At 42.2% G+C, this 72,089-nt stretch overlaps 1 long non-coding RNA gene across 1 annotated transcript; it reads left to right on the top strand.

Annotated features, from left to right (window-relative positions):
* Positions 1-24,701: 24,701 nt before the first annotated feature.
* On the top strand, positions 24,702-64,528 carry LOC131902082 (uncharacterized). The gene is made up of 3 exons (XR_009376993.1): positions 24,702-24,822; positions 40,716-40,843; positions 64,344-64,528. It is a non-coding gene; the product is annotated as an uncharacterized LOC131902082 (long non-coding RNA).
* Positions 64,529-72,089: the final 7,561 nt, after the last annotated feature.

The raw sequence follows: 72,089 nt of genomic DNA, 5'->3' as shown, positions 1-72,089 counted from the left end.
AAGATGCTGGGCAGGTGTGGACGCTGCTCATAATTCCAGTACTTGGTAGGACGATGGAAGAAGACACACAGTGTCAACTCTGTGCCTCCACGTGCACATGCACTCTTGCACATGTAGACATGCAAACAGAAACTACAAAAATGAAGACAACAAGGGAGTGAATAAAGTCTCTTGAAGAGGCTACAATACAAAGAAACATTAAACTGGAAAACCAGGATGGAGATGTAGTAGGACTTACAGAACCATATAAATTTATTGATTTCATAGCCTCACCAAAGACCTGGGACTCAGATCTCAGCAATCTGTATCAGTAATGGGAGAAACATTCTATGATTTTCATCCTGGCACTGGCATTCGTGACCTTCTACTGAACATGGATTTCAGACACTGAGGTTGGGTAGGGTACCATTTTTCCACAACATATTGCGAAACTAACACAAGGAGCCATCATGCTGCTGGAGCAGATCTACCCCACGTTCCCAACAGTTTCACATCGCCTTCGATGGAGCAGAGCTCCAGACATGTTCTGAACTACACTGGTACAATGAAACCTCCTTGAACGCTGAGGAAGAAACAGGGAAGCACATACGTGGACTTCCTGTCTGCTTCCATCTTGGCTTCTATCTTGGTTGCATCCAAAGAAAGCCACAAGACTCAAGAGCCTGTCTTGTACCTCATCCAACTTCAGTCTGGGGAGATTAGGGCAGGATTAGGGCAGGGAGGCCCTCAAGGGATACAAGGAGATTTGGGGGGCACTGAAAGAGTAGGAACTAGCCAGGTATCTTAGGATTTTTATTGCTGTGAAGAGACACCATGACTATGGCAACTCTTTTGTAAAGAAAACATTTAAATGAGGGAGCTCACATAGTTTCAGAGTTTCAGTCCGTTATCATCATGGCAGGGAGCATGGTGGCATGCAGGCAGACATGGTGCGCGAGTAATAGCTGAGAGTCTACATCTTGAAGGCAACAGGAAGTTGACTGAGACGCTGGGTGGTATCCTGAGCATAAGAAACCTCACATCACATTCCCACAGTGATACACCTCCTCCAACAAAGTCATACCCACTCCCACAAAGCCACACCTCCTAATAGTGCCACTCCCTCTGAGATTATGGGGGCCAATTCCATTCAAACCACCACACCAGGCCAGCATGAATCCCACTGTGTGCTCATTTTTCATATCAAACCTGTGACATTCATACCCACAAACCTTATTTCAGAAGCTTGTCTGACATTCACAATGATAGAGATGTTCTGACTAAAACAAAGAACAAGCTAAATACAGTGGAAAGGCTGAGGAAGGAGACAAGTGCCTCTCTGTGTGTCTGTCTGGTCTCGGTCTCTGTCCTCTCTCATTCTCTGTCTCTGTCTCTGTCTTTGTCTCTGTCTCTGTCTCTCTGTCTCTGTCTCTCTCTCTCTCTCTCTCTCTGTGTGTGTGTGTGTGTGAGCAATCATTGTGACTTTACTGATCTTAAACTGAATGTTCCCAGTTTTGTCCTCTCTTTCTTTCCTTCCTTCCTTTCTTTCTTTCTTTCTTTCTTTCTTTCTTTCTTTCTTTCTTTCTTTCTTTCTTTCTTTCTTTCCTTCTCTCTCTCTCTCTCTCTCTCTCTCTCTCTCTCTCTCTCTCTCTCTCTCTCTCTCTTTCTTCTTTTGAGATGGTCTCATGGAATTACCCAGACTGACCTAATTCCCCTGCCCCAACTGCTCAAGGAACTAGGATTACGGGCATAGTGTTTGGCTCTAAATATCCCCATGTTTTAGACAGTATAGAACTTAGATGACCTGAGCCAATAATCAGAGGTCACCTAAGACACATCTTTGACATCACCCCACAGAACATTAGCAAGCACTATCCTTAAATTTACTATTTCTCAGGCTGGGCAGTGGTGGCACATGCCTTTAATCCCAGCACTCAGGAAGCAGAGCCAGGCGGATCTCTCTGAGGCCAGCCTGGTCTACAGAGAGAGATCCAGGATAGGCACCAAAGCCACACAGAGAAACCCTGTCTCAAAAACAAAACAAAAACAAAAACAAAAACCCAAATTTTACTATTTCTCCCTTTATTTGGACCTTTAACAGTTCTGAATACATAGTAAGAAATCAATAAATTCATTTTTTGGTTTGTTTGCTTGATTAAAATTTGCCAATGTGTCAACACAATTCTATGTCAATATTTATTCAACAAAGGCATCCTGGTTCTCAGCGTGTGACCAGCACTGTGCCCGGTGAAGGCACAAGGGCAGATATAATGAGAAAGGCAAACATGAGGGTCCTTCCTCTCCGGGGCTTAGATTCTAAAGGAAGAAGCTGCTGTTGATTAAACAGTCAAGCAAATAAATTCGTGATGATAAATTATGGCACAAGCTACAAAAAAAAAAATAACTTGGAGTGACTTGAATCAGAGGATGCAATGTGATCTAGTGGTCAGGGATATCTTCTCTAGAGAGGGATATTTGAACCGTCAGGTGAAGGTGAGCAAGAATCAACTCACTGAATGGAGAGCTTTAGGACTGAAAAATATCGGAGAAGGGAAATTGCTAGGGCATGAGGGATACACTGTATTTCAAGAGGGCAGTAGGAAGAGCCCAGGCACTGAGGAAAAGCAGGAGAGGGGAAAGCCAGAGAAGGGGCAGCGCTCAGGTCATGTAGAGTCTCATGGATCTCACTTATAGAGTCGTTCAAGAGTCAATGGAAGTCATGGCCCTAAAGAGGAATTTTAAAATATCACTCTAGGAGCCGGAGAATAGCTTAGTGAGTGAAACATTGGTTATCCAAGCAGGAAACCTGAGTTTGGATCCCCAGGACCCACAGAAAAGCCCAGGCACAGTGGACAGGTCTGCAATCCCAGCAGTGGGAGGTAGAAACAGGGAGATCCAGAGAGTTTACTGGCCAGCTAGCCCAGCTAAATTGGCAAACTCCAGGTTCAAAGAAAGACCTTGTCTCAAAATGTGTGTGTGTGTGTGTGTGTGTGTGTGTGTGTGTGTGTGTGTGTGTGTGTGTGTGTTGGAACAAAATTGAAGACACACAATATTGACCCCTGGCCTCTGAATTCACTCCTCAACACTTGCTCAGCCATGCATTATGCTCACAATAGCTAGCAGATGGAAACAGCCTAAATGTCTTACAGCTGGAGAATGGAGAATGGAAGTGTGGTACATCTAAACTATGGAATACTATTCAGCTATAAAGAAAAACAGAGTCATGAAATTTGTAGGTAAATGGATGGAGCTAGAAAAGGTCATATGGAGTGAGGTAACTCAGACCTAGAAAGACAAACATTGCACATTCCTCTTCACTGGATGTTTCTACCTCTAAACCTTCAGCTGAGTACATAACTTTAGTAACTATAGAAACCAGGTAAATAAAACAGAATAGGGGATTTGGGGAGCAACAGAGAGGGGAATAGTAGAGTATAAGAGATATGATTATGGAAATGGAAAAGGGAGGATCTTTAGGGAGAGAGGGAAATACAGAGGACAGAGGAGGATAAGACAATGATAAGGATGCCTGAAAAGCCACAAAGAATTGTATTATTAACTGTTTACCTTTAAAAATGTTAATATGTATAATTATGTGTATATATATATATATATATATATATATATATATATATATATACACATAGTTTTAATTAACTTTTCTCATATGGGATCATGGTGCTTTCTCTAAGAGTAAAGACTGTCTGACAAAACCCCCAGTGCCAGACATGAGAAGCCCTCTTTTGAGTTGTTGGCAAGGGATGTCCAAGAGACTCCCCAAACATGCAGTCTACTGCTGTTGTCATTGGTTGTCCACAAGAGTTAGAAAGTAAATCCTTATTTCTGAGACATCATTAATTTCAGAAACAAAGCCCAGAGACCCTGAGCTGGAACTGACCTGAATAGCCCATCTCTGAGTACTAGCCTTGATGGTACCAGGAGATGCCATGTGAGCCTCCAAACAAGGGAGGCAATCAACATCCCTACCTAGCTATGAACTATATCAATGACCAGTATGGTATGATAACTCTAAGGGTATAGTAGTGGCACACATACTTGGTGGTAACCAATAGTTCTCAAATTGGACTTAAGATCCACTGAGCAAGAAGGAAACCGTGCCTGGTACAGAAAACCTAGCTAACTACTCAGGGCTAGGAAAGTCATGGTTATTAGAGGAGAATCTACAACCACTAATTTACTAAGTCAGCATAATCCCTAGCAATAATAATAATCTATAAACATTTGCCCTTGTGCCCACAGATAAGTGGAGTCTTCACTCCTTATCAAGGGAACTTCTCTTTGAAAGAGGAGACCACTACAGAAAACCACAACCAATCAAAATGCAGGGTTGTGGAGCCCAGTGGATACATCTACAAAACACTCTAACACCTAAGGCTCAGGGACCACTGGGGGAAAGGGAAGCAGAAATATTTTAAGAGCCAGAGGATCAGGAAGTTTGCTGTGAAACCATGTCTCCTAATAATGTCAAAAGCCACAAAGTCTCACCAACATGACTGTCCAAATGTAAGTTGAACAAGGACAATAACAATGGACGTGTTGGAGAAAGCTCACAAGACCTCAACCCTACACAAAGATTATAGCCAAATGAAGGAAGCTGAAGTGGGACAGAGCAGGGAAGAGCACATCAATTGGTTGTCCAGTGCCAAATGGTTAATCCTGAAAACATGTGTACAAGTAACTCATATAGACTGGACAGGTTATATTTAGGAATTCATCTCTAGATACATAAAAAAAATATGCATGTAACAGAAATTAATGAAAAAGAGACTTCAAAAACTGACTTTGAATGAGAGTAGGAAGGGCAATGTAGGAGACTTTGGAGGAAGGAAAGGGAAGGGAGGAATTATATAATTATAATCTTAAAACTAAAAGTGAGGCAAGGAGAGAGTCATACAAGGTAAGGACAACAGTCCAGCTCTGCAGCTGCCCCGCAGGGGGACTTTTAGTCACAGAGTATCCATGGCACACTGTGGGGTCTAGCACTTAAGCTTACTTTGACAGCATATCCTCCTGTACAGCACAGCGAAATACATGTGGTGCCTAAGGACCGAGCCTTTAGTCTTCACTTAGTAAGACTGATACTTAGTTTTATGAATCACCTTGACTGGAGAATAGTCCAGCACCAATCTTGAAGTTTCTGTGAAAATACTTCATGTGGGGTGTGTGTTCACGTGTGTGCATGCCCCCTTCACCCATTCATTCAGACACACTCATACATGTGTATGTAGATGTGGGTTTGGCATATGGATGTGTTCAAGTGGGTGTGTGTACATGCCTGCACATGGGAATGGTCTGACTCAATCAGGTAAAAAGTCTTAAAAGTTGGAGCATCCTTGGATGAAGACTTTTGTCTGTGGCTTATAGCTCTATCTATCTGAGGATTCCAGGCAACCTGCCTGTGGATTTTAGATTTGCCTAGCCGGCCCCTTGTGATGGGTGTGTTCTTCCTCCTCCTCCTCCTCTTCTCCTTTCTCTCTTCTTTTTGTTTGTTGGTTTTGAGGATTTATTTTTAGCTCATGTTTCAAAGCATTCCCTTGGCCCCACGCGGTTGTCAAGAACATCCTTGTGTGGTGGAGGCTGGTCTTCACTTACTGGTGCACAAGACAGGGAATGGCAAACCATTCATCCTAACCTTCTACTTGTCCTCTGGTTTAATTCTGGCTGGCATGACAGGCATATTGCAGTGTAAGACGAAGCCCTCACTGTCGGAGAAAGCTGGTGTTAAGGCTGTGCATGGCTTTGAAGGGTAAAAAGCTAAGCTAGCTACCTAAAACACCACACATGCCCGTGTACAGTAAGAAAGATCATAGTATAAATACCAGAAATGCTTAAATCACATACTATTGGCTCACTCTCCCTCATGAGCCATGCTCACATCTACAGAAGATCTATGGAACCAGACACGGAGACAGAGGCAGCTGAATACGGAATCTCCATCAGGCTTCTGGCCATAGAGCCTCCTTCCCAGGATAACCGGAAGTGCTTGTAGCTCTTCCATTAAAACTCCACCCAGGGCATGTCATGAATGCCTTTAGTGGTAGTTGCCTCTTGGACTTGCCTTTTCTGAACTTGCCCAGTGAAATAATTCCTTTTTGCAGATGTCCTTTTCTCGTTACTAATATAATCCTTCCCGCTGCCCAGAGCCTCAGGAGCTGAGACACGTCAACGTCCTTCTGTGCTCCCTGAGCAGCAGCTCTGTCCGGATCTTTCTCTGCAATAATATCACAAACCAACACAAGAGGGAAAGCATTTTCCTCCATTCCTTGACAGTCCAGCCAACACTTTTGGGAAATCAGTGCAATGGTCTAGACAGGGAGGTGGTGGGAAGTAGGAAGGCTTCAAGTTCACAGTCTAGAGAGCGGTGATTCGAATTAGTCCTCTGCTCACTAGTTAGACTCTACTGTACAGTCTCTATGTTCTGTGCTCTGGTTTTCCCTTCGTAATCCGTATGTGTAATGCTGTGTCAGACACTGCATGCCTGCATTTCCACAGTCCTCATAAAAACATAAGCACTTTGAGGAGATATCCTTATCTCCATATGGTTGATGGGAAACGCAGGCTCAGAACTCAGGTGAGTCACAAAGGTCACATGCTTGTAAGATGTGAAGCCAGAGCTGGGCATACCATGACCCGACATACACTGTGTGTCTCATACCACAACACCAGTCTCTCCAATGACTAGGTATGTCTGTGAGAGAAAATGGAATAATAAACTGTCTTTTAATCCCAAAACAGATTTCCTCCCAGATTATCTTCTAATCTGCTATGTTCATGGCATCCAACATGTTAAACCATCTTTTTTCATTTCTGCCTTTGTTCGGCCACAGCATGGAATCTATTGTTTTTCTTTGTTTGGCCCAAATCACTTCTATTGACTCACCCTCCTCTTCTTACCCTTCTTTGTTTACTAGGTCATACATTTAAAAGATAGTAGATTCTTTGAGTTTCAAACACCCATCAGAATGATAAATGTTTTAATTTAAGGGGTAAAAATCACATTTTTGTCATTATTTTTCAGAGTTGATATTTTACATTAAAATCACATTACCATAGCAAAACACATTGATTCCAGAACTTTTGCATTCACTATATACATTGTTCTGTATGATCCTGCAATATCCTGTGAGCTTGGGAATGTAGCATTTTTTTTTTTATTCCCATTTTGCAGACCAAGAAATTGAAACTGAAAATTTGAATGACTTACCATTTTCTGGAAAAACAGATTTGATGTGCACAGATTCATATGGTAATGCTCACTGGGGCTTATTCGCTGAACAGATAGAAGTAAACATACTGGAGTTTGGTGGGGAAATCGGGTCGCTCAGTACAACCACACCAGAAGATCATAAACAATTGAAAGTGGTATGGATAATCTCTGAAAGGAACTTACTCTCTCTCCAGTGAGACCAGTCTGAGCTTGGTTTAACCAAATCACACTTCCTCAAATTCCCATCCTTATGTATGTCATTTAGACTCAGCTTTTCTGATGATTTTGTACTCTTTTGTGGGAATAATGTAGGAAGACACCTAGATTTAATAGTTTTCTTTTTCCAAAAGTAACTAAAAATGATGGCAGCTATACACTTATTTGAAATTCCCCATGAGTTTTCAGTTTATTCTTTTTTGTTTCCCTTTATTGTCTGACTAACCCCTATCACTCCATACACATCCTCTATGTGTGTGTCTTTGTTTCTCTCTGTCTCTTTGTGTGTCTCTGTCTGTCTGTGTGTCTGTCTGTCTCTCATACACACACATAGCCACACACACACACACACACACACACACACACACACACACACACAGCCACATTCCATAAATAACACAACTACAGTGCAAATACTAAATGATGTAAGAACAGCTCATGGACCTCTCTAGTATTCCACCCTTTTCCTGCCATCCAGTTTCCTTTGCTGACAAAGAGGAAGGACATTTATTTTTAGCTCAGCCCACCTTACCGAGGGCATTCATCTAAAAACATCAGTAAGGACTCCAAGTGTCTGGGAGAATTACTTACAACCTCCAGTAGCAAAGTACCGGTGGTTTAAGATCAACCCTCTGTCACAGTCTGCGGCTGAGAGGTAGGGCACACATGGAGTTGAGCGAGCCTGAGGTGTGCTTCTCTGCTTCCTGGGGCGCAGAGGTTAGCACATCTCTGCACTGGAAAGTCTTTGTGTGCCAGCGTGTACCCCATTTTCTTGTGCTGTGCACCAACTACATTATTGAGATTACAGAACTATTTAGATTATTGCAACCTACTTTCTTGAAGCTAGTTGTATAACATGTGTTTCCTATTTCTTGATCTAGGAAATTTAAAAAGGGAAAGGAAGGAGAATAAAGAGAGGAGAAAAGAGGGAAGGAAAGAGTAAAGAAAGGATGGTCTGCACCACTTCAATTTGATCCGGATATCCATCCTTTAAAAAATAGTTCAAACCTCAAATCCAACAACCAAGAAAACCTCCAACAAAACAATAGACATTTTAAGCGGAAAGCGTTCCAGGTCCCCCGACAAAGGGTCTCCCGAGGATTACAATGCAGTCAATGTTGCTTTAATTAAATTTAATGCTGTGTGAAATGCACTCCAAGAAACTTTGATGAATGACTGGGGCAATTCACGGAGCTCACTAAAGGGCATCCAGCCCTTGCCGGGTGTCAAGCCACGATGAATTGGTTAGTACGGGTATGTTTATAGACTGACTCGGGAACCTTGTATCTGTGTGGTAATGTCAGAGATAATGTTATGATTCGCTGGACCTGAGGGGGCTTTGATGACACGGTTAATGAGATGTCCCAGAGAGCATCCCAGCAGGTTGTGGGCAGACCTCCCACATCAAACGAGGCAGCTCGGCCCCTCCAGAGCTGCTGCCCTCCAAATCCCTCAAGCCGGGCTTTTCTTTCTTTGCAGTCTTCCCCACCCGTGCCCCCCCCCCCCCCGCCCAACCCCCGCTTTTCTTTTTTTCTTTTCTTTTTCTTTTTGCCTCTTAGTCTACACTCACTTTGTCTGTCTGTTGAAATCCAAAAGTTGTTAGTTTTTAATTTGGCTTCTTGTTGACCTGGTAGTGAACAAAAGGTTCCCTGGGATTCTGTGTTGTGTTGTGTGGAAGAAAAAGAAGAAAGAGAAAAGAAAAAAAAAAAGATGCTGGGGAAAGAGAGAGGGAAAAGGATTCACGGCTGAGGGAGGGGACATCAAAAACCATTAAATTTCCTTCCTGTGGACGTTGGTGGCAACGGCTGTCATATTTTGGGAGGACTCTGAGTGTAGAACTTAAATTCCATGACTTTCTCATATACAAAAGAAGAAATTTTCAGAAAAGTAAATGACAAACTTAAAAAAAAATCACAAACAAGCATATAATAATTCTCTTCTAACTATAAAAAACACAGTTTTTTTTTTCAACAACTTTTTTTTTCCCCCGTTATATAGTCTGTGGGTAAAAAGAAGCCCTGCTGGAAATTGAAGAAAGGAATGGTGGCTGGTAAATAAATATGCTTGCAGTATATGCGTCTCTGCAAAAAGTCCCCGGCAGGATGTGACCAGACAGCGTTGCCTCATTAAAGAGGATGTGCCGGGAAAAAGTGCCAGGGCCGGATCAAGTTGCTCCTCCTGAGAAAGAAAAATGGTTTTGTTTATTTTAGACTTTAAAGACAGTCTAAAATGCTTGCCTAAGTGTGCCCAAACACCTCCTCCTTAGGGAGAAGGCAGTCTCTATTGTTAATACTTTTATTTATTTTTTCGTGGAGAAAAAGTAGAAAGCTATGATTACCGCCTCTAAATTCCATTTTTCTTATTTTCAAAAATCGCTTGAAATTCACAGGAAAGACATGTAGCCAACTGTTTCTATTTTTCTATTGTACTTCCCTTTTTAATAAAAATGAAATATTCTTCATTCCTCGTGGGGGACTTTTGAAGGGATAGGGCAGACCAGTGGGGGAGGGGTGAATAAAAACTCAGTATAATGTCATCTATATGTGAAAATGCCATAGTGAGGTATGGTAACTAAAAAACTAAAGCTTAAAAAAGAAGTATCCTTCCTTCCTTATTGCTGAGGGGAGAAATGAACTGTCAATGTAGAGAATCTTTTTACTAAACCACATTCATTTAAAAATACACCTTTTTTTGGCTGATTGCTCTCTAATGAAGTTGGAATTAGGTCACAGGTACCAAACTAGGACACATGGCTTGGCTGGATGTTTCCTAAAGAGAACAGAGGTGAAGCAAGGGCTAATTTGTTTTAAAACAGTCCTAGTTCCATGGTGGTGGGGCTCATAATCCTTACATCCATTAAGGATCAATTAGCGCTCCTGGTAACTGCAGTCTTTCCCACACCACAAGCAAAGAGTAGCTCACCCCACCGAGGGTGCCACTCACAGCCTGGTTAGACGTTGAAAGGACAATTTTAGGTTAAGTGGTGTTATGAACTGCACTGAAGCTGGAGCATGAGTTGATTGAAAAAAACACAAGCACAAATAGCTAATTAGATTTTTGCAATTGTCTGGAAATATTAGACTGTTCCTTTCAAGGGAAGGAATAAGTGCAGGTAAGTGGTGGAAAGGGAGGAATAGTAGGTCTGCAGGTGAGCCAGATGACCAGACTCCTTTAGTGGTGACCTGTTAGACCTTTGTGGAGTGTGTTGACTTTGCATAGCCTCAGTCCTACTAGAAGCCCTGACACCAGGCAAGCTGCCTATGCGCTGGACTCCACACACAGGATCACACAGATCTCTTTCTGTACAAAGGTCAGAAGCCTTGACTTGGTCGAAGTAAACTTTTTTTTTTTTTACAGAGTCTATAATTTTTTTTTTATTTTGGCTGAATGAAGTCTAATACAGCTGTCTAGCATTGATAATGTAAGATTAATTGATAATTCATAAAAGGTTTTTAATGTGGTCTGTGTGTATGTTCAAATTTTCATTTCTTCGTAAAACATCTGGTCTCTCTGCTCTAGAATTTATATTTAGATATTCAAAAGAAAAGAAAACAGAAGTACAACAACATAAACTCCCCAGACTTATTCACACTTTAGTGCATGAACTTTCAAGGACAGAAGCATTGGCTTTTGTCAGTGGGATATGTAGTAAGCAATCATGCCTTGAGTTAGAGCTTCATTCAGAACCTCTGCTCTCTGTGCATTATGATCCCACTTCACCTCATGATGACAGCAAGCTGCAGCTGTTCCAGCCTCATCTACTTTTGAGTCTAAGTTCGATAGATGAGGCAGAGTTGAAATTCACTCCAGTTTCATAGGCTTGGATCATGTACCTATCACTGAAGCTCCAGCCCTCACCAAAACAATGGGTGTCTTAGTTTACTTGGGGCTGGATTACCTTAGAGCTGAAGATAACATTCCACCTAGACTATAAAGGCCTAGAGTTAGGAGATAAAACATTGCTGTCTGCTTCTGGAATATGAGGAGTGATATCATGAAAAAGCAAACAAAAGTTTCCCCCACGTGCCATATCTCAACATTCCTGCAGTGGATGCTCCACTTTTTCCTGAAATTGACATGCACACTAGCATAGGTTTGGGGTGATGGTAAAGCAAAATAAAAAGACTGTTTTCCCTTACAATGTACCTGTTCCTCAGCATGAACCAAGGGGAAAGTGCAAGTCGTCTAACATGTTTAACTTAAGTATCTGTACTCAAGGTCCAAAGTGTGGCATCATCCTAAGTGGTAAAGGACTTAAGCTTCCTGTGGGTTTTTTGTTTTTGTTTTTGTCCTTGGGGTTTTAGGTACTGAGTGGCATGAGGAATACAAGAAGACCATAGTGGGAGCTGGGTCCCAGGAGGGAAGGCATCTGAAATGAGAGAGCAAAGAGGAAGACAGCAGCCAGCAAGGCAGCAGAGCACCAGGGCAGACACAGAACGGCACAGGACTTAGAAGGACGACATAGATGGTGCACAGAGCTGCTGAGGGCCAAGGAAAAGCACGGTGTGGACGGAGTGGGGAGACACCGTGGGGGAGGGGCACTGAGGAAAAGCACGGTGTGGACGGAGTGGGGAGACACTGCGGGGGAGAGGGCGCTGTGAGAGGCGTCAAGGATGCACAGCCAGTTCAGAGACTACAAGAACTTTCTGGACCCAGACAACTACCGGGAAGGTCCTTGACCTGGAAAGTGAGACCTAGCAAAGAGAGGTCCAGTTGAGAAACAATGATGATTGTGTGTGTGTGTTTATATACATATATACATGTGTGTATATAGGCAGAGTATACATGTACCTACGTATATACACATTCATTATACACATTCACACACACACACACACACACACACACACACACACACACACTGTGCCTAAATATTATCTTCATTTATATCTTGCTTCAGCTTGACAGATGATAATGATGAATGAATAAGAGTTACTTATTTAATAGTACTTTTTAATTGTAGCCTTTTTTGAAAAATGAGAATTGGCTTAATTTGCTTACTCCCACATTTCTCTTTTAAAATATTTCTTATTCTTTAAAATTACATGATGTATCTTGGTCATATCTACCCCCGACTCATTCTCTCCAAATCCAGCCCCCTGAAGTCTCCAACACATCTCCCTCCCAAATTCATGTCCTTTTGCTTTTTAGTTCACTCAGTCCAATTAGTGCTGCCTGTGTGTGCATGGACCTGAACAGAAGGAAGAGGACAAGCCGTCACGCACTGGTGAGCCAGCCTTTGCCATGACCCAGACACATGTAGGGGGGCCTGCGCAACTTCTCTGTGGTGATGCAAAGTCAGCAGGGTGGTTAAAGAGTGAGGGGCACAGAAGGGAAACGCCAAAGCTTTCAAAAGGCTCTAATACCCTGGTACCCCCATTGCACAACATCTCTCGGTCCTACGTAGACTCAGAGCAGAGCCGCTTGGTTGAAGGGCCATCCCCTGCCTCACTGCCTGTTACTCCAGCAGGGCACAACACAGAGCCACTGTGGACTAGCTACATTCTGGAAGCTCTGTGAGCACGGACCTGAAAGAGCGAGGTGTCTGGAGAGACGGTTTCCTAACAGGCAGCTGGGTGTGTGAAGTTCTGCTGAGAGAGGGCACACAGATAGATGTCAGGCATGCCGGGCTCTTCCTCCTCTACTTCCTGTTCCCTGGACCAAATGACTCTTCATGCAATCTCCACACCAAGATGTTACCATGGAAATGGCATTGGCTTGGCTGTGAAGATGAGGTAACATTAATGACTTCAAAGAGAAAAAACTTACACTAACAGTAAAAGCCAGCTATTCCGGAAGTACATAATTCTAAATGTCCTTTGGCTATTTGTCACTTTCACATTATTAGTTGATTATTTTGAAAATTTGTAAGTTAGGTTCTAGTGATAGCAATTACAATAGGGTATGTGTAAAATATAATATATAATATAACAAATAGTGTGTATACAGTATTTGTATTATATTGATACATATTTGCTTAGTATATATTAAATATAACTTATGCATATAATGTATTTAAATTTTATCAACTGAATAAGTCATCCAACAAGTGTTTACTGAGTGTTTCCCTCATGATGGAGAAAGGGCAGTGTTCCTGGCAAACCCACCCTCTCCTCCATAGGACTTACATTCCCAAGAATTGAACTCAAGCATTGACAGTAGCTTAAAGACCAGGTCTGGAGGGGAGGGACCGCATTATCCACTCAAGCATTCCAGCATGGCAGTGTCTGGTCCTGTCTTGCAAGCTGCAGTGCCCTGACAAAGGACACAAAGGCCATGTGAAGCCGGGAGCAACACCAGGGGATGAAGTCATTTGACTGTGTTCTCAATAACAGTGCTCTGCACTTGACTCAAATCTTGGTGTGGACAGCCACACTTCAACATCAAAAAATCGATGCTTGCTCTGGTTCTAGTGAAACCTATGATGTTGGGCAAGGTAAAGAATCACCAACTTTGGCAAAAGGAAGATTGAATGACAGTGACAGCAGCAAGGAAGCCCCCCTCCCCCCAACTGAGTATCTTCCTGTGTTTTTCACCAAAGCTCCTGGAGTTACATCTTATCTCTTTGCCCTTTTCATTTATTTTTGGTGAAAACATTCAAAATCGTCTCTTCGGCAATATATATATAAAACTCTAGTCACTAGGTCATACAATAGAACACTAGTACATTTTCCTACTAGAGCTTTCTATCCATCTCAGGCCATTCTTATCCCTCTCTTCCACACCTTCCTTGCTTCCACAAAGAGTGAGATAGTTTGTTGTTTGTCTTCTGCACCTGGCTTATTTCACTTAATGTTATGTCCTTCTGGCTTATCCAAGTTGCCCCAGATGACACGATTTTGCCCTTTTGATGCTTGAATAATAAATATATTGCATATATGTACCATATTTTCTTTGCTCACTTGTGTGGTTTGATTCTTGTTTCTTGGCTGTTGTGAATAGTTTTGCAATCAACATGGAAGTGGAGACGTCTTCAAAAACACTGAGGTCACTGGAAAACTATTTGATGGGCAGTTTTTCTTAGCTCCTCCCCTTTATCCTTTGGTTTAATTGTTCATTTTTGCTGCACACACTAGGAGGCTGGCTGTGTGGATATCACCTTGTCTTCTTGCTTCCTCTGGGGAATTAGCCAGAAAACCAAAAGAAGAAAAGACCTCAAGGGAGTTGTTGCTCTATTCCCACTGCTTAGCTGTTGGGGATGGACATGTACTCAAACTCCACAGTCTCTGGAGTCCAGTTTGTGCTCTCTTGCTCTCTCCCTCCCCAACCCCCCTTAACTTTCTTTTTTACTAAGTGCTTCCCCCCGCCCCAGCCCTGTCTTTCAGGCCTTGGCATGTAAGTGCCTCTCACATCTCTGAAAATTTGCGTGGTGATATATTGTGTACCCTAATAAAGCTTGCCTGAGAATCAGAGGACAGAGCCAGCCATTAGATTAGACATAGAGGCCAGGCAGTGGTGGCACATACCCTTAATCCTATCACTCAGGAGGCAGAGATCAGATCTCTGTGAATTCAAGGTCACACTGGAAACAGAGCCAGGCCATGGTGGAACACACCTTTAATCCCAGTACTGGGAAGCACACAAGCCTTTAATCCCGGGAAGTGATGGCAGGGTGGAGAAAGGTATACAAGGAAACAGGAACTAAAGCAGTTCAGCTGAGATCTGTTTTGGATGAAGACTCAGAGGCTTTCATTCTGAGGAAACAGGATCAGCTGAGGAGTTGGTGAAGTGAGGTTGGCTGTGGCTTGCTCTGCTTCTCTAATCTTTCAGCTTTCACCCCAACATCTGGCTCTGGGTTTTTATTTTAAGACCATTTAAGACTCGAACAACAAGTTTGTCTTTTGCTAAACTCATTGAATGACCCAAATCAAGTGTGCCACCTTCTTCCTGCTAGGATGTTGACTATTGCAAGCTCTCATCTTATAGGAAGACTCATCCAATGCCATGTGTGTAGCTGAAATGGTAAATATCTGATTTGGGAGTCCTCATAAGGATATTTTACTATGTGTGCCTGGGATTTTTGTGGTTAGCAGGTAAATACTTTCTGATGACTTATTTATAAGTGAAATCCTTTGTAAAATTCCAGAGTACCATTAGTCATACTCATGTATTGCCACAACCTGGACGGCTTGATCCTGGACAGCTGACTGGGATGATGAGGGAATGTAGAAAGGACAGACACACAGACATACTTACAGAAAAGCTGAGATCCTGTGGGCTGTGTGCTCTGATGGAGATGCACCAGCAGCAGTCCAGAAACTCAGACATTAATTTTCTACTTCATAATGGAGGAGGCAGGCTTATTGTATACAGCTGAATGAGGAAGCAGGTTTAGCTAATCTCCAGAAGAGATCTTCATAGGGGAGCAGTCTCTGGCTATCAGTATTGGGAAGAGGAAGCTTAGGTAGATTCCTTCAGACACACTGTCAACATCTGTACATGGCCAGGGGAAGGCTTTGCTATCCTCACAAGTCTGAGGCATTGGGGTCCTTGACATGACTGTACTTGTGTAAATAATACATGGTCACTCAGGCCCTCATCTACTCTCTACAACATATCTATCCTAGAAAATGGTGACTTTTCCCCTAATTTCCTAAAAAAAATATTTAAATATTTCTCTCCAAGTTAGTATAATTCACTTCTTCATACGTACTAGAGACCCTCTGTAAGACCAGAGACCCCCCCCCACTAGGCCCCATCCCATGGGATGGGAACTGATTCTTTCACACAGGGGCCTGTGAGGGATACTCTAAACCACAGCAGCAGACACCACTTTGTGTGATCCCATTGATCTTCACTATGGACAGTGGCATACACTTCCTCAGCATCTCCCAATACCAGACCAGGGCAGACGAAATTACGTGAGAAGACAACAGAAAGAGCTGATGATTCCTTTTCTACTGTTTTTTTGCCCAAAGCAATTACATTAAATCCAGTTTGACTTCAGTTTGGGGCGTCGAAGCACCAGCTAAGTTTATGTATGCTGATATGCAAATTAGACATTACCAAATCCCTATACTTTTCCTGCAAGAAAAGGAGGAAATATAAATGATATGTGAAATCTCTGAAATATATGAAAGTTGATAACTAATTCAAATATTTTTTTTAAATACCGTTTGAGTCAACATTTTGGGATAAAAACAAACCACATTTTGTAAGTTGTTTAATAGCTGCTTTTTAAGATCACCAGTATCTGAACCTCCAACGTGTTGACTAATGTTTGCCAAGTCTCTGTTATTCATTTATTCTTCTCTCATTCCCTTTACCCTTGTGAGAAGTGTTGGGTGTCCTTTGGGTAAAGGACAATAGTAGATGTTGTTGGAAGCACTGGCTGGGCCTGGAAATACAAGAAGAGAAGGATTTGGTGTAGTCCTCTAGGGGAATTGCTGAAGACTCACTCTTACATGGCTCTGGATCAGAGTCAGTAGGCCTTTGTTGATCCTGACTCAGTTGTCTGTAGTACTGTCAGCAGTACCCAAGAGATGAGCAGAGCATTGCTGAGTCAGAATACATGAATCCCTGTGAAGCCAGTATGGAAGACACAATCATTCTCAGTCACAGGATCTAAAAACAAGTGTCACCAGGAAGGAAGGGAGCCTGGCTATGAGCCTGGCAGAGTGGCCACTGGTAGATTGATTAGCCATTAGGTCCAAGTGAGGTAGGCCGACTTCTTATTTAATATACATTTCAAAATATATGAGTCTGTAAACATTGAGCTCATTGTGTTTCAGGAGAGATATGTGTGTGGGGCGGGGGGAGGGGGGCTGTGTTTGTACCTCCTTTCCCAAGCCTGGCTTAAACGACCTCAACAAGCTTGAGCAAAGTTGCTGTGCCTCCAGTCTGCCCATGTCATGAGTCACTGCTGCAGAGTCTGAAAGTTACAGATGCCGATCAAAGAGCGAACGAACTGATGCAGAAGGGAAGTGCTATAGCTTTCACATTTGTTATTTGGGGGTTTTGAGTGCTTAAAGGGGTTTCTTGGAGAGGTCCTTCTCTTCCAAACATCCAATCAGAAATGTCTAGTTTCTGTGCACACCAACGGGCAGCTACAATGGGGGAAATGATTCTGTGATTTCACATGTTTCCTTGACAAGTCACAAATGGGTTTTAGTGACCAGCAACAGCTTGTGTGTTAAAATCAAATAATTCATTCTTGGTAGTTATTTTTCACATTCCTGTGCATTAGGAAAAAAAAAGAAAGAAATATACTGCCTACCATTATACATGGTAGAAGGAATAGATTCTATCATACCAATTTGGAGAGGATATTGCTTGCTAAATGCACAGAATGAAAATGTCAATGAATTCAGCAATATGTTTCTTCTCTGATTGGTAGGGTGAGCTTAGAATCTTTAGTCAGCAGGTCTGCTCAGACCTACTGGGAATTTTCTTATCTCATAAACTAGGGGAAATGTGAAATGAAGATGACTGAGGACTATTCTCCAGGTACGCCAATGGAAATGAGCTTTGGGGGTGGGTGTTGATCTGGAATTCTTAACCCCTCCCAAGGGTCCAGCGCCAGTAACAATAAGCCAAACAGACTGTCAGTCTACTCAGTACGCCTTTGGTTTCCAGAAGTTTTTCTCTCCAACTCAAAGGACTGGTTTGCACACAAGTGTCTTGAGATTTATTCAACAAAGGAATACATTTTTGATTTGTTCTTGATAACTATGCTTTTTAAAGACAATGGTCATGTCAATGTTTCCTAAGTGAGGAAAATTGAGAAGGTCGGGGTGATCTTATGATGATGAATTTTGTCACCCTGGGGGTGGTTTAGTGGAACAGCATCACTGGGTATTTTGCACTGTGTCCTGACTGAATCAACAGCATTTCTCACTGACCTGTTTAATCTAAAATTAAGTGCTCCTTCCACTGGCCTCATTACCTCACCAGAAAAGCTGTTTTTGCATCTGTTTTTCCTCACGGTGAAAAAAAGGTTCTTCTACTTCAAAAGTGAGTTTTCCTCTCAAGTCACTTGTCACAGGATTTCTACCCAAAATAAATATGTTTTCTCACCTACTAGCACTTTAAGACTGAATTGTGTCTTCCAGTGCATGTAGGGTGCTCAGTGCAGACATTTGACTTTAGTGAATGAGCTAGGTCCTTGAGAGCCTGGCTTGACTCTGTGTTTGGACTCAGTGTATAATTATTTAGGTAATGTTTTCATTTCCCAACCCACTCAGTATCACTTTTTTGGCAAAATATGGTCACGTCACTCATATTTTCCCAGTCTGTTCTATTCCTTGAGAATTCAAGTCTGTCAGTCAGCTTACTTTCTTTTCATCTTTTTAAGTCCAGATACCATTTTCCAAAGAGAATGCATGTGTGTGCACACACACATCATTGAAAGAACCCAGTGCATCTGCATTCCTCTAGATGAAGCATTCATATTGGATTCTATACCAGTCAGCTGTGCATAGGAGATATGACTATACCTTTCTACCCACCTTTACGGTAATAAATTAGATTGACCTTTGTTGCTGTGTGGCAAAGAATGTGGTTTGGCAGAGACCTTCGGTGCTGAGTTTTCCTCATTTCCTTCTCTGGCTCTCCTTCTGGGGCATGGTCTAAGGGAAGTTTGTCTCCTGATGAATACTCTTTGCCTCCAACTGTCTGTTTTGAAAGCCCCCCTAGCTTTAGCCCCTCAAAAGGTGTTGGCATTCAAGAAAGCATCAAATGGGAGTCTCAGCCATCTGTAGATTCGCTCTGGATTCCAGGTGGGTGTTTGAGGCACAGCAAATGAGAGCCCTATTTTAATACATTTGCCTGCTCTTGTCTCCTCACTTGACTTCCCAATCTAATTTCTTTGCTGCCAAGGCTTCTCACTCATATCGCCATTTAAAATTTAAAAGCAATATATATTTAAATGCAAAACAATGTGCACATGCAGGGCTGTCACGGTGGGGAGATGACAGTGGGCTTCACGTCAGGAAGTTCTGGATGGTCTCTCTAGTGGTGGAGCCAAAGGAGAAATGTCCCTCCACTGACTGGAAATAAAACAAATATTATTTCCCATCCCGTCATGGTCTGCATCTTCCAACATTAGGGAAATGTTTTTATTCATTTGCTTTTGTCAGCCTCCATTTGAAGGACTGTGATTGCAGAGAACAGCACAGGGAGCAACTTCCCAGTGCATTGTTACACTAGGAAGCCGGAAGCCGTCCATGCTCGCACGTGGAGGCGATTGGGTTCTAGTCATCATAGGCATGCAATTTGGGTTTTTCTTAAACTCTCCCTATTTACTCAAAACATGGTTCGAAAATTTTTCTCCCGTCTGGAATGATAATATAATTTGGACGGGAATTTCCTCCTCATGTCTTGTTTCTGTCAATCCACTCAGGAACACCCAGCCGAGTGACCAGTTACACAGAACCAGCTCTTTGCACAGCCCTCTGTCACAAAGGCTAATGATGAAGCCAAATGTGACAAGCTCCATAAAAACGGAAAATACTGTGTATGATGCAGTATGAATATTTACTATGAATGTTCATATGTCTTGTGATGCTAGTTTTTAGAATACACAAGTGAGTTAGTTTGCTTCTGGAGTTCAGGACTCAAAAGTGTGCTCTGGGGAGGATACACAGAATTACTCCGGTAGTGAAACAGAACGGTGGATTTCAAACATCTCTAATGTTTTGAATGTACGTTTTCAAACTGCCTCTTTTTCCTTTGTTTTTAAATGTGACTCCAAAGAGCTGTGGTTCTCCTCTCCCCGTGGAAGTACCACTGCTGCTTTCATCAAATAAATTATCTGGTGTGTAGTTTGTTCTTAGAAACTTTGGAAGTGAGATGTTGCAATGTGAGTGTTACATGTGTGTGCCTGTGTAGTGTGCAAGTGTCAACTCCGTGCCTGGAAAGTTATTGATATGTGAATAAATATAGATTATGTCATACCGTAAATGTTCAATGGTGAGTGTCTAAAGATTAGTGTCCTAACTAACTTTGATGCTATCATTGATTGTATTGTTATATTTTTTTCCAGTGCTGGGGGTCCAACTCTGAGTCTTTGGCTTGCTGGACAAACACTTTATCATGGAGCTCTATCCCCAACCCTCAGTTTATTATTTCCTAGAGGTTTTATGAATTTCTCCTTTTTGTTTTTTCATATAACATCTTACTACTGCTAAAACTGTTTTTCATTTTTCTATTTTTTCTTTCTGTAAATTACAAACGACTTTTTATAATTATCCCCTTATCTTTCTTGTTTGTTTATTTTGATGGGAAAGTCTGAACTACATACTTTGCACTGGGATAGTACAGTCTGTTATTCCCTTGATAAGCCTGCATAGACACAGTCTACCATGCTCATCTTCCTAAGTAGTCTACAGCTTTGTTTCATTCCTAGAGGGTTATGTGCAGTGAGTGTCATATGGAAACACCTCTGATGCTATGCTTTCACAGCATCTAATTTTAAATAACCATATTACCTCTGCTATCTGTTAATATATGCAATTCATATACTAACTACCTATCTGAATGCTACATTTTTTCCCTCCAAACTGGGTTTCAATAAGTTATTTAAAAATCATTTCCTTCTTTCAACTTGTCAAGTATCTGTCATGGTGTCTGAATACAAAATGAGCATAAAATGTTTACATGTCCAGGCTAGAGGAGAGAGTAAACGGTGTTGCTGGTACTTGAGTTTCAACATGTATAGAAATAGCCCACAGGAGAAGAAATGAGATCCTTGGCAATTCTATGGCTGCCTTCCTGGGTTGCAACATGAAAAATCTTCTTAATAATGGGACAATGGTTTGAGCAGAGGGTTTCTAGATTACCTTGCAATAATCTTTCCCATCTATAAAAATATGATCATAAAACTACACATTTTACATCTCCTCTTAGTATGACGGATATAATATAAAAGACCAAGAAAATTTGATAGTCCCCAGTCAGCTGTTTTTAGCATTACAGAAACTAATGCACCTTCATTTCCTTGTTATAATGGCAGCTTTTTATTTGACATCTCTTCTCTGTTTAGCTTGATTTAATTTTAGCTCTTGTATTCAGAATGCCTTTATGCTACTCCATCTCTTGTTAGATAGCTGTTAACTACAGCTGTGAATCAAGACCCATAGGATGCAGTGCACACGTGCAGACACAGGCTGCCCCTAAGTGTACAGGACAGATAGGAGAGAGGAATCGGAGGAGCTTGCTCCAGAGAGTGAGAAGAATGCTTCTAAAATCATAGAAGGAAGATGGGATGAAGGGGAATAGCAAAGCGCTGCTTCAAAGTACTTTAGCAATGATGAAACAGTGATTGGTTTTGAGAGAAGGTACTGATGTCAGTAAGGTCTCCAACCTGTTTCCTGTTTGAGTAACTCTGCCTATCTGACTGAGTTTTAAGGCTAGTGTGGCATATGGGTAAAGAAGCCAGCCCACCTTCATATAGACACCAGGGGTCCTAGTGCCTGTAAAAAGGCAGTGATTAGCATGAAAAGAATCTATGATTCTTGAAGATTGGCATGAATCTCTAAAGGACAGCAACAGGAAGGGAGAAATGTGTTATGTACCTAAAGATGCTCCCGTCTATGTTTTCATTTATAGAGTAAGGTCTATCACTATATTGCCTTAGAATAGAAAGGCTCAGGCAGAGCAGTGTGTCCAATGTAATGTCATATGGAGGATGAGCAAAGCTGGAAGTCAGTTACATACAAGTGAGTAATGGATGAGTCTGCAACCTTAGGAATCACAAAAGCATTAATAGTTATAACCAGAGAAAGAAATCCAAAATTAAGTAGTAGAACTGAGCAAGTAGTTGTCAAAAGGGATGCTGACACCTTGAGCACCCAGAAGTAAGGACCATAGCCAAGAGATAGACAATTCTGGAAGATTCTGCAGGGGAACATTCCTCTTGCTTGTACATCCCTATAGTAAGCCACATCTGCTTTGTTGCACTGCTCAGAATATGACAATTATCATAATAATTTAAAATATTGTCATTCCAAGTCAAATTCACGCCCTACCTCTCAGTATTCTCTGAAGCCCTGAATTAGGTACTGAAGGTGGAAAGCAAGGAGGAAGAGCACGAGCCAGTTACTAACAACTTCTGCTTGCAGTACACCAGCACACCTCAGTGACCTAGGCACCTCCCAGCACACACCTCAGTGACCTAGGCACCTCCCAGCACACACCTCAGTGACTGAGGACTTCCCAGCACACACTTCAGTGACCTAGGCACCTCCCAGCACACACCTCAGTGACTGAAGACCTCCCAGCACACACCTCAGTGACTGAGGACCTCCCTCTAGGCTTCACCTCCCAGAAGTCTACAGCATATCTCAATAGCGCCACCCTGGAGACCCAACCCTTTAGAGAAAACCATAGCACTGCCTAATGGTGTGTTTTATTCTGATTTGCCTCTTTCTCTATGTCTGTCTACCTTCTCACTTACTGAGAGAAGAAGGACATATTTGAAATAGGTTATATTCCAAGTTTAGGACGACAGCCTGTGCAACAGAGTTCCTCTGGGGGAATGATAAGAAAAATTGTCTACTTTGGAAGCAAAAATCTCAAAGCCAGAGTGATCACAAGAACAAAATTTTTTCACCCTCCTATTCTCATCCCTTCATGTCCTAAAGACAAGAGTAGAAGATTTTCTAAAAGGTGTGGAGTGGGTTATGAGTGACAGTTCTATTGGGCTCTTAATGTACAAGTAAGCCCAGATGATACATGAATTATATTTAAATTCCAAGCCAAGAAGTGTGGGCTTTCTTTCTAACCAGAGTTAACCCAGTGGGAGATTAAATGTGAAGTATTTACTTGAATTTTGATGATAATTATATCCCAATATAGCTGAAACATTTTAGGTAGAAGTTTGTTTCTAGGTAATAGATAATTTCTTCATTTGAAAACTGTTCAACTAGATCAGAGTTGGAATACACATGGTGAGTATATGTATTTTAAAAACAATGGGAAAATTTTAGGAAACTTCTTTTTTGGAGGTTGACTTTTGAATATTTTGTACAGATATTTGCTTTGCCAACTGTTTTTTTTTTCTTTCTCATAATTTTGTGTGAGGATACACACACACACACACACACACACACATGTTTGAAATTAATAGTATCGGAATTTTGACTAAGATACCTTTCACTTAAATGTTGTGACTGAGTGCAAAACATCTAAGCTGTTTGCCATGCAGTCCGATTTGCTTTGCTGTGGGCGCACAAGCTCAGGGAAGGGCCAGGAGAGCAAGCAAGGCAAAGCTTCCCAGGAGATGCCAGAGGGTGGTCTGAGCTCTGCAGGTTGTAGCCTCCTGTGCTCACCATGGTCCAGGACAAGTGAGGTCTTGGTAGTGTCTCTGTGGCTGAGGCAGTTCATCTCTTAGAACTGCAGTACAAAGTTCCCTGTCTTCTATTCACATCCTCACCCTGTAACATTTGAGAATAGTGGAGATTTATAGCATGATCACTGTGAAATAAAATAAATCCCAAAAGCTTTTATAGTGTTAAAAGTTGGGTAGGGGGCAGAAAAAGCCATCAAGCAAACACATCTTTTCTGAGGCTTGATACTAAACACACCTCATATGAACTAGTTTATGGATGTAATATTTATTCCACAGAATTCTGGCCTTGATGCTTCGGCTGACATTTTCTCCTTTTTTCTCCCGTCATCCTCTCTTGCTCTCATTAGACTACGTCTCCCCTCATCATATCCTTGAACTTGTATCACACACACACATTCACACACACACACACACACACACACATATATGCACACACACACACGCATGCGCGCACACACACACGCATAAGCACACAGTTAAGCCTAGATTGCATAGATGAGAGAAATCATTAAGAATTTGTTTTGTTTTGTTTTGTTTGAGTCTGTATTATCATTTAACCCTTCCATCCATGTTGCTTCAAATGATGATATAATTTCATCCTTCTTTTGGCAGACTACAGGGAAGAAATTATTTTAAAAGATTGTCCAAGAGTGAAAAAAATCATAAATAATATTAAATACATCTAAGAAGTAAATACAAATTAAAAAGTATTTTTTTTTTAAATTTTTTGGGACTGGTGGAAATTCCCCAAACTGCCTCATGTCAAGGAAACTCCCCAGCACTGGGATGGCTCAGCTGTCCTGCCCGCTTGTCATGTCTCCAGGAGCACGCGGCACTGAGGAGGTGGGTCGTGGAATTATTTAACCCTGTTGGCCTCTGTCATTTGTTGCCGTGTACACACTTTGGTACTCGTACTTCCTGTTTGCTTGTGTCCGCTCTCCAACGTAATAAAAGGCTGCTGAGCCCGAGGCCTGAGGCTGATACCACGTGACCCGGGGAGGGGGGCAGCCCCGCTGGTGTAATAGACTTTCCTTTCTCCAACTGAAAAGGCTCAGTGACTCAGTTTCCCAGAAAGTACCACATCAAGATGAAGTCAAAAATACGACTAAAGGTATTGTAAAGAGGAGGGGAAACCCAAGAACTGGGGAAAGACAAGCTGACGGCCTGGAACTGCCATCTTAGCATCTGCAGTGGAAGTCTTCCACGTGGCCTTCCTCGTCAGTCAGTTTAGAGGCTTCCATCCTTCCCACAACCCAGCTCTTCTGCTGACCAAGGCTGGATGTCCGCCAAAGCTGTCTTCACTTCTATACCTTCCTTCTTGGCAAACCAGGGTCTCTGCTGACTGCACACAGCACTGTGGCCTGACAAAGTGTGTGCAAACATGTCCTACCACTCTTGGGAACCGCGTCTCTCCCATACCCATGTCTAGGTCCTGGGATACTAGCCAGGGTTTGTCTTGTAAGTGTGTTGGGAGTGGAAGCAAATGTAGAAATGAGATCTGTGTACACAGACCTGTGTTTGTACTTGCAAAACCCACTAAGCATTAAAGATGCTTCTTGAAGGGTAAGACTATGGATGTCAAGTAGTCACTGGAACATCAGATGTCTCAGACTCTATGGCGGTGAACCTCCGTGAAGATAGGTGATGCCAGTAGTTGATCTATCTGCTGACCTCAGGAACTCCACAGGTATTTTCAGTAAATAAAGCGAGATGAATCATCAAAGCATGTGCTTCACTGTTTGAACTGAGACTCTTGCCACCTGAGCTTTTGGGGTTGTTAGATTCTGTTCAACACTGCTGCCCTGTGGCTCTTTCTTACCCTGAGGCTCTGGCAGATTAACTTCAGTCTCGCTCCAGTTCTTTCTTCTGTACTCCAAAGTTTATCAGCTTTGAACAATAGGTTCCCTCCACTGTAAAGCTATTCTGAATTGAAACAAAATTCCCTCCTGGAGGGAGAAGTAAAGTTCCTAGAATTCAGGAAGAAAATGAAATTTACAAGGCTCAAGAAGTTCCTGAAACTTACAAGATTCACAAGGCCTCTCCCCAAGGTTATATAAATACTAACAGTAAGTAGGGAAGGATACTCTCTGGCCGTCCTAGCTGCCAGCAAGTTGTATAAGGAGCACTAAGGCTGTGGCTTTTGTTTGTCCTTGTTCATGATGGGGTGAACTTTTTGATGATGTAGCAGCTGCCTTTTGGGTCACCCATGTTCCCATAAGCAATTTTTTATTCCTGCTCCTGTAAGTAACCACCCACCCCAATTCACTGATGTGCTAAGCTGGACTTGGGTAGAATATGTTTGCTGCTGGTGATATCTGGTCTGCTAGTGCTGTTCCAGGAAAAGACTGGTACCCTGCTACAGACCTTCAAGTAATGAGATGGACAGAATGGACCACCTCTCCATTGTTGGCACAAGGAGCCAGAGAAGTTGCTAGCTCACCAAACCCAAAAATTAACTAGAGTTAAAGCCTGTGAGATCTGTGGGCTTTTTCTTGAGGAGGACCACCAGTCTCTTCACCAAGGCTGCCTGCATTACCTTTAAACAAGGATTCACAGGCTGCTTGCTCTTGGCTGGGTCAACTTGCTGTTTCTCTGCACTTTCAGCTATCTTTTCCCTGCTCTGTGATTTATGATGCTCTTCCACTCGTCCTTTCTCCAGAATACTCCATTCTTTGTTATTCCACCTCCCTCATTCACGGCATCACAGGGGAGCAGAGTCTAGTTCACCACCCAACTCAGAAGCTGTAGTAATCTTTATCGACAGATCTCAGAGTGAAATTCTGATGTACTAGCTTTCCTGGCTTGAACTGCGGTTTGCATTCATACCGGCTTCCTTCTGACAAAAAGTCATTTACCATGTATTTTTATTAGATTAGAAAAACATAGTGCTGAGGCTAATGCGTATTTGTTTTATGAAGTTTCCCAACACGTTCCCCCCTCATTGCAAACACGTTCAAAGTTGAAATTTTTGCATTAGTCTACAAAAGAACACATCATTTTTAAAAAATTCAAATTTGATCCTGTTCTCTTTATAGCCGTCTAGCTTATTCCCTAGACACAGAATTAAAACAATGAAAACCTCATTAGTTTTCACATTCATTAGTGAAAACATCTAAAATTTCAGATTTTTCTCGAGGCCGGTCCACAGAGAAACTGTAGGGGCCAGTGAGCACTCATTAAGGAGGCCACCCCTTGGGAAGGCATGAAGAGGCATTCTTCCAGTGTTGTTTTCACTACCCCACGTGGAGGTTCGCTTCCATGGATAAAGCAGCCTCATGAGTCAGTCAGGTAATTTAAAGCCAACCTCTTGATACCATCGGTAACGTTGAGCAGGACAGAGAGAGGTGTGTGTTTGATGCAGAGATACACTAAAGTGTACCAAATGGGACTTAGCATTGGAAAACCATGTTGTCTTTAGTAGATGACACATACTGAGTAACTTGATTCAGACTCTGTTCAAAACTGGAATATAAATATTAATCACATCCAAATTTCAAAAACCTATTTCATTGCCTGGTTATTCAGAAAATACTTCACTAACAGTCACTAAATGAGTGAATAAATTCACACAAAAGCTATTGTACACCGAACCTTCTTTACCCCTCAACTGGAGAGCTAGATGGTAAATGTTCATGAGTGTCTATGCCTTGGTTTGCTAGAACATCTCATTGCTGAGCTTAACATGGCCAATGCTTGTTCTTGTTCTTTGTTTCCAAACTGATGTAGCCAGAATGATATTAAAGCAAATCAGTCACACTCTCGAAGGCAAAGTGAAAAGATGTACCCTTCTGTAGACACAACTTAACTCCCATCATGTTTTCATGTGTTAGCATAACCGATGAAAAGCCAGAACTACTAGATCATACAAGTTCAATGATTTTTTTTTTAAGCAGAAAAACTGAGAGAATCCACATAGGAAAAAAATCATAAAATTGGTGAGAGACAAAGAGAGATATGTTTAAAAAAAAAGTTATGTTAGCCACGTTAAGAACTAAGAGTCAAAGGAATACTATTTCCCAAGGCTTAACCTCTGAGTTAAAAGAGAGGGCAAATAAATATGTTTTTTGGACACAAACAGAGAGTTTACCACACTTAGAAAAACAAATTTACAGTTGTGCTAAAAATACATAAAATAAGCAGGCAGAGTTGAAAGGGCATCTAAAGAAGGAAGGACAGGCTGAGTGCCAGGTCATCTGCTGGTGGGCGGGAACAAAGACCTCTGCCCTCTCAGTTCATAATCCTGAATTAGAGAGTTAAAAATCGGCAAATGTTAGACTTCTTACCTCCTGACCTTTCCGTAGGTCGAGTCTATATTCTTCTTCCCAGTCCAAATAAGAAAGTTAAAAGATGTTGAACCTGTGCTCAGTGCCTTAACTGCTTCATTAGGGGAGAAGCCACGAGCATTTTAACTGTTGTTAGAAGGTCTAATAACAACTGTACAGGATAATAGTGTCACTTGTTTGTAATAAGAATAGTGAAATAACAAAAATTGCCATTATCATTATTTTGTATTTATATGTATTTTGTATTTATATAAGCTACCAAAAAATGTCAGTCCCTCTGTCAATGGACTAATAAGGAGTTAATCACCACCACCCCAAACTGTAAGTTATCCTGAGGGGGAATGAAATCTTAGGTGAAGGGAAGGTTACCAACAGAACTTCCAGAGGATGTGAACCTGAGCCTAAATCTAGGTCCTTCTATATTGTATTCTTTGCCAACATCTAAATTATTTGAGTTTCATTGTTTCCCTTCCATGAAATTGACTAATGCCTCCTTATAGTACCACCCATATACAATTGGACACAATCATGGAATAGCTGATGTAGTGACCCACAGCAATTTCTGTATGCCTAATGAGACCTGAATTCTAGAATCTCATGCCACATGCTTTCTAAGAAATACTGAGAATGAATTTACTAGGCCAAGAAATCCAAAATTTTCTGATTCTCACTCTTCACCTGGGTCTTTACTTCAAGCAGCCTTACACCTCCCCAATTTGAACCCATGTGACACTCCTAAACACTCCACCCCATTCTTTAAAAACAGACCCCAGAACAATAGCTTAATGCTTCATCTTTTTCCTAATGTTCTCACTTTCTTGATACACGAGAACCTTGTTTTCTTTGGAAGTTTTCTTGTTTGTTTTTGTTTTTTCAAGACAGGGTTTCTCTGTGTAGCTTTGCACCTTTCCTGGAACTGACTCTGTAGCCCAGGCGGGCCTTGAACTCACAGAGATCCGCCTGCCTCTGCCTCTCGAGTGCTGGGATTAAAGGCGTGTGCCACCACCGCCCGGCTTCCTTGGAAGTTTTTATTCTCAGCATCAAGTATGGCTGTTTTCTCACTCACACACCTGTCAACAGTCATTGTTCCTTCTCCTTCCTTAAAAGCTGCAGCATTTTTGAAGATGCTGCTTTAGATCATAAGTTGCTCTATCCTCCTTGGGGAAACCATCCCCAAATCTCAACATAAAAGTCATTCTCTGAAGGTTTTGGTATCTATGGTTTCTTAAACATTGCTATTATCATTTTGACCCAAGTCAGTCTCTTAACTCTATCTCCCTGTAAAATCAAAAAGCAAATTGTATACTTCCAATGTACAGTGGGACAGATACACATTACAATTCCAAAAAAAGTAGGAATGAGTATAGTGAGGAAATACCAGACCAAAATAAGACAAATATCTAGAAAGGCAAATACCAAATCCTGTGGCCCCATGTCCTGTGTCTGGAACTTAAGTTTCGAAGGATTTAACTATCTAAGCCAAAGTTGGCTGCAATGTATGTTGGTCTCTTTAAGTAGATGAAGTGAAGGAATTGAGACAGGGGATTTTATACCTCTATAAACATTTATTTTATACATTCATTCTCTCATTCCTGTTCTTTCAGAGAACCCTGACTAACATACCCCACTTTTAGATTGCTTTCCCCGATTCGTATTTGAGATTGAAGATGTGATATCTCCATTTCTTACTCTGGCCACCTGTTGCCTGCCTCCCTGGTAATTATGGACTACCTCAAGAACCACAAGTGTAAATGAACTCCTTTTTCCATAACTTACTTTTTGTCATTGTGTTTTCTCACAGCAACAGCAAAGTAACTAATACACTTCCCTATTTGTATCCTTTATTTCCTTCTCTTGTCTTATTGTGCTGGCTAGCACTTCAAGTGCTATGCTGAATAGAAATGGAAAGAGTAGACGCCCTTGTCTTGCTTCTGATTTTGGTGGGAATACTTTTTGTTAAGATGATGTTTGCTGTAAGTAGAAGAGGTGAGGGAAAGGGTGTAAGAATCAGGAGATGGGGAGAAGGGCTGTGAAATGCCATCTTTGGGCATGACACAGCCAGTGCAATGATGATATCACAGCACAATGGCTGCCTGAGATGGGTCTGCACAAGACTGGGCTGTCTGTTGATCCAACTGTTGTAAATCACAGCTCAGGGAGAGGCCCGTGTGATCCCACCCTGTAGCTTAAGTTTTTCTGCCTGGCCCATGGTCAGGGCAAATCTCTCTCACCTGCCAGTCCCACAGCCTCTCAGACCCGACCAAGTAAACACAGAGACTTATGTTGCTTTCAAACTGTATGGCCGTGGCAGGCTTCTTGCTAACTGTTCTTATAGCTTAAATTAATCCATTTCCATTAATCTATGCCTCGCCACGTGACTCGTGGCTTACCGGCATCTTCACAAGCTGTTTCTCATCGTGGCTGCTGGCAGTGCCTCTCTGACTCAGCCTTCCACTTCCCAGCTTTATTCTCCTCCTTGCCCCGCCTATACTTCCTGCCTAGCCAATGGCCAATCAGTGTTTTATTGATTAATTAGCAACACATTTGCCATACATCCCACAGCACTTCCCCCCCCCCTTTTTTTTTTCAAAAAGGAAGGTTTTAACCTTAACAAAGTAAAATTACATATAATTTGGGAATTTGGGCGTAGCTTCTCTTACTACTTCCTGCTGGAAGGGGGCGCTGTATCTTATGGGGAAACAAAGAAAATTTTAGAATTATGGAATAGTCCATGAGGCTGTATCGTCTGAGCCAGATGCCTTCAAACCATTCTGGATGTTGGATCATCTGGGCCATGGTGTCATTGGAGACCTTCAGGGGGTCTTGGCTGGTCAAACCTGATGTATCTTAATCTGGAACAAATCCATAGCCTTTGGCTTTCTGTGGGAACAAAAGCAGAGACTCCTTTCCAAAGTAACATATCCTTATATCCAAATTTTGAAGTCAAGGTACCTTTAAAATATACATTTTGGTTTAACTCAACAGCTTTTACAATCAAATGTTTTTCTGCAGTTAAAAATCCCAAAGACAACACAAAACAGATTCTCTGTGTAATATCCATTTTTACGTGGCTTATTTTTTATACTACCTTTACTGTCTCTTTAATGACTTTATTTTTTAAAACTATGTATTTGTTTCTATAACTCTATATATCACCTTTTTTTTTCTCTTTCAAGCCTACGTATCTTTTACACACATTGTAAACTATTACATCTGAATCTGTCTTATTGTGAATCTCTTGCCTTAAACTGCAGTAGCTGTGGCTGCTGGCTCCACCCACCTCAGCTTCCCAACATGGCTACATTTACCACCAGCTCTGGGAGCTATCGTGGGTCTATGCTTTTATCCAAGCAGTGTGTAGCCCAAAAACCTCTTTTTTTTTGTTTTGTACCTGCAAAGGCTAAATCCACCACGCAGCTTAATGTGCCACTTGCAGAGGCCTGATTCCCGCCATACTGCAGGTTGAGCACGCATGCCAGAAACCCACCAGTACCTGAAACCAGCAGCTCATTTGAGAGAGACAATTAGGAAGCTGTTTTTAGCTCCGTTTTAGAATCTTTTTTCTCAGTTTTTAGGTGGAAACTCTTGCCCCACATTGGGCGCCATTTGTAGCTTAAGTTTTTCTGCCTGGCCCACGGTCAGGGCAAATCTCTCTCACCTGCCAGTCCCACAGCCTCTCAGACCCGACCAAGTAAACACAGAGACTTATGTTGCTTTCAAACTGTATGGCCGTGGCAGGCTTCTTGCTAACTGTTCTTATAGCTTAAATTAATCCATTTCCATTAATCTATGCCTTGCCACATGACTCGTGGCTTACCGGCATCTTCACAAGCTGTTTCTCATCGTGGCGGCTGGCAGTGTCTCTCTGACTCAGCCTTCCACTTCCCAGCTTTATTCTCCTCCTTGCCCCGCCTATACTTCCTGCCTAGCCAACGGCCAATCAGTGTTTTATTGATTAATTAGCAACACATTTGCCATACATCCCACAGCACCACCCCTCACTGCTGAACTATGGGATACTTGTGTATTCTAGGGGAGGGACAAACATTCTGTTCAGATGGCTACCCACTGATGAGCCTACCATGTTCCAATCATGGTCGCACAGATGGCCCCAGCTGATCTCAATGTGTCACAACACAACACAAAAATACTTGAAGGTAAGAGAAGGACTTGTGGGGAGGAGAGGCTGTAAGGGGTGGGAGGAAGATATGAGGATAGTGAAGGGACCAGAACTTTAAAACCCAATCATGTTCTCTCTCTCTCTCTCTCTCTCTCTCTCTCTCTCTCTCTCTCTCTTAAACTTGATGAATGTTTGAGAACTGAAGTCAGTAACCTAAACCCTCTCTCCTGGTGAAGTCATTCAGCCACATCTGAAGATGGACATTTTGCAGATGGCCTAAGGCAGCATTTTGGGTCCTTCTCAGAATCATCTCTCTGCTCCTTGCTGTGACTGGCAGGTGAGGGAAGGGCAGGACTTGAGCCATTGCTCATGATTTCCATGTAAACAAATTTTCCCTCATCCTGTTTTCCTTAAAACTTTGACCTGATTTCTTTCACATGCTGAGTTCATTCTCCTGAAATCTAAAGGTTGCTAAAAATATCAGTGAAGTCTGCAAAAAACTCAGAAACAAGAGCCCATTCATTCAAGCCCAGGACTCCTGAGTCATCATTTCCTTAAATGCACGATACAGATATATTTTGTCTCTTCTATTGATAATTTTACATTAAGGCATCATTAAAAAGCAGCTGCTGGGCTGCTTTTCAAGACACAGTAGCTGAACTCATTTTCCCCCCATTCACTAAAAAGGTGCTTAGTTCACATTATAGATTTCCGATTAGCAGTGAACCCAAAGGGCTACATCGGGCGCTTGCTATACTTAAGGGACGGCATTCAGAGGGAACCTTCAAGGCTCACATCCAGGTTCTTTCAAGTGCCTATCAAAGGCCCGTGTTTATTCCTCCAAAAGTTCTTGGTTGTTTGTGTGTTTGTTTTTCACTGCTGTTGACCACTGGCTCCTCTCACACAGGGATATTTGTTCTGAGAGGGCAGACTCAGGAAAAGAGGAGACAGGGAACGCAGTGCAAGCTTTCTGTTGGGGGCACCGTGGGTCTCCTCACTCTTGCAGTAGTTGTGTTCATTCTGTTTCTACCAAGAGATTCTCCAAGACTGAGGCTTTGGGTAGAGGAGTTGAAGGAGTGGGGGCAGATTTAGACATCTTTGTTCACCATCACAGCCCATCAGCACAAAATGGCCTCCCCAGGGCAACTTAGAACGACTGACTGGAGACTCGCAGTAGGTTTTGCAAACTGAAAGCGGGTGAGTCAGTCTGCTCCAGATCTCCTCCATCTGTGCTTCTGTGATGGTCTAATCTGTGTAGGATCCTTCTGAGTTTTAGAAACACAGCACCTCCTAGTTCCACAACCCTCTATTCTCAGGCATGATCCACTCACAATTTAGCATAAATTCCAACCAGTATGCCATCACCTCCAGGAATTGCCGATTTTTGAATTTTGATCTTTCCTGAAGAAAATGATTGTCTTCAAGATTTAAAGGCTAGCTTTAATGACCCTGAGAGAAGTGGGTGGAACCTTCTTCTAATCTCCAAGGTCTCTCTTCCAGCACTAAGGTTGGCACACAAGGCCCTGAGGAGGGTTTGTGTTGTTTACTGTGGATTTGGGCTAAGGCAACAGGACAAATGATAATTTTCCTTCTCTTATTATTCATCATGCTGTTACTTTAGTGTTGGTTCATCTGGACTGGTGGGGGTTTTCCAAAAGGCTGAGGAGGAATGAGCTGACCAGCATGCACTCTCAGCCCAGGCAGACGTCAATATGAGTGGGCACGGTGGCATTTTGTCCTGCCCAGAGCAGCCTTCAGCCTGTGTGGCATCCATCACTGCTTGTTGCCTTTGTTTGGCTCTCTGTTTTCCTGGCCTGCTCAGCTGCCTGCAACAGCATCCGGCATTCTTCTCTTTCTATTTTCCCGGGTCACAAACCGCAATTTATGGAAGCCTTTAAGCAGAAAGGGCTTTTTGATAAAGGTAGATGCCAGGGAAATGACAAATGTCAGAGGCAAGCCACACATTTGGAAGGAGGCAACATCTGTTGTAGTCTGTCCTGTTTTCATTACGGTTTGTGTCCTGAGGAAATACCACAACCTGCAGAGTAGTCAACATAAAGATGGGACCGTGGAAGAAGCAATGAGAGGGCCCGGCCCTTCCTCCTTTCCAGCGGAAGGTGGGGAAACTCGAAAGAAGTCTCAAAGGTCCCTGGTGACATAATTAAAATTTGAACCAAGCCCTTCAAATGCCTTCGTGGCTGTGTCCACCGCATGCTGCTGACTCTGTTATGTCTTTGATAATGAAATATGGGGGGAAAGGAAACGAGCTGGTAAGAGGAAAAAATAGAACGTGATCTTCTGTGTTTTAAAAACTGAAGTTTTACTTAAGAGTTGTTTGTCTTATGATAAAATGACCATCTGGTGGTGAGACCAAATGATGTCAAAGAGTGGAAGAGGCCCATACTATACCCCTGCCCTCCCACCTCCCTGCAGACCCTGCGGCCGAGCATCACTTGCTTTGTAACATCCTTCGCAACATCTACTCTTTCTAGTTATATTGTTACTCTGTGGTTGATATATTGTGCACCCCAATAAACTTATCTGGGGGTTGGAGAACAGATCAGCCACTATATTAAACATAGAGATTAGGCAGTGGTAGCACACGCCTTTAATCCTAGCATTTGGGAGACAGAGATCCTCTGGGTCTCTGTGAATTCAAGGCCACATTGGGAACAGAGCCAGCTATGGTGACACATACCTTTAATTCCAGCACTTGAGACCTCATATATTAGCTTGGGAAAGACACACACCTTTAATCCCAGGAAGTGATGGCAGGAAACAGAAAGGTATATAAGGTGTGAGGACCGGGAACTAGAGGCTTTTAAGCAGTTCAGCTGAGACACTTTTGAGTGAGGACACAGAGGCTTCCAGTCTGAGGAAACAGGACTGGCTGAGGAGCTGGCGAGGTGAGGTTGGCTGTGGCTTATTCTGTTTCTCTGATCTTCAGCTTTCACCCCATCTGGATCTGTTTTTTTTTATCATTATTATAAGATCTCTTAAGATCTTATAATTCACGTTACATTACTCTTATAACCCAGAACCTCACAGACATGTACCAGGACCAATCAGAGTAGATATTCTAACCATTAGTCTTTGGATAGAGTCTTCTTTTAATTATGATGAAAAGAAGAGAGAACTTGACCTTCCTAAATGTCAGCATGTTCCCTCCAGAGGACTCTCTGACTTCTGCTTTTCTGATTTGTTATTCTGACGTGCTGAAGCTGCGGCCCCATCACCCGTCACTGTTTGCCTCCCCTTACCTTTGCTCCACATACCAGATGATGTGTTTGTGGGGCAGAGTAGCAGTGGGAGTTCCATGCTGTAGAAGAATGACTGGAGAGTAACGGGGATTTTCACAAAGTAAAGCCACCCCGTCTCACTTCTGTTTAAATTACTTTCTCTTATAGTCACATTTCCCCAGAGATGAAGGTCAGACAGCGCCATATCGCTCACCACTGTTTCCACGGGAGCCCTCTGTCCCGACACTGTCAGGAGAATGAACGACCTGCACTTGCCATGCAAGTAGTCACACGCTTTGCCAGGGTGCTGGCTGCAGTGACGTGCTCTTGGGTGCTTGCTTACTTTAGCCTGGCTTCTGTCTATTTCCTGTTTTTGGTGTGGAAGAAAATATGTAGCATGAATCTTAAAAGTTCTTATTAATAAAATCAAACCTGAAGCCAGTTATTGGGGTGAAAGCTGGAAGATCAGAGAGACAGAACAAGCCACAGCTAACCTCACCTGGCCAACTTCTCAGCTGGTCCTGTTTCCTCAGACTGGAAGCTTCTGTGTCCTCATCCCAATGGCTCTCAGCTGCTGCTAGAAGCCTGAATGCTTAACCAGCCAAATGCTTAACCAGCCAAATGCTTCTAGTTTCCGGTCCTCACGCCTTATAAACCTTTCTGCTTTCTACCACCACTCCCTGGGATTAAAGGTGTGAGTCACCATGCCTGGCTGTTTTCAATGCGGCCTTGAACTCACAGAGATCCAGAGGGATTTCTGTCTCTGGAATGCTAGGATTAAAGGCGTGTGCTACCACTGCCTATCCTCTATGTTTAATATTGTGACTTTTCTGTTCTCTGACCTCAGATAAGTTTATTAGGATACACAATATTTTGGGGAACACAATACCACCACAAAAATATCTATAACTTCTGTCTATATCTGTACCTCCATCTATATCTATATCCATATCTATTGCCTATTAAAGAATTTTTTCCAATTTAGTAAACATCATGAATATCTTTGGAGACATTATGTTGGAGACGTTATGAAGTTGATCCACATCAGAGAAAATGAGACAAGAAATCCTTCATAATATTTACCCAATATATCTTATCCCTCCTCTGTAAATCATGTTTCCGCTAAAAAAAAAAAATTGTCACAAAATTAACATGCCCTGCACCCACCTTTCAGTGAAGTTATCTTCATAGACCAGCTGCTTTGACACGGTGGTATTTATTTCTCTTCTGAAGTCAGAAGAGAATGTGGAATATGCAATCAGATAAAGCAATGGGTGAAAAAAATCAAAGGCAGTTCTTAACAGAAACATAGTGTAAATTTTTGTTTCTTGACTTTGTTGCTTTGCGGTCATTGTGGCCTGAGTGTCAGAATATCTTGACCACTGAATAAAAGGAAGAGATCAACTAGTTTTTTAAAAAATAGGAATTTTAAATTCCAAAATCGATTTTAAAAAATCACAAAAATAAGCAGTAACCACGTGAATATTCGAAGTGCACTAAACTAGGTCAAAACCACCAGCAAACAGTGAACAGCTTAAGGAGCAAGGAATAGTATTTTCTAGAACTACGAAAGAATCACATATTTAACTGTAACAGAGGCTCCATCCAGCAACTGATGGAAACAGACGCAGAGGCCCACAGCCAAACGTCAGGTGGAGCTCAGGGAACTGGCAAAGCGGGCGAGGAGGGATTGTAGGAACCAGAGGGGGCAAGGACATCACAAGAAAACCCACAGAATCCACTAACCTGGGCTCCTAGGGACTCAGAGAGACTGAGCCAATAGTGACAGAGCCTGCATGGGACCGGCCTAGGTAGGTCCTCTGCGTATATGTTATGGTCATGGAGCTGGCTGTTCTTGTGGGACTCCTAACCGTGGGAGCAGAGAGTCTCTGACTCTCTTGCCTGATCTTGGGACCCTTTTTATTCTGCTTGGTTGCCTCGTCCAGCTTTGATATGAGGAGATGTGCCGAATTTTATTGTACCGTGTCACGCTATATTCAGTTGACACCCTGGGATACCTGCTCTTTTCTGAAGGGAGGTGGAGTTGGGTGTGGGAGGCTGTGGTCAGAATGTAATACATGACAGAAGGATATATCAATTTCTTTAAAAAGAAAAGAAACTAGTTGACTGTGAGAAATAAGTTTGTGCTGTTTAAGCTACTAGCCTGTGTTATTTTGTTATGGTAGCCCTGAAAGACTACTGCAAAATTAATGAGAACATGTGCTTAACTAGCACACAGACCATAGCAGAAAAATAAGAAAAAATCCTATATTTACACACTTTAAATTGCAATAAAATCACAATTTTCTGAGAGCAGGAGCAAGTATATAAACTGTTTTGATGCTGACACAGCATAGATTCCAGGATACTAAGAAGCATCCATTCCTGATTCCATCTTTAAGCAAAGGATAAATTTAAACTCATTTCCTTCAGATCAAAACCAAATTTATCTAGAACCAACCTCCAACATAACCACATTCCAGATGACAAAGAGTATTTGCAAAAAAAGGGAAGCTATATTGGTAAAAGTAAGTAAATAAATGAGAAAGAATTTGTAGTAAAAAAAAAAAAAAGAAGGAAATAGAAAATACTATTTGCTCACTGAAACAAAAAAACTCTTTGGAGTACAAAAAAGAAATTATAATTTTTCTTAAATAAATGGTATTTACTTTATTGTGACTATTCCAGATCACTCACTCCAGAATCATCCAATGCTTTCCACTTCATTCCCCTCTTCTGTAAGGTTTTCTATTTCCTGAACTTAATCATTGCTGGCTAGTTGGTTGATCTCTTGGATGGATTGCAATTTTCTCACATTTTGTTATCTAGTATTATTCCTACCTTTTCAGTTTCTAATTTCAACTACCAATCATCTTACTGAGTGTATTCTCTTGGTGGTACCAGGCATTAGCTGCTGGGATGTTTCTGACTCCGTGAATACATGATTTTACCTGTCTCCTCCCTTATGGGACATGTCCTCCTGTCTCTTGGGAACACTGCTGGTAGTTTTTCTTGTGTGTTCTATTCCACTTCCTGTATCATTGCATACCCTGACTTCTTTTTCTATTTTCTGTTTTGGTCTCCGGGTTTCGTGTTGAGCCTTTGTGCACATGGCCTGGGATGTTTGTCGACCTGTTCACCTGGTTAAAGGTCTAAAAAATGAATTGGACACATCAGGGGCATGATTACATCTATCAAATGGTGGTTAAATGGTAGTTAGTGAGTTATGATGCATTAACACACTTCCAAGGGAAGTTTTGCTTTGAGATCACCAAATGTCCCCCAGAAGGAAGTCCTCCAAACACCTGCTGCATTTCCGGTGTTCTGTCCATCAAGGGGAAATGCTAGCAGATGTTCACTATGGATTTGGTTTATATATAGTGCTCTGAGCTCAACTGCTCAGGCTCCGTGTCTAGGGCCTCTCCAGGGAGTACGGCTTTTGTCTTCCGGCACCTGGAATGGGAAGTTGAAAGCTTCTAACAAATTCTCAGGTGCTTACTGGTCCCCCTGAAGATATTCAACCAAGATGTGTGTTGTAAACCTCTTCATGCACCTTCTTGAGTGTCTCTAACTTGAGACGTCTCTGTGCCCTGTGGATGGACCGGTACCCTGCCTCTGGTCTCCTCCGCGTGAGCCTTGTCAACTGTCATTCATCCATCATTTTCCACCACGGTACCAACTTCATTGCTATCGCCCACTTACCTTTCTGTTTAACCCTGTTGTAGCTCTGGATGGCTTCAAACTCACAGAGCTCTGCCTGTCTTTGGCTCCCAATTACTAGAAATAAAGGCATGTACCACCATGTCTGACTGTTTTTGTAGCTCTCGTAAATTTATATGCTTTTATTCTTTATTTTGTATCAATTACAAAATTTGATGAGATAAATCCTGACTTTTGACATACTCAGTTTTAATCAGAAATCCCAGTTATTGAATTAAAAGAATGTTGTTGTTTTTTTTATGTAAGACATGTTCAAAGCTATGCTTACTTGAAAGGAGTTTAAACACCATCTACTTTTGAAATTTTGCTAAAAATACAGAGAAATAAGACAGACGCAGATAGCATTAGGGTTTTATCACACACTCAGGCTGTTCAAATCAAACTCAGGACTCTCTCAGGATACACCTGTAGCAGACAGAGGCGCTTTGATTCTGTCTCTACAAACTGACACCCTTTGGAAGTTAAAGTTACCTTCATCCACAGTGTAAAGGACCAAGGACTTGACATCTAATTTTAGCCCTGTAAGCCCAATCCCTTGGTCCTAGCAGCTGGGCCGAAGAAGCTTATCACAGCCAATCTGGGTGAAAATTTCTCCCACAGCAATTGGAATTTGACTCAGAGAGTCTCCAAAATGTCATTTTAAATGAAGGCGAAAGCTTAGGGCAGTTGACCACTTTCCGGATGGCACAAAATGACTTTATTACTTTTGTACATGTTAAATAAAGAAGGTAATGAAAGTGTGTGTGCGTGCATGTTTGTGTGTGCACAATGTGTGCGTGGCCCTGGGTCTGTGGCACTCTCTGCCACGGTCCTTTGTCTTTAAGCCATGCTTGCCACCTCCCCTTTTATTCCCTCAGAGGAAATATTTTCTGACAGATCACTTCCACATTAAAGAGACAGTAAGTAAGATCTGCAGGTCAGAGCAGACTCAGTGCCCATCACGTGGGAAGAGGCCTCGGCACCCATCCACGATGAGGCGACGCTGGTGTGCTGCTGTGCACAGCAGACTTGGTGCCTCTACGTGATGGTTCAGGAGGAGTCAACATCACAAAGAAGGTTCCTAGGGCTGAGTGCACAGAGAAGACACGAGGGGAAATCAGTGGGGGGTGGGGGGTGGGGGGAGGGCTTCTATGTAGGAATGCATGAGAAAATATAGAAACAAGCTACAAACAGGCCTGTGGGGGTGTGTTTGGAGGATGATTGATGAGGATCTGTCCGTGACATGTCCGTCCTAAAAGGAAGAAACAACAGAAAATACTCGGGGCAGCTGTCCCTCTGCGGCTTGCTTTTCCCCATCTCTTTCTGGGGTGGATATATGGCTCCAGTGCCTTTCAGCTGTCAGCTGGTAGCTGCTGAGGCTTTCTGTGACGCTCCGGGTCTCTGTAGCTTCTAAAAGCATTCCAAACCTTCCCAGTGACCTGAAGAAACCACAGACACGCACATCCTTTAGGCTGGCTGCGGGAGGCTCTGCCGTGCTGGTTCCTTGTGTCTTTGGAAACCTCTTGTTTTCTTTCCCCTGGTGTCTCCTGTGGGTGCGGTTGAAAGAAGAGAAGGTGGCAGAGGTAGAGAAAAGGGCCTTTCTAAACCCTGACTTGATTCTAGAAACTCCGGCATTCTCACTCTCCTCTCAACTGTCTCTTAGGTGAGTAGAAGAGGCCAGTGTTATCCGAGTAAATGACCCAGATTCCAATATCAAAGTGTCAAACAGAAACCCGTATAAGCCAGGGGAAAGTTGGGAAATAGGACTCAAAAATTAAGGAACTGAATGCAGTAAGTATAATGTTGCCATTTCTTTTTGTTATCAAAGCAAAATTATTATGTATCACCACACTTAAAACTAAACAGTCTCATTTCATGTCCTGTGAAAGTCACCTTGGTGTCTGTGCTTATAGAGAATGGACCAGTCCCTTCCTGGTCTACCAACAGCACAGTACATATTGATTTACCATACAAGCACAGAGCAGTGTGCTACACTACTTTGTTTATATGTTTGCCACTATTGCCTCCAAGAAACCCTGAGTTTTCTAAGAAATGTCCTACTTGACATTGAAGTTTTGGCACATGATACAGTACTGTCATAATTTAGATACATAATTTGGTAAAGAAAATGACTTCAATGTAGAAAAACATTAATTTTGTGAAAGTTTTTCCTGCCCTAATTCCTCCAAATAGTCCTAGTCTGTCATATGTGAGATACAGCTGTTCCCTCTCATCTCATGAAGCCAGCAGAAAACCAGTCAGTCTGTTCCAAGACCTGAAGAGGTCAGACAGTAAGTGGGGTGGTTACCCCTGATTTCTGACCCCAACAATTAAAATAGTGGCCATGGCAAAACTTTCGTTTTTTGTTTGTTTGTTTGTTTGTTTTTGTTTTTATGACAGGGTTTCTCTCTGTAACAGCCCTGGCTGTCCTGGAACTCTCTCTGTAGACCAGGCTAGTCTCGAACTCACAAAGATCCACCTGCCTCTGCCCCCAGAGTGCTGGGATTAAAGGCATGTGCCACCACTGCCTGGCCACTACTCAGATTTTTTTAAATTTGCTTGTCTGTGAAGTGAGATAGATGTTTCAGAGGGTGACAGAGTCATTAAAGCCCTTCTTGTGTCACCTCACTCAGAGAAAGAGAGAGAGAGCTCAGTGAATACCAGACCCTCTCTGAGCAGACTTGCCCCAGTGTGCTACTTTCTAAGGAGGGGGATCCCTAATTAACCCCACCCTCCCATCAAAACATTAAGGGGTTGTTGTGGCTTATCTCTTTGAAATGAAGGACTCCAGGCTGGGGATATAAAGAACTTGCTAGGCAAGAGTGAAGACCAGAATTTGGATCCCCAGAAACCCATCTCAATGCTGCGTGAGCATGGCAGCCTGCCTGTAAATCCAGCCTCGGGGTGGAGGGATCCTCAGACAAGCCACTTGGGTTTCATTGAGAAACCTTCTTCAAAGAATAAGGTGGAAGAGTAATTGAGGATGATTCCCAGCATCAGCCTAAGGATTGATGTGCGGCCACATGCATGCAAACACACACACACACACACACGACAAAAACAAAGAATTCGTGCTTGTATAGTAACTGTAAACTTGAAATTACTTGAGAATTGGGAACCAGATTTAAGTTGTTTAAAAATATGTTTTATGTTAAGACTATGTTTTCATAAAGAAAAGATTTCTATAATTCAGAAACTTGAACGAAACAGACTCCTTAAATATGTAACGAATGAAAGAATAAATAAAATAAACCCAGTCAACCAAACTACGTGACTAGTGACTTTTCCTGAAGAGCAGAGATTCCCACCCCACTCCCCCTGAAAAACACAAAAGCCCCCTCCCAATGTCCCAATGAAAGATACCATCACAAAGTCCAGGAGTTGTGGGAGACACTCAGACAGTTCTTTGAGATTTATATTCATGGTGCTGGTTTATTTTGATCATAGTCTAGACCTTGGACAAAGAATTGCATTTGGAATTTTTGCTATGTTTCCTACATGGATCATCTGCAAGTCACCAACAGCACTTGCCAACAGATGCCTTGCTTGACCTAAGCTAAACTGCCTTGGCTTAGAGTCAAGGGAGCTGGCTCTGCCAGTAATCAGCTATGCAACGTTTTATGGACATTTTCGTTTCCTCTACTTTTAAACATATTCTACTGGTATTTACGGATTGTACAAAGTCAAGGGCTTTATTATAATAATGCATGTATATAACACATACTGATTGTACACCCCCCTTGTTGTCTTCTCTGTCTCTCCCTTCTTCCTGTTGGTTCCCACCTCTTCCCAGAGTTCCTTAAAATTTCTATGCCTATTTTTAGAATCTAGATTTTATATTTGGAATAAAAAGATAAAATACTTGTCTTTCTGAGTCTGGTTTATTTTGCTTAACATGATGACCTTAGCGCTTTCCATTTCTCTATGGATATGTGTGTGTGTGTGTGTGTGTGTGTATGTGTGTGTGTGTGTGTAATATCCTATTTATCCACTCATAAATGGTCATCTGTTCTCAAGTTGGTTGTATAATTTGGCTATTGTGAATAGTGCAGCAGTAATTATGGGTATGTTGAATTACTTTCAGGTCTGTACCCAGGAGTGGTATGGCTTTGATTCCTTCAGAGATGGTGAAATTTATTAACTACTAAAGTATCTTTGACTTCAAAGTTTGAAAGAATGGTCTGCGGTGGCTGTCCTTTAGGACACTGAAGTGTTAGGAAGCTCAGAGATGAGCAGAGCCTTTTGCGCTCTCTCTTCTGAGAAGCAGTCACCATCAGTCAGCACCCAGTCATCATTGGTCCACTGTTCTTGCAGTAGCTCCCGTCTCTTGCTTTGTATGCCCAAGAGCTCCTCCTTTGTCTCTCACTCTTCCCTTCCCTCCATCTCAATGTCGTACTGTTCTGTCTCCTTTGTTCTCTCCCTCAGCACTCTGTTCTGTGACTAAAACTGCAACTGCTGTACCATTTCCTCTGTCCCTGACCATCACCGTTCCCAACTTGAAGGCATCTCTCCTGGTACAGCCAACTTTTACTATGGCTCTTAGACTATCCCCTGTATCCTCCTTTTCTTCCTGAGCACCCAAAGGAGACAAAAATAGACAAGGAGATTGGTCATGGCTGGGCAGTGTGTGCAGGATTAACAATAATTAGACCTGAATATAAATGGATCTGTGAGGGTTCATAGAGGTTGCCCTCTGTGTGGGGACACAAGGATGTCTGTGTGATAGGGAACCATTTTGAACTCTCAGTGGTGGGGAACTCCCACTGTAGACCTGGTGCTAAAGGAGGAACCGCCTTGATGGAAACAAGTCTTCAAAATGTGGAGCAGTGAAAAGTTTTAGTTGTCCTCTGAAAGGACATGCAGATGTCTAAATCCACAAACATCCTACCCCCAGGGGGCAAATATTACTCAAAGGAGCTCTTCTTGTCTCCAAAACAAATCAATATCCCTAGAACACACTTGCTGTCTGTTTGAGAAAAGTAATATAGCATTAGAAATGAAAAATACCTTTAATTTCTCTTTGAAATTAGAGTTATCACATTCTTCAGTATGTAAGTTATAGGATTTCTTAGTGTTTTTTTAAAAAATGTCTTCAGAACACATGTTTTAAAGATTTATTTATTTTTATACATGTAAGTTTGTGTACCACATGCACAAATACTTTTATATTTATTTTATGTATGTATGTTTGTGCACCATTTGCATTCAGTGTCCATGGAGGCCAGGAGAGGTCATCGGATCATCTGGAACTCGAGTTACAGATGTTGTTAGCACCGTGTGGATTCTGGAAACCAAACCCTGGTTTTTGTAATAGCAACAGGTGCTCCTAACCACTGAGCCATCTCTCTGGCCCCAAGAACAGATCGTTTTATTTTAACTTTATCCTGGGAGACAGAGTTTCCGGGGAGAGTCTCTAACTGTTGCCACTAGGAAACAAGTGCTTCCAAATGCCAGGTGGCTCCAGGGTGGCCTGAAAGCAGAAGCTGACTTGTTCATCTCACTAGCAAATAAATGGGGAGAAGATAAAGTCTTTACATATAAAATTATATTTTCAGGAAGCCAGAGGGCTGAAATCTTGAACCTGATGAGTGTATAGAAGAGCTCTCTGACCAAAGAGAGAGCTCTTTTTCCTTAAAAAGAATGAAACAATAATTTCAGTAGAGGCTGGAGAAAGTAGGACAACTCTACTTTTCATTGGTCACTGGAGAGGTCGAGAACCAGGGAGGCTAGAGTGATGGACTCTAGCAAGTTACAAACAGAGTGAAGGAAAGTGTTTCCTGTCCTTTTAATTAACAATTCTAAGGCATACAAGTCATCCCACCATGAACTCCACCCAGTGGAAACAATCCTCCCCCACCTCTTGCTGCCTGAGGTGTCAGAGGCCCATTCTTCCTGCTCCATCAGCTTAGTGTGTAAATATTGAAGCAAGTCTGGGGAGCCCGGGAAGGGAATGATCATTACTACATTAATACTAATGAGTGAGACAGAATCCACAGTGTGTTTGGCTAATGTTGCCACAGAAGGAATGACTTACAAAGAAGGAAATCAACAGGATGAATATTGATTAAAAATAAAAAAGATCAAGATAAAATCTATGAGGTAATAAAAGAAAGAACAGAAGAGAAGGAGGAAAGAGGATATGGGGCTCAGGAAATCTCTCCCTCCCTCTCCTCTCCCTGTCTGTCTTCTGTGTGCTCTCTCTCTCTCTCTCTCTCTCTCTCTCTCTCTCTCTCTCTCTCTCTCTCCCTCCCTCCCTCCCTCCCTTGCTCCCTCCCTCCTTCCTCTCTCTCCTTTCTCTTTCAATACTCTCTTCTTTCTCCCTATTTTTCTCCCTCTCTGCTTTCTTCTCTCTCCTTCTCTCCTCTCCCTCTCTGTTCTCTCCTTTACCCTGTCCTCCCTCTCTCTTTTCCCTTTTTCTCTCCCTCCCTCTCCTTTCCCTCCCCCCTTCTCTCTCCTCTCCCTCTCTGTTATCTCCCCTCCCCTCTCTTCTCCCTCTCCATCCCCTCTCTTTCCCCCTCCCCCCTCTCCCCTTCTCTGATCTCAGAGGATCTGGAGGCTCCCCTGTAAAGAGGAGTTTTGGGGAAGGGAAGAAAACAGAAGAGAATATAATAACAGCCATGTGAACTTAGAAAAGCCATTTTTCCTTTGCACCTCATTAAATGTTGTAACACCACCCTTATCAAACCCATCCAATACTTGCACAAAAGCCATTTATTTGGGAGTGGACACGGAGCTTATTTGTTTTAAAGGGTCTGCCACACAGTCGTGTTGCAATGACACTTCACATCCTTCATTTTGGAATGCTTTCACTTCAAAGAAATTCAATGTCCTGTACTGAAGGAGGTTTAGAAAGAAGCTAGGCTCTGGGTGATTTCCAACACCATAGCTAGCATCCTGTTTCTGCTGGTTTGGGGAGCCTCCCCACGGGCTCTGCAGCGGCTGGGGTGGCGGCAGCTCGTGCTTCTCCCAGCCAACACAAGGAGGCGGTGCGGGAAAGCTGGCTCGGCTAGCTGGGAGCTGCCGCAGACTGCAGAGGGACTGAGGGACTTGGTCACCAGCTGAGTTCCGAAGTCCCTCCTTGCTTGTTCAGATTTTATACAACTGAGACTTTTTTAAGGAAAAGGGTCAATTTACCCGACCTTGGTGATAGTGTAGATGTGTCACTGGGGACAAAAACACTATAAAAACTATAAAAAAAACTGGCAATTATTTATTTAAAGCAGTTTTATACTGCGTGGTATATCCAGTTCACAACACCCATGGAGGAGACATGCTGATTTCATCTCCCAAAAGAGCTCACAAAGCACAATAAAACACATCACACTGCCTAATTCTCCATGCGTCCTTGAGATTACAACATCACAACGTCGCTCCCATTTCACCAGGAACTGTGGCCCAGCCCATGACTGCAAGACTGCTGCGTTTAGTAAGATCCCTCAAAGGCTGGATAGGGACTTCAGCCTCTGCTGCCTCACAGTGTCACAGGTCACATAGAAATCAGGAGTCTGGGTTCTCCCAAAGGGCTCCTCACAATGGAGGAAACAGGGCATAAAGTTCACAGCCTCCTCCGCGTAATCTTCACCCCAAAACTAATCCCCTGCCTTGCACTCAGCGTATTCCAAGAGAACTCTTTCCAGTTTTCCTCCCTAATTACTTACAGAACTAAACATCTGCCCTTGCACGGCATTCTGCTCTCATCCCTACTACCTTCTCCTCTCCTACTACTGTGGGGAGCCTGGAGAGAGGGGTTCCCTCTTCTGCAGGGTCTGCCCAAACCACTCTTCTCCAGGCCCTCTGCCATGATAACAAGGACTTGTTGTTGGAGGTTTTCGGAATCGGAAGTCCCTCCCCTGCTGTGCTCTGCCCTATGCAACACTCCCAGAGGAGCCATTCTGAAGCTTCTATCATTAGATTACTACCCAGTTCCAAGATCGAATGTGTCCTGTTTGGATCACAGCTTGCTTTCCCTTGTTCTGATCCAAACAGGACACATTTGATCCAGGCAACAGCCAGAAACACACAGTTTGACTTAAACTCACTTTCCAAGTCGAACCTGCTCTTCTCTGTGCAGACTGTGCCTCTCTCCTCTCGCCTCCTCCATCCCCACCAAGACTGCAGCATCTTTACAGGGACTCTCCTTTTTCCACACCTCCACATCCTATATATATATATTCAGGGAAGCCCACATCCAACCCAGTCACAAGTCTTTTTCCCCGTTAAAATCCGGTGTGAGGTGAGTGTGAGCAGTGAGTGAGTGCAAGCCTGCCAAGACCTCTAGGTAGCAATGGCTCCTAGCTTTATAGTCACAGTTGCACCTGTGACCCACCTTTCCTATGGGGCAAATGCTCTCGGGCAGTGGCTAGGTCTTCGCTTCTCTGAGCGCCCCACAGCCTTAGCACAGCCTCCACATGCTTGCTCCCGGGTAGGTGTGCAAGTAAATTAGTAGAGGAAAGTTTCAACTAAGCCAGAATAAAGTGTCCCATTTGCCTCCCCTATGTGCTAAAATAAAATACACGTAATTAAATATTCCACCACCCAATAAATACAATTTTAATATTTATCAAAAGCAACATAGGCATCCAGCACTGTATGGTATGCTACAGTAAGATAAAACAAACTAACAAAAACACAAAACAAGTACATCCCAAAGTTCTAGGGGAAGGAGACAAAGAGTAACTCATTGCTTTTGTAAAATTCAGTGGAACATTAAGAGCTAAAGAATGGGTGAAGTAATAGAGGAGGGGTTGTGAAAGAAATGGATTGAAAGAGGGATTCAAGGAAAGTTTCTCAGAGGGGAAAAGGTGGGATTAAAAGATGAGAGGGAGTCAGCAATCCAGTGGCCAGGGGGAAGCTTGGGGCAAATAAAGGAAACTAAGGGGTATTAGCTGAGGGGTAGGGGGAAAACATGATACTTTCCAGGAACTGAAGTTCATTCCTACATGTGAACCATGAGGAGTGCCTTGGGGCAATCAGGACTGGATGCAGATCTTGTAGACCTTAGTAGGGAAGTAGATTTTCTTCAGAATTTGTAGAAAGCCCTTCCAGGGTTTAATCGGCATAATGATATGATCAATCTGTGCTTGTAGTTCATCCTGGTTGCTCTGAAGAGAACAAATTGAAAAAGCATGAAAGAAAAGATAGAGAAACTTGTGTGGTGAGGACCATCACAAGGGTCCAGGGAAGAAGCAATATGGTTTAGAAGGGGCTTCAGCGTGCTTTTGTGGGATGGGAGGCAGAGCTGGGGTGCTGCTGGCCCACTTAGTATCAGTCACAAGGAGAGCATGGCTCAGGGATTCAGCCTAGAGTTCAGGCTGAGAGTCGCATTAAGCAGTTTCCTAATGCAAGATTAAAATAGATTTGAAGAGAAGGAAATCAATTTGCTCACACTCTAAGGCCATTTTGAGTTATTATTTAATGATGAGTACCCAGCATATCTTTTTGAGCATCTATGAAAGGTTGGATGCTATCATTAGATGCTATAGGAGGTAAGGCAAAATCCATGCACTTGTCTCTTGCCATGTGGTGAAGAATGCCAATATTATCTAAGAATTCTTAAAGTTAGATAGTATCCACAATCATGAGTAGGCATACAGATTCTGCTGTGGAGATCTAAGGTAATAAAACATCACATAATTTTAAAGATGTTTCTTGCATTCTTTGTTCATGTTTGAAATATAAATTTAGTCAGCGTTTTGCAAATAAACCTAGAAATTTGTGGACATTCAAACCCAAGTGAAACATATTATAATTTTAGGAACAGGTGTCAGTCATACTGTTCTTGTAAGAATATGGCTTCTAGTTTTCCTTATCTCAAGCTCAGAGCATCTTTGACAGACAAGCAAAGCTGGAGTATGGCCCGAAGTCACCAGCCCCATCCATTCCTTCTTCTATCACCGGGTGCCTGTTCACACCAAGAGCTTGGTGACCTAAAGAAAAGAATGAGATTGTACAATTGTACAGCTTTACCAAGAGGCCAGTCTAAAAGCTAAAGTGAGGAACTACATGAAATTATAGTGAAGCTTGCTCTTCATCCTGTTAGTACTTATATTCTAAAAATTTTCTTCATATACACCACCGTTTACGATCAGATCATTGACGAGAACAACTCACCTAAGGCTAAAGGAAAAAGTGTTTCTCAGGATGTCTCTTTTAAACATTTTACCTGGTCTTCCACAGTCATATATAACTAGATAATAACACATTCATTAGCTGATCACGCATGGAGAACTCCGATTCTGAACTCAAGTTAATAAAATACCCATAAATTAAAATTTGGCCACAGGATTGAATAGCTCTCTTAAAATGCCCACCCAGGCCAGCTGGGAGTGTGTGTGATAGTTTACTTTTTACTCTGTAATGTTTGTCTGCCTCAGGAATTGCTTTTCCCTGGGACTGGCCCAGAATTAGGCTCATCAGTTTTCTGACCTGTAGTCTGCCAGGGCTCACGTTGTCACAGGCACCCTCCTATTGCTCAAACTGTAGTCGTTTTCTGTAGGTGCTCATTCTCTTCCATCTCCCCCCACATTCACTGTGTGCTGAGGTCAGCCAAGAGGGTCTGGGCATGGGAGCTGACAAGAACACTCTGCTCCTTCTCTAGTAACATCGCATGGATTCAACGGCCATCTATCTGTCCTCCTTTGATCCTCGGCAAGTGCGAGCCCTTTCTCACTGAGTCGTCCTCCACAGTTTGTTTTTGATATTTAAACAGTTTGGACATCTCTAAAAGTGGAATGACATTGACAGCGAGATAAGGTGCCAATCAATTTATTAAGTGATTTTGTACGAAAATGGCAATGTTAACATGACCCTGGAGCATGGCTAATTCATCCACTGAGAAGCGTGAAGAAAGCCGCTTGCCTGTCCTTGTCTCGCATGAGCGAGGGCCTCCGCAACGAGCCCTTCTCTGCTCTCAAGTGGAACAGGTGACCCCACAGGCAAGATAGGGCTTTCTGTGTTTCAAAAGTTTGATCAGTAGACATCAAGAGTACTTCTTACTTCTAGATTTCTCTGTTTCATTGAATTACGGATACTAGGTAGATCATGAGGACGTTTTGGTCTTCTAAGATGACCTGCCAATGTTTTATATGTCATCAAGCCTCCTGAGTTTATGAAATTTTCAGTAAATAATTTTCAAAGAGAGAAAGATTTATAGAAAAGGTAAGTTTGCTTATTCATTTCAGTCCAGAGCATTCAGGCATAGCTGGTGATAAACGTAGCCAGAGAATGCACACAGGATTCGGTATTTTGAAGCAAAATATACAACATCCATAGAAATATGAGCTAAGGTTACCTTTATCCCTTATTCTATGTGAATGCCAAACAACTTCAAAATGAAATAACAAAGAATTAATATGACCTTTCAATAACCTTGTTCAGGGTAAAATATCTAACTCTTGCAATGAATTCTCCTGGCTGTCTCACAAGACCAATTTTACATAAAGTAGACTCAATCATTCGCATGTCAGCCAGACACAACAAAAAGAGCCAATGACAGTTCAGCTAGAGTACCACTGTGGTGGCTCATTTCATGTCAACTCCACGGAGCTCAGAGGTGTTCAGGTAATATTGCTGAGAGTGTGTGTGTGTGCGTGTGCGTGTGCGTGTGTGTGTGTGTGTGTGTGTGTGTGTGTGTGTGTGTGTGTGTTGGGAGGAAGTATTCCAAAAGAACACTGGCAGTGAAACCAGTAGGCTCCTCAGAAAGGAGGAATCATTCAATCCACTGAAGGCTGATAGATCACAAAGGGACATGAGGAGCAGCTTTGTTTCTGCTCACTCGAGGACGTCTGTCTTCTCCTGTCACTGTGTGTGCTTCTGATTCTTTAGTTTGACCTTTAGGTCCAAGATGGGACATACACCATTAGCTCCTCATCTTCTTGAATCTTCGTGTATGATTTGGAAGACTACTATCAGCTTCCCTGAACGTCCAGCTTGCCAATGAATAGATCCTGGCATTTTCCAGACTCTGTAATTGCATGAACCAATCTTACTGAACAAATGCCTTTATTTGTAAATAAATGTAAAAAATGCCTCTGTGTGTGTATGGATTGGCGGGTGTGTGTGTGTGTGTGTGTGTGTGTGTGTGTGTGTGTGTGTGTGTGTTCTTTTTCTCTGGAGAATCCTGACTAATAGCCACATTTAAGGGATAAATGAGAAAGAAAAATGACTAAACACAAGGGATGAGCAGAGAAATAGTTGGAGAATATTATGTAATAAAAGTAAATTGATATAGGAACTACAAGATGGCAGGGCCCAAGAAATGAGAAAAATAATTCAATTATTATTGACTACTATGTCCAGAGAATATGGATTATTCTGTTTCTCAGGGATAAAGGTTTTTCAGGCCTGAAACATCCCATTACCATTTTCAGATGGCACATGACTTTCTCTAATGGGTTAAATTGGGTCCTACCAAAAAGATCTGCTATACCCCCAACTCCTGTACCTCAGAATATGACCTTAGTTTGAAATAAGGCTTTTAGAGGCAGTTAAGTTAAAGTGAGGTCATTAAGGTGAGCCCTAATTGAATGTGACTAGTGTCTTTAAAATGTAGGGACATTTGAATACAGAGACAGGCACACACACAAGTAAGACTGGATGAAGACACATGGGGAGAAGTCAAGAGAGAGGGAAGTGATGCTCCAACAAGCCACAGCACGACAAAGGCGGCCAGCCAGCTCCGGAGGAGGTTAGTGTTGCCGCTTAAAGCTGTCAGAGGAGAAAGCCCTTCCCTCTCAGCTCTCAGCCTACAGAACTATGAGACAAGGAGCCGCCACTTTCTCTAGCCACCCAGCTCTTAACACTTTGCTTCAGCAGCCAGAGGAAACAAGTAAGTTCTGTCAGACTAGGCAGCAATGGTATCTACTAGCTTTGACCCCCAGGTGGGAGAATTCATGAACCAGAACAAAGGAAATGTTTGGGTGGAGCTGCTGGTGGTTTGATCCTGGTGGCGAGCGGCACCTTTCTTGCAGAGTGCTTACAGAATACCCTCTGCCTCCTCTTAAATTCAACAGTCCCCCATCCCTGACTTGTCCTCCTAGTAGTGAGTGGGCTAGGAACAGGGGGATCAGAGGTTGTGGGTACCATGGTGAGCAAGGGGAGAAGCATCAAGGGCTTGGGGCTTGGATCAGGAAGTTGGAATTGTCCGTTCTCGTCCCACCCAATCCTGGCCTCCAGAAAAGCATACTTGGCCCTTCCTGGTAGTCCTTGTGCTAGACGCTTAAGGATATGGCTGTAAATGGGACAAAGAAACTCTACCATGGAGGTTACGTTCTGGCCTGATCTCACACTATCTCATACAAATACATCTTTCCTGAACAAGCCAATCAAGACAGCTTAATCCTGCTTACACTCAAACTTTGAAAGAGTTGGATCCCATTCATGATCTGGAATTATTCAAACAACCTTTCAGTGAGTATTTTTCTTCTGTAGACATTGAAATCCAAATAGGTTGATTTCTAGTCTTTCAAAGCCTGACCTGAAAAGATAAACTACCAAACCTCCCCAAGTGTATATGCACGTATGAGAAAGAGAGAGAGAGAGAGAGAGACAGAGAGACAGAGACAGAGAGACAGAAAGAGGGGAAGGTACTGGGAGGGAAAATGGGAATATTAATATAAATTATGCTGCTAGCACTGATGTGTGCAGGCGGCATTTCCATTGTCTCATCTCTATGACAGTGCCCTCCTCTGGAAGCTGTTAGGCTAAGAGCTACTGTCGGCTGTGCCCCACAAAGGTGATGGCAAATTGATGAGCCTGTAAAGAGATTTAGAGGCAAATAGGGAAATGCATTGTTAATGCTATTAAATATTACTTAGCCCACACAAGCTGCGTGTTCAACAGTTTAAACTTTAATTGCTAGCTGATGCAGAAACAAGCCTGGATGTATGTAAATCCTATTGAAAGCTAATATCATTCTGGCTGTTCAGATGGATTAGCAGCCACTACAATTAGCAGTGTGTGCAGCTAATGATATTAGGGTAGAATCCATCATACAGCAACCTGAGCCTTAAATCTGCAGGGAAGTTAAGGCTCTTCTCCTCACAGAAGCCCCATACTGGGGAATCCTGCCAATTAATACACAACAGTCCTGGATGTGAGCCAAGAAGGTTATAGGAAGAAGAGGGCTCAGTGCACCATCACCTTGAATTGTTCCTCTCACCCTTTGCGGTAACTCCAATGAAGTGCACTCCGGCTGACACCACCTCCTTCCCACTGTCCATGGAATGACGCTGCAGTCCAGCACAGAGGCAGAAGGGTCCACCTGCAGCTCTGGAGCTGCGATCTCACTCTGAATGCTGTGGTTGTGGCAGAAGGAGAAAAAGCGTGGCTTTTGCTCAGATGCGGCACCATCGGAGTAGGCTGCGGTACAGCGTACATACCAAAATGCTCGTGATTCCTAAGAGGCCTCAGTGACAAGAAATCTCATTTGAAACATCATTGGTTTATAGCAGTCTACAGAAGCTGTCATACTCAGAGTAAAACGTCTGAACTGACTATAAAAATAAGCATTGATGTTGTCATGGGAGTTGCTGAGTAGATGATGCCCACAGTGCATTGGAGAGGACATAGTGAAGCATGGTTCTGTTCCTCAGATTGGAGAATAGCTGTCTGTTGCTAACAGATTTCCACTCCACTCTGAGAAACTTGAAAACTAACCTTTGTCAGTGAAACTTCCACTGTGCGAAAGGCTGCAGCTTTGCTTATCTAAAGGTAAAAGGTGGTATAATTCTAATATGCGGTCTGCGTCACAGTTAAGCTAAATGACTCTTTACAAATAATTTTAGTGAACCTAATTTTTACAATAACTGTTTCATAATGAAATCTAAATATACCTAGGTTTTAAAAATACATATTAATATTAATATATGAGACTCCTTATTTTAAATAGATGGGTATTTTGTCAGTTAAGACACATATGTATATACACACATATGTATATACATATATATATCCAAAAGTGTGAATTATTACTAAGTAGTAAAGACTTCACTTTCTAATTCTGCATATTCAATAATTGATAGTTTGTTCATTTAGAAGTTAGTGTGTATCATACTGTTTGGGATGATGTTAGTGTATCAGATGTATATATAATTACAATGTAGGGAAAACATTTTACATGCCTTGCTGCATGCTTGTTGGTGAAATGGTAGAATCGGATACATCACACACATGTTCCATACAAGGAACTTGTGCTACATGAACACAATGTGTAAATACTTCAGGAAATAACCCATAGCTGGGAGCTCACAGGCCCCAGAGGTCAATCTAGGACTATGATTCTGCTAAAAAGGACCTAATATCAAACTGGCCTATAGATTCCTATTTTTCTACCTGTAGATTTTTCTATCTCAGACATCATCAGAAAAGTTTCTTTGCATAGTAGATGTTGCCAAACACAGAAACTCACAACTGGTCAAAGTGTGCAGAGCAAGTGTGAGTGGAGTGATCAGCCATGAGTGGGACATGTAAATGACACTCCTCACGTAAGGTCAGCGACTGTCATGGAAAGGGGGGGGTGGAGACACTGCAAGAGCCAGAGGAGGCCAATGTCCTGTGGACATGACAGGACCACTGCAGTCATGAACACCAGCAGCTGTGGTCCCCTGCACATGGTTGAAGCCAGTCAACACTCCAGCATGGCGGGGGAAGGGGTTCATGAGCCCCATCTCTAACTGATGATCGATCCATGGGCAGTTGATGGTTTGGGGGGAGGAGAGTCAATCTCTTTAAGGCTGTGGCTTCTGGCAGTTAGCTATGCTCAAGTGCACAGCCCCATACTCGGGAATATATGGACAGCACAGATGAAGTTGGTGGATTAAGAAAAAGAAGACAGGAAAGTGGGTGGGTGGAGAGGTGGGGTAGGGATGGATCTGGGAGGAGTTGGGGGTGAATGTGATTAAAATACATGGTATAACATTCTCAAATAATTAATGAAAGTGTATATATATACAAGTATATATATGTAAATATACATGTAAATATATATATTTGGAATTCGGAAAACAAAGCTTGGAATGTTGTTTTTGTTTCCCATCATTTAGAAGAAACTTTGGGCAGCATTGCTAATCTTGTTCTGTCCTTCGGGGATCTCGTATTCACAGGGACAGCAGGCCTAGGTGAATATCTGTTGGTTTGGACTGGAGACAATCTGCCATCCTAACAATGCTTTCCAGTTACGCTGAGAAAGCTGTGCTCAACAGAAGGTCAAACATGCCCACTCTAGTGCAAACTTTTATCCTGTTGTGAGTACTTCTCAATTGTTTGTATGAGATGACTTGGGTGTATTCTTGAGCTAAAGAAAATAGATGGCACGTTTTCACTAATAAGGTCTGTTTCACAATAAATTTTAGTCAAAATTTACTTCTGGCTGGTTCTTCTCCAGTCTGCATTGTGATCACAAGCATGTTTTTTCACTTCTTCCAAAGTGTGTGATATCCTAATATATGCATCTCAGGCTAGAGGGGTAATTGAATGACAAGTATTGTGTATATGCAGAATCATACAGCAATAAAATAAGGCTAACATTCATTAATGCTTGCATTCAGCATTCAGTGGGGGCATACTAACTACAAGATAGTCTGGTATGCTTCCTTGGTCTTTTGCTTTTCCTGAGGAAGGTAAAGGGCCGGGAAGATAGCTTAGTCAGTAAAATGCTTCCTGCACAAACATGAGGACCTTTCAATCGCCAACTCCCATGTTCCACTGGGTGTTGTGGTGCATGCTTGTTATGCCAGCACTGGGGTAGCCGGGAGAGGAGGATTGCTGGAGCTTGTTGGCTAGGCAGTCTAGCCTAGTAAATAAGCTCCAGAGTCAGTAAGACATCCTGTCTCACTTAGGTAGAGAGTGGTTGAGAAGAATTCCCAGTGTCCATCTCTAACTTCCACATACACACGTACACATGTGTACCTGCATACATATGCTTGCACACACACACACACACACACACACACACACACACACACACACACCAATTGCTTAGTGAGGATAGGACAAGATAAGCCTAGTCAACATAAAATTATTCATAGACAATGTATTGATAAATTGTGTTTACAATCTGTATCCTAGATTGTAGGGGATCCAAGTCTAAAAATTTAGGCTGCATTAAAAATGAACTTTTTAATGGTAGGAACCATAGCAGAGCTGTATCAATTAACAAAGGCACTTGCAATTTTGTGGGGTTCCTTTTCTAGTAAATTTCCAGGATTACATACATTTTTAAATACATATATTGAGTTATCTCCAAATGTTCAGAGTCAGGTCTTAGAACAGCTAATTAGGTAACTCCGACCTTCACCATGAGCTGTCTGGCCCAGGTGCTGCATTTCCTACTTTTGGGGTCGTCTAGTGTCAGTAAACATCAACAGCCTCCTGTTTCTTTCTAGGGGACTCTCAGGATTATAGGCTCGAGTATATCTTCATAACTAGTATGTTTCATCAATCAGTTCATTTTCATAACTATAAATTATTTGGCTCAGAAATTCTGAGTGGTAAAATAGTCAGAAAATAGACCCATTACATTTACTCTCATTTTACTGTCAAAAAACCTAAAATGTGAAATATCTGGATTCCTGCCATTGCCTAGGTGGGCTTTGCAGTGTCAACAGAGGGAGAGCAGAGTGCTTATTTCAACTTGCCATAGTGTCCATCTAGCAGCTGCTGTGGGATGTCCTTCTGTACTCTGTGAATGTGTGCTGCTCTCATTGTTAATAATAAAGCTGATTGGCTGTATCCAGGCAGGAAGTATGGGCGGGACAACCAAACTAAGAAAGAGAAGAGAGCGGCAGAGTTGGGCAGACACTAGCCAGCTGCTGAGGAAGCAAGACATATAAAAAAAAAAATGAGATAACAAGCCACCAACAACGTGACTAAACTTGGACAAGAATTATAGGTTAATTTAAGTGTAAGAGCTAGCTAGTAATAAGCCTAAGCTATCAGCCAAACATTTATAATTAATATAAGCCTTTGAGTGATTATTTGGAAGCAGATGCAGGACTGGGCAGGACAGAAACACCTCCATTTACAAGCAGTTAAGTACACAGAGATAGATGGTTGTTTAAAAAATAAAAGTAATCACTGTCCACTGAAGTAAGGTCACATTTATTGCATGTTTGGGAGGATTGTTCAAGACATAAACATTTACTACAGTTATTTTCAAGTGGAGCCCCTACATCCCACTTCTAACGTACCCAGGACTCTATCTTCTTCTAAGCTTGCTTCTCTTCCTTTGTTCTCCAACTTGACATCATGTGCCATTTGTCACATGCTCTGAAGATCGCACATTCCCTTTTGACTCCTTTCCTTACCTGTTATGCTAAAAGTCAACAAAGCCAAACCACCAATGCCCTGATATTTCTTTTACTGCCAATCCTGAATCCTGTTTCCCCTCCTGTCACCCCTCGAATGTGCTCATCATTACATCTCTCCTGGGCTATTGGACACAGACTTTCTCAAGGACCCCTTGTCTCTATACTCCCTTCACCTTTCATACTACTCAAAGAATTCCCTTCCCCAAATGCACAGTTGCTTTTGAAAGAGTGAGTGTCATTACTTTCTAATTGGAAATCAAAAACCTAAAAAACAAACAAAAACTTTGGGCTCATGGTCTCCTGTTGTCACTATATGTGAGCTAAGCTGTAGTTAGCTTGGACTACTCTGATTCTATTGAGAATTTTCATACTTTCACGTCACTAGACGCATGCCACTCTATCCACTTTCCCTTGGTAAATATTTTTCCTCACTTAGATCACTAATGCCTCCTCTCAAAGCTTTCTCTAATTCCTTAAGTATTCATTGAGCATCCCTAAGAAGAACTTTAGACCCCAAATGCCCAATTTCAGATTCCCTATATTTTCTCCTTCAAAAATATTTGGAAATGGCCAACTATGTCCCAAAGGCCATACTGGGCTAGGAACACAAAGCAAGATAAATGAGGCAAATTTCATGGAAATTTCATTTTATTGAAGAAAATAAACAATAGCTTAAAAAACAGGTTTATTTCAAATACAGGAGCAGAATAACATGTGTGAGTAATCAGGAAGATAAAGTTTTGAGTTAAAGGGTGGGACCTTTGGGAAACAAAAGGCAGAAGGACTGTAAGAGCCAGAGGTGGTTGATAACTTCAAGGAAGTTCGATTTCTGGGTACAACAGGCAGCTGTACATGTGAACTCACCGTGATTGTAACAGTGTGCATAAGACCTGGGCAAGTTCAAACCAGGCAAAATGCCATCACAGGACAGGGCGGGATGGCTGTGAAATCTACCACTACCTGAAGAGCTGCTGTCATTTCATAGTCTCTGGGAGATGGAGAGTCCATTTTCTTTAGTGAGGTGACCCATGGTACGTCGACCACACCTCAGGGCATGCCCCACTTCCAAGAGTAGCTGAGTACAAAAACTAAATTCAGTGGAAGAGGAGGAGGAGGGAGAAGGAGGAGGAGGAGGGAAAGAAAAGGAAGAGGGCGGAGGAGGTGGAGGAGGGAGATGGAGGCTGGAGAGATGGCTCCATGGTTAAGTGCATCGGCCGCCTTCCAGAAAATCCAGGTTCAATTCCCAGCACCCACATGAGGGCTCATAACTGTTTGCAACTCTGATTGCAAGAGATCCAGTGCCCACTTCTGGCCTCTCTAGGTACTACACAAATGAGTGGTGTGTAGACAGACCTGTGGGCAAAATTCCATTACACACATTTTGTAAATAAAATAAACCTGTAAATAAAGTAAATCTTTAAAAAAAATTTAAAGAAAGAAAAACCAAAGCTGAGTGAATTTTCCAACTTTTTTTTATTTTATAATTAGGATTTCAGCTCAAATATTACTTTCTAAGAGATATTATTTGTCCATTAACAATGAACATCAAAGTGTCCTTCATAGCTCTGATTCCTCACATATATTACTCTGTTCCAGGAAAAGGACAGAGAGGGAGGATCTATAAGGAGTTGGGGAAGGGAGTGAATATGATCAAAATATGTTGCATGAAATTCTCAAAAAAGTAATAAAATGTTTTTTAAAATGTCTGTCAAAATAAATTTTGTTTTGTTGGGGGTTTGTTTGCAGCTATTGGTGTAACACATTTTAAAGTAAATAGATGACCCTTCATTATTTAAACCCCCGAGCTTATTTTAGGGAACATTTCAGGAGCCTTTACACCTAAACAAACTGGCTTCCTCTATTGCACCATAATAAGTAAATCCCTATTTCTGTGTCCTGAAACAGAAATTATTTATCTCTCAGGAAAAACACGGGGATGAATGACCCAAGTTGGTCTTATCTGGATAGGTTTTTTTTTTTAACTCTTGGGTTTCTCTCACCCCTTTCTTCTGTGAGAATGACAGAGGTTCAAAAACAAGCTGTACCATGTGAAAGGCTTTCATAACTCTACTTACAGCACATCTGTTACCATGTCATGGGCCAGAGTACGTCCCATGGCTGATCACAGGTGCTCTGACTTAGCTGTGTAGTAGACTATGTGCTATATGTAGATGCATAGCTATAGAGTGTGAATGTATGATGTATACATTGTATGTGAAAACATATAATTACACATAATAATCTGCGTAAATAATCATTGCCTTCTAGTCTGAGTACGTCACTCTTTTTGACCTCTGTATACATTTGCACTTTCAACCTCTGCTTCACAGATTTTAAGAGGCATCTCTAGTCTTTCTGGATGGGCACTGTTCTGGGAGTGGAGCCATCATAGAAGGAACAGTCAGTGATCTTCTCGACAGTTCTTCAGACAAAAGGAAAACCTAGAAGGAATATATTCCAATTCACACCCAGAGAAGGAAGCAGTGCCTCTCCCCCACTTACTGCAGGCTTTTAGGCATGGGGGCATAAAATATGGCTGCAGCATTCTTTTAAATCCTTTTAAGCAGCAGTCATCCTCCTCTGCCCCCTCCTTGGTACTATTAAGCCCTTCACAGGTATCCATCGTCGTCGGGAAGTAGGAAGAACTGCACTTTAAAAGGATTTTAAATAATGTCTCCAAGAAATATAGCAGCAGATTGTTCGGTGTAGATTGCCAGCCAAGAGTGTGCTTAGAGGGGAGGGTTCTCTTTTAAAAGGTCTTTAAATAATGTAAGTGTGTTTCTTGGCAACGTTTCTCAGAAGCATTTAAAGAACAGCCATCTCTGCCACACCTATCCACCAGCAAGGCATACCTGCCAAAAGATTGGAAGAGGCACAGGACAGATGGCATCCCCACACCCTTGACATCCTCACAGCACGAAGGTGACCTCTGTGCCTGAAATACAGAGTGCACTACAGACTTTCTTAGTAAACGTAGACTCCCTCCTGAGAGTCGAGGTCAAACACCTCTAAGAACATTTGCAGGTTTACTCGGTGACATTTACAGGGAAATGAACTTGCTATGCTTTCTAGAAGCGTCCTAAGAAAGGAGTAAATGCTTTAGTTTTTCTTTTCCTTCTCATAAGATTCAGCTTCGAGTTTGAAAGTCAACAGAGTCCCAGCATAGGCCCCAGGCTCCAAAAAGCCAGCCCATGCACCAAGGACAGGTCCTGGCTCCACTGCCTGGATGCCTCCCAAACAGTTCAAGCCAATCAACTGTCCCACTCATCCAGAGGGCCTGGGGACACTTTGCTCAGCCTTGGTGTAGGGAGGAGGAGACTGGACCTGCCTCGGCTGAGTCTACCAAGCTGGCCTAACTCCCCAGGAGAGACCTTGCCTTGGAAGAGGTGGGAATGGGGGGGGGGTGCATTGGGGAGGAGAGCTGGGGGTGGGAGGAGGGAGGATGGGGGAATCCATGGCTGATATGTGAAATTAAGTTAATTATAAAATAAAAATATTTTTAAAAAAGAAAATCACGCCTGCTTGGTCTTCCTCTGACTACTTCCTCTCCAACTTCATTCTCTGTGTTCATTCATGTGTATGGGTTAATAGAGAAGAGGTGAGCATGGCGTAGGGCTTATGGGCTTTGCCTCTGGAATGGGAGGATGTGGCTTCCCGAAACTGGTGACTTTATGAAATATAAGTACCCCACTGAGTATCACTCCTATCTGACATGCAGGCTTTAAACATGTCTATTTCTGGTGTGGTCACTAGGATAAAATGGAATCAAAGTATATAAAATACTCAACTCCATGCATACTGGACTCTAAATGTTAATCACATGACCTCAGAGAACTGTGACCATGGATACTGTGATTATGTGAGTATGGCTTTCTTATTGAGACTATAGGAGGCACCTGCTTTAATTTATCTGGTTTGGTGAATTCAAGTATTAAGTCTGATGCATAACTGCTTCCTGTTTTAAAGACAGCTGTTTGCAGTCTACCTGAAATCCACGGGAGCTTTTCTCTTGAGAAGGAAGAATGAACAACCAATCCACATTCAGTGTGAGCTAGGCATAGTGGTGCATGCTTATAGTTCCAGCACTTAGAAGATAGAGACAAAAAGATCAAGAGTTCAAAGCTAAACTCTGTGACATAGGGAGTTCAAAACCAACCTGGGCAACATAAGCCCATGTTTCAAAATAAATAAATAAATAAATCTGTGTGAATTTAGTGGACTGTGGAGTTGGCTGTCTATCATTGTGGAAGACACTCAAAACCATAGATTTATTAGAGGAAAGGGTGTATTTTGAATCATAGTTTCAGATAGTTTGGCCCTGGATTGATTGCTCAATGATCTTTCAGTTAATAGTTTTAGAGAAACAAGGCACAATATGCCAAGGAACATGTGACAGATCAAAGCTGCTCACCTAGCAGGAGCCAGGAACCAAAGAGAAGAGAAAGAGGGGACAGGGCTCCAACATCCTCCTTAAGAGTTTCTTCCCAATGACATTTTTGCCTCAAACAAGAAAATAAATTATAGGAAGACCAATGGTAGATACACTAATGAGGTTGATTTAATCTTCCTATGACATATGCATAGGTCAAGATCTTCATCATACAGTTTAAATACACATAACACAAACAAAGACATATGCAGTTTCCCTTCATGGTCTAGAAGAGTTTCAGAAATGAGAAACATCTTTATTTATTAGATTTTGCATATGTTATGCACTTATAAAATTGCACAATGTTAGGACTGGGATCAAAGACAGCCCTGAAGGATACGGAACTGCCAGGTGATTGGAAACAATGCAGCTCCAATGATGTGAGAGAAAATGATGTTCCTCTAGTGTCCAAACACTGGAGCAGGTCTTGTGTCATTGACCACAATGACAGAAAATCAAAGTGAACCCCATTAAGGGGAAAAGCCATCTATTTTCGTTAGCTCAGCAGGCACTGGACGCTCTCTCTTTCTAGTGTGAAAAGGATGGAGGGGCACTTGGAAAGATAGAGGTCTCCATTCAAATGACTGGGTTTGCACCTCCTGGAAAGGATGGATCTCTTTTAAATATGAGAGATTGATTTTGAAAACAGTCCTCTTGGCTATGCTAGTTCCTCTCCTACCTTCCATGACAAGAGGACATGCTTGGGTGAGGACCTTTGCAGTAAGCTGAGATGAACCAAAACGCAGGGACCATTTTTTAACAGCAAAAAAGCTGGCCAGCCTTATATTTTCTAATGCTTGAATTCTGATCCATTAAACAGTGATACCATAATAGGGGGAATTGGAGATGATCAGAGAAATTGAGACTACAGAGAAATGAGAAATGCATTCAAGAGTGTCTTAAAACACTTTGTCATCATTCAGAAAGGAGATGCAGACAGAGCAGCTTTCACTCTTGCCCCAGGTGATGCCCCGGGTTCCCTGGTCTGAAATTACCTAATGGTATAAACTGACTTGCTGGACTTCACCAAATGAGGTGAAGGTCTAAAACAGGAACCAGGTAACTCAGGCTCCTCAAACGTGTGAGCTGCAACCCAGGCTCCCCAAATGTGTGAGCTGCAGCCCAGGCTCCCCTGTAGATGTAACCAACCGTCTTATTAAATAAGAAACACAGAACCAATGCAAAGACAAAAGCCAAGAGATCAGAGCTAAGAGCCTTACCTGCCTGCTGCAGCTAGCCTCTTCAGCCAAGAGACCTCTCCGAAAGAGACCTACTTCCTGTCTGTTTGTCTTTATATAGACTTTCTGTTCTGCCTTCTCATTGGTTGTAAAACCATGACTGCCTCGTTACTGCCTGTCTGTACAGACCTCCAGGTCTTCTATGGTTGGTATTGAGAGTAAAGGCGTGTGTCTCCAATGCTGTCTGTATCCTTGAACACACAGAGATCTACCTAGCTCTGCCTACCAAGTGCTGGGATTAAAGGCGTGCACCAGCAACACCCAGCTTTTGCTATGGCTCTAATAGCTCTGACCCCCAGGCAACTTTATTTATTAACATACAATTAAAATCACATTTCAGTACAAATAAAATACTACCATACTCCCCAAATGTGTGAGCTGCAACTATGTTGTGCAACACAAGTCTACAGAGAACTTTCAAAATGTGTTCATTTCTGTTTCATGTCAAATCTGCATCTGATTTTCCTGAACCATGCTCAGAAATGTTAACTGTTAGGAAGGCATGCCCCATACAACATTTATCTGCCCATTTGGACTGGACTTTGGATCTGAGTATAAATATGCTATGAAGTCAACTGCTACTGCGGTGTAAAGCAAAGATGAACATTGATCTACTTAAATAAGACAAGGGGCAGCCTGTGACCATCAGATCTCATAGCCAGGCTTCACCAAGTACCACACGAAAAGGAGGAGAGGTGGGATATCCTTGAAGTGAACTGTTGCTGACTTTAGGGCACTTGGGTAGGTATTAGGAATGGGATGGATAGTGGGTCTAGAGATTAATTTCAGAGGCTCTTCTCCAACTCAAGAATGGGAAGATCCAAGCCATCTTAGCAGCCCTGATCACATGATGAGATGAGGGGATCAGAGAAGGTGTGTACCCATGTTATGGAATAATTTTTTTTTTTTATTTGAAATAGAGTCAAAACCACTGACTGACTCATTGAAATCCTGGCGCGTTTCTGTCCTTGGCACTGATGTTCTAAACAGAGATAGGAAATTTGAAGGGCAGCAAATCTGTGCCCCCCACCCCCCACCCACACTGGACAGGCTGCACGGCGAACCTCATTCAGCCTGGTGGTTGTGTTGGTTCCAAATCATGCGAGGTGGGTTGGCCGGCAGCTTAAAATGTCCCCATGGCGTCTGGATAATTAACTCGGCAGCTTGAGCTATTCCAAATGTTGTTCTCTTGTCGGAGAGAAAGGATAAATACATTGGGTGTGAGTGATGGCCAGCGAGGGGAAGCCGAAATGTTTGCTCAGCCTCAGTTTTCTGCGAGCTGAACAGCTTTCCAAAGCCACTTTTTTTCTCCTCTCCAGATGTTCCCGAGGAAGATGCAAATGAGCATATTTTAATGTTGCAAAACTGTCAGATGTTGTCCGAGGAAGCTAACAGAATGCCATCACACCCAAGAGGTTCATCTCTGACGGGGAATGCCCACTGCCGTCAGTTTGGTTGCCAGATAGTTCATGCCTGAGTATCTTCTTAAATTCCTTTTCCATAAATACCAGCTCAAAGGTGTCTTCCCATTGCACGTATGCGGAGCTTTTCCTTCATGATGTGACCTCTGTGCTTTACCCCAGAGCAGAGCATCTAAGCTGCTGAACATCCCTGCCTGAACAGGACCTGGTGAAGCACCCCTATCACCCCCTCCCCTTTTTCCTTCTGAATGGACTCTGCCTTCTTTTCAGGCCACATGATGTTTAAGATGTTAATTCTATGTACTGCTAACAGTACAGCAGATGAAAGTGGAGAGGTTTGCTGGCCATGGCGCCCTGAGAGAAAGGAGGGCACTGCAGATCTGTGCCCGACCTTGACATAGTCTTGCCATCAGAGCATCTGTCCTGATCTGGGCCTCCGAAACTGAACCCTGAGCACATGAGGATAAACCCTTAGGACTCTTGGCTAAGAGAAAAAAAAAAAGAAGGCTTTAAGGAAGAGGGGAGGGGACAGTAATAGAGCAGATGTGACATGAAGGTGGGAAGGGAAGCAGAAGCAGAGATGGAGGCCAGGAAGATGGGAGAGAGGAATGGGAGGGCCTAATGTGGGATCAAGTGAAAGTAAGTTTGTTATTTTGCATGTAATTTAAAATTAATACATTAACAGTCTGAAAATAGATCTACCATATAATCCAGCTACACCACTCTTCAGTGCTTCCCTAGAGGTCTCCAAGTCGAGATATCTCAGAGACACTTGCACATCCATGTTCACTGCTGCTCTAGTCACAGTAGCCAAGCTGCGAAATCAACCTGGTGTCCAGCAACAGGGGAGTGGATAAAGAAAGTGTTGTACAAATACACAGCAAAAAAAAATATTTTTCATAAAGAAGAACACATACATGTCATTTACAGGAAAAATAGGTGCATCTGGTGATAATCATATCAAAAGAGTTAACCAAGCCTTATGCAATGGTCATGCTCACTCTCATTTGAGGCCCCTATATTTTGGATAGATGCATAAAGTGAATGTATATGCAACATGGAAATAGAAGTGGAGCTGTTTTGGGGAACAAAAAGGACTAATCAGAGTGGAGGGAAGTCAGAAAGGGATGGTGTGGGGTAAATATGCTAAATAAACAATATGTATTTCTATGAAATTTGTAATGATTCATTTTAATTATGTACGTGGAGAGGGTGTTTTGTGCACTTGAATGCTAGTGCTCAACGAGTCTATGCTAGAGGAGTCCGATGTCCCTGGAGCTAGAGTTATAAGGGATTGTGAGCCACTGATGGGGGCCCTGGGAACTGAACTCAGCTCCCCTGCAAGAACAGTATGTGCTGCTAACCACTGAGCCATTTCTCCAGCCCTCTATGAAAATTTTTAAAAAATCAAATAATTTTTTGCAAGTCTGTAGATACCAGAGTAAGAAGAGAGAGGAATATATTTAAAGAGGAAGGTATGCTTGGAAAGGGAAACTTCCTTATGTGCCTACAATCTACAAGTTTACAATGCCAAAAGGCTAATCAAAGCAGGAAAGCTCATTCGTGTAAACATTTGTAATATTTTTGTCTTTGCATCCTTTAAGAAATATGCAACATTTTATTATTCCACTTTTCATCAACGATTTTTGGCTTGGTGAAAACATAGCCTAATATTGAGTCTACCAAGAATATACCATAGGCGATAAGTCCACCAATTATCCCATTACTTTATGATACCTGTGTTGTAGTTAATAGGCCAATATTGGTAGATAATCATTACCTAAGCCCATAGTAATCTGGATGTTAATTTTCCCTGCTGTCTTCTCTTCTGCTCCAGTACACAGCACTGGGTGCCATGCTGTGTCTGGGTGCCATACTGTGTCTGGTTACCATCTGCGTCTGGTTACCTCAGCCTCCTCTTGGGCCTGGTCTCCTCAGTCTTTCCTTGCTTGTGATGACTTGAGACTTGAGTACTTCCAGGCAGGTACTGAGTACTTATCCAACAGTGAAAACTTGCCTGGTGTTTTCTCCTCATCACGAGGCTGGAGTGAGGCTTTAACAGGAGGAAGACCAGAGACTTATGAGGGCACTATCACATGATACCAAGGGTTCTTGCTATTACTAGACCTCTTGATTGGCCAGGACCTACCCTCGGCCCAGGTACAGTTAGTGAGGTTTTCCTACAGTGATGTTGCTCTTTCCTGCTTTTCACACTGTGCATTTTGGAAATAGATTACTTGTATCCTATGTATTGCTGTGGGATGTATGGCAAATGTGTTGCTGATTAATCAATAAAACACTGATTGGCCGTTGGCTAGGCAAGAAGTATAGGCGGGGCAAGGAGGAGAATAAAGCTGGGAAGTGGAAGGCTGAGTCAGAGAGACACTGCCAGCCGCCACCATGACAAGCTGCATGTGAAGATCCTGGTAAGCCATGAGCCATGTGGCAAGGGATAGGTTTATGGAAACGAATTAATTTAAACTGTAAGAACAGTTAGCAAGAAGCCTGCCACGGCCATACAGTTTGTAACCAATATAAGTCTCTGTGTTTACTTGGTCGGGTCTGAGTGGCTGTGGGACTGGCAGGTGAGAGAGATTTGCCCTGACTGTGGGCCAGGCAGGAAAACTCTAGCTACAATGTATTTCTCTTCTTGGGGGCTGAAAATCCACAAAATTTGTTTGAAATGCTTTTGTGGGGCAGATTTAGCCATTCTTCTCCATGTGTTACTTTATTTGATCATTTGTTTATGAATATGAACACATGAATATTTATTTTACACTTTGGGTTGGAATCCCCTACTGTATGGATTCTACTGTCATGTTACAGCTTCAGCCTCCAGATACTTTGTCAGTTGGCTCCGATGCTCCTTTAATGTATACCATCAGAGTCTGTCTGTCTGTCTGTCTGCCTGCCTGCCTGCCTGCCTGTCTGTCTATCTGTCTCTCTCTCTCTCTCTCTCTCTCTCTCTCTCTCTCTCTCTCTCTCTCTCTCTCTCTTTCTGTGTGTGTGTGTGTGTGTGTCTTTGTCTCTCTGCGTGTCTGTATCATCTCTGTCTGTCTGTCTATATGTATGTATCTCCATTCCTCCCTCCCTCCCCTCCTCTTGCTCCAGCATCTTTACTTTCTGGCATTATACAATGTCCCAGAATGCTCCAGACTTACTTGGGATAGTTCTCATCATACTTGGAGATTCAGCCATTTCTGTAGGGAATCTTAATTATGTTTACTGAGAACAGTATTAGACACCAAGGCATTTCATTTATATTATCTCATCTGGCCAAGCAAATATATATTTATGTCACTCCAGGTATATGCATATTTATAAATACTTTCCTACATAATTACATATGCTAAGAAGTATACATACTTTATCTGTTTATAGTACTTACATAGCATGCACAAGCCCTTGAGTCTGACCTCTGGGCTGCCAAGAAGTAAGCACAGACTCTTAGTCCTTTTAAATATAATATTTGATTAATTCTTTGAGGATTACAGGCATGCATACTATGCATTTTGGTTATATTCAGTCCTACTCCTCACCTTAACTCCTCCTCTGTACATCCCTCATTCCCCTAACCCTTCTCCACTTCATGTTCTCTGGTTGTTTTTCTTTTCTTTTTTAAAAATAACCTACTGAGTCCAATTTGTGCTGCCCATATACTCAAGGAACATGATCAACCTATCAGAGGCCACACCACTAAAAAAAAAAAAAAAAAAAAAGCCAAACCTACTCCCCCTTTCCCAGAAACCATCAACTGCCCATAGCCCCTCAGCTAATGGTGAGAGCTTGTAAGGCCCTCCCCACTCCATGTTGAAAAGTTGGCTGACTAACTGTGTGCAGGACTTATGCAAGCAACCACAGCTGCTGTGAGTCCATAAGGGTAGTGGCCCTGTCACATGCAGAAGGTCCCATCATACCCTCTGAACTCTGGCTCTTACAATCTTTTTACCCCATTTTACTCAATGGTCCCCAAGCCTTAGGGAGAGGGAATATAATACAGATGTGATACATTTATGGCTGAGCCCTCTACAGACACCTTTCCTCTGCACTTTGACCAGCTGCGAGTTTCTACGCTAACCACCACCCCTGCACAAAGAGACTCTCTGATGAGGTCTGAGAGCTGCACTAATCTGTGGGTAGAGAGATACACATTCCCAGGGCAGTTTTACACTATGTTCGTTTGACAAAATACTAGTGGTGGGTTTACCCCCAAGGCTGTGAGCTCCCCAACCATGGGTTCTTGCCATCGTTTTCTGCTGAGTAATCAAGAGCCATGGTGATGGATTGTGATGTTTTGGAGTCTCCAGGATGCTCTTGACCAACAACTAGAGTGAAGCACCCCACACCTGGCACTGAGCTTTTAATTTGGCAACCTATGGCTTCTAGGAGAAAAATTATCCCTTGTGTAGGGGTACATATGAATCTTTTGTGCGTAAACGTTCATATGCAGCTTATAAAATGGTGGGTTTCCAAAAAGGTTAGGAGCTTGAAGTAAAAGCTTTCAGATTCTGTTTCAGCTGAAGTACTATATGTCATTATGACTCAAGATTTTACTTTCTTCTCAAAAGAGAAAGCAATTCTCTACTGAATACATATATGTTATCTCTTATCCATCAAATTATAATGTGTTATATTTATAGCCTAACTTAAACTTAGAATTCAGACAAGACTCATATTTATTAAGGTACTAAATTATAACAGATGCTCAAAATGCAATTACATGTACAAACAGCTTCAAGGAAATCGTGTACATGAAAATCCACTGTATTGTTCTTGAAAATACTCACTGGATTTTTAATTTAAATAACACATTATCCCAGTGTACTTTAGCAAAAATTTTATTTGACATGTTGGTTCTCAATCGATTTATAACTACAACAACAATCTTGGAAGTTACCAAATAACTTTCTATTCTCTATTTTTTTTCATTCCCAACCAACACAGTTCAGGTGCACAGTAAAATCCGTGTTTTAAACCACAAAGTCTTGAGGTGATTTATTGTCATGTCTTGCAAAAGCTTTCTTTTCCTCATAAAAGTAAACGCTAAGATTGGGATTTGATTGCAAGTAGATGGCTTAAGAGCCAATCCTAAGAAGCGTTTTAGACACTATAGGAGTAGGGCAAGGGAAAGAAGTCAGTTGTTAGATGTGCTAGTGAGCAGGTTACCACTGTGGCTACATGGCACTGCTTGCCAGGATTCCTAAAAATCATGGAGAAAATGGTTCAAGTTAGGCTTCCTGCTGGATGAAGAACTGGGCACCGCCCATGCATGGACAGACTCCTAAGACAGCCATAGGTGTTGGTAGAAAGAAACTGTGGGGTTGGAACTTGGGGTGAGAGAAGCTGCAGGTGGAGCCTCCAATCCACAGTTCAGGAAACAGAAGCCTGTGGAGCCACACTGGGGCTCAGTGCTCAGCCAACCTCTGGAAGCTAGATTTGAAATTCCACACGTGTGCCATCACATAAGTGTTCTGGAGCGGTAGCCCAAGATTTCATCAGCTTCTCTAACCTGGGCCAGTGACAATTAAGGTGACAAGCAAGAATAAGAATGGAAATTAATGAAATAGGCTGATACAAAGAAAATCCCAAAAAGCTTTCTCATGAGTGTTTTGGCATCAAACTTAAGCAAACCTTTCTTCTCTCAAGCTACTATCTTATTATAGGAGGAAGACAGGAGGAGGGGAGGAGGAGGGGAGGAGGAGGAGGTGGGGAGAAGAACTGGTTCCCAAGAAAAACTGGTCTGGAGTCTCAGGCTTTGGCTTCATGACAGAATTTGGTCACATCCTCCCATCTTTCAGTCCATTGGTATCAAAATGAGGACTACCATACTGCCACATTGTTTCTCTAAACCATAGCCTCCCCCAAGAGTTTATTTTACAAAAATTATTTCCTTCAGTTAGTTACATTGACTTTGTGATATTTATTATATTTATAGATGTTTGACTAATCCATCATTAATCATACTCCTAAATAGTTCTCAAGAATTCCATGTGAATTCAAAGGTGGTAAAGGCAAATGAGTTGAAATGAGTGTAGTTTACAGCTTCCTGACCTTAAAAGCAAAATGGCATCACTTCCACGTCTAGCACTGTGGGCACTATAACTCAATTGCTTTTGATACAACAAGTCTGTGACTTATATCTGAACCAGATATTTTCAATGAGCTATAGGCAGTCTTTGGAGTGAGACTATTTCTCCTCTTCTATACCCTCTTCCCACCCCTTCCCTCCACAGAGCAAGTAACTCATCCAAAGACCTTGCTAATGTTTTCCTCACAGCATCTATCAATGAAATATTACTACAAAGCCCTTAATGACTTTCAATTGTAGTGTCTATGGTCACATGAAACCATTTAAATCTTAGTGGGTGTCTCTGTCTACCTCCTTTTTATGCAGAAACAAACAAAACAAAACGGTATTCTTTCCAAGTATCTGCATTAACATAGTTTATATTGTCCTAGAATAGATTAAGTGAGTTACAAAATGGTAGTTTCTATAATAACTATATAATGTGACTTAGTCTAGATGGAAGAAAAGAGAGTGATCCCTCTATGTCAATTTGTCTATCTATAATCCATGTATAAAAGAAACAATTATAATTTAAAGTATACCCAAACTGTGTTCTCATGCTACTAAACATAAGAGTCCAGCCGGGCGGTGGTGGCGCACACCTTTAATCCCAGCACTCGGGAGGCAGAGCCAGGTAGATCTCTGTGAGTTCAAGGCCAGCCTGGGCTATCAATTCAGTTCCATGAAAGGCGCAAAGCTACACGGAGAAACCTTGTCTCGAAAAAAAAAAAAAAAAAAAAAACCAAAAAACAAAAAACCAAAAACCAAAAAAAAAACCATAAGAGTCCTAGTGAATATCTGCATAAATCTTCAACTATTTTATCAATCAAACAAATATTGTTTAAGAAAATGACATTGTTATACTTTAATCATTTGCCCATCTATACAATGTAACAAAAAATTCATCCTGTCTTGTCAAAATTGAATTCAAATTAAAAACAAATTAAAAACACATAAACACTAAACTTGTTTCAAAATTTGGATCAATTAGCTGTTGATATACAGCCTCCCCAAATGTTAAATTGTTAAGTTGAAAGACCAGATAAACATATATATGACTAATTAAATTATATTGACCAATTACTTTCATAGACATCTATTAGGAAGAATAATACATGCATTGAAACTTCGATCACCGGATGACTCTGCTGGTAGTGTTGTTTGTTTGAACAGAAGTGGGGGAGGGGTTATATCACCCCAAATTGCAAACAAAAGACTGTAAATGCATAAGGTCAAGTGCTGTGGGATGTATGGCAAATGTGTTGCTAATTAATCAATAAAACACTGATTGGCCAGTTGGCTAGGCAGGAAGGATAGGCGGGGCAAGGAGGAGAATAAAGCTGGGAAGTGGAAGGCTGAGTCAGAGAGACACTGCCAGCCGCCACGATAACAAAAAACATGTGAAGATGCCGGTAAGCCATGAGCCACATGGCAAGGTATAGATGAATGGAAATGGATTAATTTAAGCTGTAAGAACAGTTAGCAAGAAGCCTGCCACGGCCATACAGTTTGTAAGCAATATAAGTCTCTATGTTTACTTGGTTGGGTCTGAGGCTGTGGGACTGGCAGGTGAGAGA

This window comes from Peromyscus eremicus, unplaced genomic scaffold (assembly GCF_949786415.1).
Source record: "Peromyscus eremicus unplaced genomic scaffold, PerEre_H2_v1 PerEre#2#unplaced_1767, whole genome shotgun sequence".
NCBI classification, from domain to species: Eukaryota; Metazoa; Chordata; class Mammalia; order Rodentia; family Cricetidae; genus Peromyscus; species Peromyscus eremicus.
The sequence above is the reverse complement of the archived record's forward strand: the minus strand, read 5'-3'. Positions and strand labels throughout refer to the sequence as shown.